Below are 72,089 nucleotides of genomic sequence, written 5' to 3' on the forward strand. Positions count from 1 at the left end.
TACCGAGGTCGTCCAAGGACACAAGAGCTTTTAATACCGGTTTATCCTCAACGTCTAATCAAATCAAAAAGTGAGAAAAATGTTTTTAAACTAAGAAAATAAAAACTAACTAAATGCTGAAAAATAAAAATAAAATGAAACAGATAGACAAGATGAATCACTTGGATCCGACTCGTGTATTAGTATAACCTTTGATTATTTTCGCACTTTTGCACTTGTTTAAGAGATTATCTTAGTTATTGTAGTAGGCCCCTCTTTTGAAGGCGACGTTACCCTCAACCCAGTAGTTTGAGTCAGCAAGGATACAATCCTAAAGGGTCGGATTATTGGAAGATAATGAATTAAGTTATTAATGCAAATTATGGTAGGCCCCGCTTTTGGCGGTGACGTTACCCTCGGCTAAGTAGTCTGAGTCAGCAGGGATACAGTCCTAAATAGCCGGGTTATAGTATTAATAGTAGTTAACTTATGAGGGGGCCAAAGAGTTTGGATCCCCGCCATCCAATACCTATGGTCATTGAAGGAGATCCTACTAAATTTGACCCAGGTCCCAAGCAGGACCTCTAAACGCTGAACAAGGGCAAGACCCTTACCAAACCGTTCCCTTAACCCCCGACCAGGTAGCCAACATACCTCCATATAGACCGTGGAGATATGAATGGTGAAAATCTTTTATTTTATATAGACAGTAAAATAATGCCAAGACACCACGGACAAACGATAAGGAAAGATCACCTTCAACATAAGCAACTAGTTATTAAAGTCATTAATACAAAACCAAATAAAAAGTGCAAAAGATTAAAAATAAAAAGTATTATACTAAACACTTGTCTTCACCAAGTGATGTAAGAGACTTAGGCAAACATGGCCTTGATTGTCAAGAACTCTTACGATCAATCTTGGATCCCGAGACGACTCACACACTCTATGATGGACAATGGATGATGGTGGTGGATGATGGTGTTATGGTGGTGGTGGGTGGTGGATGAAGTGTGAGAGAGGTGGTGTGCCAAGGGATGAGATGGAATAAAACCAAGCACCCCTATTTATAGGCTGAACAGAAGGCTGGGCACGGCCCCGTGTCCGCTGGACACGCCCCCGTGCCCGTCTGACAGTCTCTCTCCTCATTAATTGTAATTCGCAATTACAATTAATGCGCCTGCTGTACTTTCACCACGCCCTCGTGCTCACTGGACACGGCCCCGTGGTGGGCAAATGGAAGCTTCTACAAGTTTGTCTTTTATGCTGCTTCTTGGGCACGGCCCCGTGCTGGCTGAGCACGGGGCGTGTTCAGGCTTCTGTTTTCTCTTCTTTGCTTTGGAGGATGCCGTTGAGGGTCCGGGCAGTCTACTTTTATTCCTTTTCTTGTATTTATGCTAGAATTAGTTGTCTTTTTGCTTTTTTTGTGAATTTGAGCTCATTTCATCCTGAAAATACAAAAGGAAGACAAAAACACTCTTTTTCCAACATTAGTACTTAAAAAGGGTTAGTTTTATGCCTTAATTGATGTGATTTATATGTTGCATTTTACACACATCAGTTGTCATGGTAACTTTTAAAACTTGATGAATGGATGAACATCATATGTTTTATTTTCATATAGCATTGTTATGATAATTGCTATGGTATTAAGAAGTCACACCAAATAAACCCACGCTTCCGCAAAATCTAGGGTGTGACAAGTTATGAGTGAGTTAGTGATTGGAATAAGGTGTACAAACATGTCTAGGTTCGAAGACTTAAGATGAAACTGAACTCGAAGCATAAAAGTTGAGATTGAATGGATTTAATGGTGTACAGAAAACTAGGTTCTCGAAACAGTTGGGATGTAACAGGCTATCCTCCGCGCGGCGGGGTGGGGGTGTCTTTATCCACTGCATGGTGCGGTGGCTCTCAGTTGACCAGATCAACTTGAGATGCTCGTGTGTCGCGTAGAGGTGTACTAGATCCACCGTGTGGTGTGGGAAGAAGCTAACACTAGAACTTTTGTATGTTGATAGGTTTGAGCCTTGGACCTGCATATACTTCGAAAGTGCATTGTTTAAACAAATTGAACTAATGTAATTAATATTGTATTGTATATAAAACATGTAAAGACAAAATCTTGATATGTATAATTCTATGTGTCACAAAACAAATAAATAACTTAAAGTTTTATTGCTTGATTAAAAGTTTGAGTTACATCGAATATGAAAACGGGTTGGGTTACAGATACGGATGCTTGGCGGATGTCACATGAAAGGTATGTCAAACAACACATTATTTGGACAACATAATATAGATGGGGAATATAAGGTTGAAGGTAGTTCATATAGTTCGGGTAAACATCGTTTTTATGTTTGAAACTATTTTGACCCGTTACTGGTTGTACCCAATGGGGATAAAAAATCAAGTCGAAGTGCTTGTGGAAAGGAGTATTGTACAAATGCAAGCTCAGGAACATCTAACTTGATACGACATATCCCTAAGTATTTTGATGTTGATGAGCCTGATCTACTAAAAAAACAAAAACATGCCCCTTTAGATCAAGCAATGTACAGGGAGAAATTAGTAATTTCAATTATCAAAGATAACTACCATTTAAGCTAGTTGAACCTGAGGAAAGAAGAAATTTGCACAAATTTCTACATGGTTATGTGAAATTCATAACAAGAGAGGTAACTTGAAGTATATGTGTAACACCTCGTAAAATCATGTCCAATAATGCATTGACACGTGTCCCTAATCCTAATGATGCCTAACGTTGGCTAGGAGGGACTATTTTTCCAAAAATGAAAACTGTGAATGTGGAGGGACTAAAAGTGTCAACATGCTGAAACTATGCCTCTGAGTGACCTTACACGGTGTCCGTATTCTCAAATGAGCCACTTGTTGGACGAGAGGAGTCGTTTGCGTAATTGTTTGAAAGTTTGTGTAACGAAGGGTTAAAAGTGTCAACATGTTAATTCTTACCTCTGAATGACCTTTTAACGAACCGAGAGCTTCATGATATTCGATCATACTCTCGGGAATGCCTATTATTGGCCATTTGGGGCTTTTATGCCATTAAATGATAGTACATGCAAGTTTGCAAGTTAAAGGGTTAAAAGCGTCAACATGTTAAATTATACCTCTGAGTGACCTTTTAACGAACCAGGAACTTTATGTTGTTCGGTCATACTCCCAGGTATGCCTAATATTGAATATAGAAAGCTTTTATAATAAATATGACAATACATGAGAGTTTGGAAGCTTATGGGCTAAAATTGTCAAAGCGCGAAAGATGTTTGCTGGTCAGCCGCCCCATACAGACCGCAAACAGCAGACCATACAGTCCGTAAGCTACATCTGCAGCTCGAAAACTAGCTTGAGCCCACTCTAAGCAACACTAAACCACTAAAACGAATCTATGGGCTTGTGAGTTGCTTTATACATGTTTAGGGACACTTTTTACCATCCCCAAGAGCCTCTAAACACCTGGAATCATCCTAATAATCCTCGAACACTATAAATAGGTGTTCTTGTTCATAGTTAAACTTGCACCATTCTTGATTATCCCTCTATCTCTCATATCTGGAGGTTCCTGAGCAATTGGGAGCTTCCCTTTGAGTTTTAATCACTTCCTTGGATCACATGTAAGTGTTCCTTTCGTTGCTTGTTCGTTTATTAGGCTTTGAAGGCTGAAAGTCAAGCGTTTTCGATAAATGCTTTAACTTTCGCTTTAGACCTTGATGGTCCAGCCATTGTTCGCAACAAACATAGCTACGTGATCGTAATTAGGTAGGTGTTAATCCCTCAAAAAGGCACATCCTAAGAATCACGTTTGCTTGGTCAATTGATGAGTCAACATATTAATGTTTTAAAAAGTCAACGAGGCAGATTTTGAAATAATCATAATCTAAGTTTAAAGGTGTTCTAAAATATGTTTTAACACATAAACAACTTGGTAATAATTATTTGAACATGTGTAAACATGTATGGCTCGTCAATTCTAGTTTTAGGATCGGTTCGCAACCGAAAGTTGTGAAGTTTGACTTCTGCTTTGAGTTTCAATTATGACCCGAATTAGACTACTTTGCTACTGATTTAAGGTTCCTTTATGATCGTAATATGATGTAGCATAACCTTCTGAGGTTATATTACATGATTGTAATAGTAATCTGAGTTTTATGCAAGTTTCCGTTATTATGTCATACTTCGACTATTTTGACCTTTTTATTAAAAATAAGGTTTTAAACACCAATGAACTTGCAAATGACTTAGGTACTGATATGTTAACATGTTTAACATATTTTGAGGTTAGTAATCTGATCATAAACCGAGTTTTCGTATAATAACGTAAATTATGTTTTAAAGTGACCAAAATGCCCTTTCGACGCATAGAACGATTTTAAACATAATTTCTTATACTAAACTCATTACCTACTGATGTAATATCATAAATAGGACATTTTGAGATATCAAATCAGTTTATAAACTGAGTTTACGTACAAGTTATTGTATTATGTCCTTAAATGACGATAATGCCCTTTTGGCACTTAAAATCCTTTTAATCATGGTTTTCATACAAAAATCTTTTTATCTACTGATATGTTATATTAAATAACATATATTAACCATATAAACCTGGTCATGACTTCTATTTGGACTCAACATCGCAAATATCGTCATTTAAGGACTTAAACGCCCTTTTGGCGCATAATATGGTTTTAAACCATATTTACCAAGACTTGTTACCTATTGAGTTTATAACTTATTTAAATATTTTTACAGTAGGTACATGTTATATACTCAGATTCCCAAATAAGCTTTTAAACTATGTGTAAAATGACCAAAATGCCCCTATGGTGCATAGTTTGGTCTTAAACTATAAAACACACATATGTTTGATATCCTACTGATATGGTCGTAACATCAGATTATACGCAAGTTCCTTTTATACATCGCTAAATGACCAAAATGCCCTTTTGAGGCATAGTTTGATTTAAAAACTTTAACGGGCATACAAGTTGATATCCTACTGATATTATAACTTGTTTAAAGTATTTTGGCATATGGAACTTGTTCATGACTCATCCGGTTACCCGCTATCGTTTATACGCGTACGGTTGGACTTACATAACTAGTTTACATAAGTTTATCGAAAATGGTTTAACCTTATCATTTTTACCTCAATTTTCAGAATGTTAATAGTTTACCCATATTATACAAGTCTTAGTTTTTTTTTTCTTAGTACTTGTTGGGTTTAAACTACATTCTATTCCGGTCATCGCTTTATCAAGAGTATCGTATCGTTTTCGATATTATAAGTTAACCGGTCTAAGTCTATGACTTGAATAAGACCCCTTAACATTCTAATTGGTTATTTATACCATCATTCCAGACTAGAGCCTTCCAGTAAATTGTTACCTATGCTTACTTAATTGAATACGGCTGAGTTATTATAAACCTTGCATTTTATCAAGTCGTAGCTCAGGTAAATACTTTTAACCTATTTTCGCTATATGGGTTTGGGACACGGTAAATTATTACCGCATGGTCGGGTATGGGATTCGAAGACCAATGTGTCCGGAAATTCAAATAACCCGTTTTAATTCATATTGTTTGACTTAAACATTGGGGGTTAATGCGATCGTGTCCTGTATATCCTTGACTCATTTAGTTGTAAGTGACCGCGACCTAAGCGGAGGGTGTAGGCATACACCTGACAGACGCAAAATGGTGTATTAAATAATTTTCTAACCCAATACGGGTTTTGCCCATTATGGGTATTCCCAATAAGGGAAATAATGTTATAACCCAATACGGGTTTTGCCCAACATGGGTATTCCCAATAAGGGACACGGTAAATTATTACCGCATGGTCGGGTATGGGATTCGAAGACCAATGTGTCCGGAAATTCAAATAACCCGTTTTAATTCATATTGTTTGACTTAAACATTGGGGGTTAATGCGATCGTGTCCTGGATATCCTTGACTCATTTAGTTGTAAGTGACCGCGACCTAAGCGGAGGGTGTAGGCATACACCTGACAGACGCAAAATGGTGTATTAAATAATTTTCTAACCCAATACGGGTTTTGCCCATTATGGGTATTCCCAATAAGGGAAATAATGTTATAACCCAATACGGGTTTTGCCCAACATGGGTATTCCCAATAAGGGAATAAGTGGTGTGTCGGTTAATCATGAACCGACATAGTTTCCGGGCCCCATATGTATTGTCAAGTGTTGTAAAACTGTCCCAAGTTATAAAATATTTTCGTGTGCCTTGTGCGCTTAAATCAATTTTGAAAATGCTTTCAAAATGTGTCAGTTGATTGTATTTACCAGTGAAAACTAACATATTTTCAAAAGACTAAGTTACAGGTACAAATACGTAAATAGGCTGGAAGCTGCTCGGTAATGCTAGAAGAGGAATTTGCAACTCCTTTGTATAATTGCATAAGCCTATTAGTCTGTTGAAATCCTTTTGTACATAATGATCCGCCTCTGGATTATTATTACAAGCTCGTCTGTAATTATTACTCTGATATTTTCGGACAACTGAGTTTGTAATAATATTTTATATTCCAAGACTTCCGCTTTGCTATTCTGTGTATGTTTGACCATAACTATGTCAATCTTCCGTCACGATACTCCCCACCAGGCCTACCGGGTTATGGTTGGAAATTCGGGGTGTGACAATATGCGTGTCTTCTGATTTATGGAGTTCTATCACGACAGATGAATATATAGCAGTGACAGCTCATTATGTTGATGAGAACTGGTATATAAGAAAAAAAGTGCTAGACTTTAGAGTGACAGCCCCTCCACATAGTGGTTCCATTATAGCAGAGCACTTGATAATTTGTTTAGCAAATTAGGGCATTGAGAAAAAAGTTTCTACTATCACACTAGACAATGCAATATATAATGATATTTTAGTAGATTGTTTAAAAGGTCATTTGCATTTGAATAATGTATTAGTGTGTGATGGAGATTTTATTCATGTGCATTGTTTAGCGTTGTTAAATCTTATCGTTCAAGCTTGATTGAAAGTAATTGAAGGAGCCATTGAAAAGGTTCAAGTGTCAATGAAGTATGTCCGAGCAAGTGCTGCTAGGAAGTATACATTTGCATAATTCATAGAAATACTTTCATTGCAGTGCGGGAAGCATGTTCGTCAAGATATTGTAACAGATGGAACTCTACATTTCTTATGCTTGATTTTGTATTAGCTTGTCGCCGGGATTTTGCTCAATTAGCCCTAGTGGATTCAAATTTAAAATCTTCTCCATCAGAATCAGAAGAAGAAGAAGAAAGGACAAGGGTGGAAACAATCACACGACTTTAAATTACCTTTTTGACATCACGACTTTGTTTACTCGAAGCTCATATCATACATGCAACTTATATCTAATGATTACTATAACCATGCAACTTCCAGAAAACATCATCGTGACTTTGTTTTTATGACACATTAATACGGTATTGAAGAATCATGCATTGTCAATGATTGAATATCACTCGACTTTTGATACCTTTTAATGACATCACGACTTTGTTTTCTAGAAGCTCATAACCAACCCAAACTGACCCATGCACTTCCCTAATCTATATGATAAGGAGTATGATATTCAATCACAAACAATGCATGATTCTACAATACCCGAGAGCTCAGATGTTGGTGACAAAACGCTTGATGAGTTACATAGGTTCGATACCTTTCAAAGCCAATACAAAAATTTTTATAATGAAAAGTCACAATTAACATTGTATTTGGATGAACCTAACCTTGATAGAAAAGTAGAAGATGATATTTACATTATGGGAAGGAGAATCAATGAAGGTATCAAAAACTGGTTGTAATGGCTCGCAATATATTGAGCATCCCGATTACTACTGTTGCTTTCGAATCATCTTTTAATATCGGGCGTCAGGTGTTAAGTAAGTATCAAACTTCGTTGTTATCATCAAATGTTGAGGCATTGCTATGCACCCATGATTGGTTATTTGTTTTAGAAGGAATTAAAATTCATTCTCTTTGCAACTTAATATTATGTTTATAGATTACTAAAAGTACAACTTCTATTTTTATGTATTCAGATGAAAATGAAAACAAAAATGAGATGGATGAAGATCTTGTTGAAGACATTGAAGCATTGTGACAATTGCTCTATCTATTAAGAAAGGACGTGGGGGGCCTGCCTTATAATAAAGGGGGTACTCTCTTCTCTGATGCTCGCTATATTATTGTGATTCCAACTTTCATTAATAGCAACTTTTAGGTAATTAATTTATATAGGTAATTTTGATGGGAGTGGATATATTCAATCATTTAGGTAATTTTGATGGTTTTTGGATCAATTTATTACTAAAAGTTATCAGAATTGATTTATAAAGGTAATTGTGTACTATAGAATTGGACTTTGTTATAAGTTATTCATAATGAAGTTAAGAAAGATTTTAAGGTCAATCAAGTCATAAAAAGTTAAGAGTATATAGTAGAAATTTGATGTTGGCCATCTATCATATATTATTTGCATATTTGAGAACTCAGATTTTTTAACATAACTTGATTTTGTTTATATGTATACACCAACATATATACATGCCTTACATTTTTTATATATTAATATCTATGTGTGTGTTTCTAAACACAGTCACACACATATATGTTTTTCTTGCAGCTAGCTAGCTTCTTTAGTGCTTTCTTTTTCCTTAAATGGTTGTTTAATTATCAGGTATATTAGTGAGGATGACTTGATAATTCCAGTGCTAAAAATGCTTAAAAATCTGGTCGCGCTATATTCTTAGTGACAAATAGGTACTTCTATATTCTTACTTTTTTCTGTATGACTATCCACTTTTGTTTGTTATATGTGAAAAGTTATATAACAAATTAGTAGCTTCATTATCGAAATAAATAATTCCATTTTCTTATGTGCTAAATTTGTAACCTAAGATTGGTTCGTTTAATTTATAGTCTTTGGGATTATACAAATGTGGTGATGAACTTTTTGTTTGAGGCGCACATGATCAATGGCAGCTCCTCTTTGAGCTTTTATTGGCTCCAAGATTTTGTTGAAGTGCTATATTGTAACCTAAGATTGGTTAACTTCTTTCTTTTCGGTCAAGTAAATTATTATCATTACCTATTGTTTTCTTTTTGTAATAGCCATATTTGGTTATTTCTCATAGCTTTTCTCTCACGAAAAAGTTATGAGAAATAAGCAAATATTGCCATTATAGATAGAAACAGTAGGTGATTGATAATAATTCAATTGACTGAAAAGGAAGAAGTTAAACAAACTTAGGTTACAAATATAACACTTCAACAAAATCTTGGAGCTAATCAAAACTCGGAGAGGAGCAACCATCGATTGTGTGCGCCTCAAAGAAAAAGTTCATCACGACATTTGTATAATCCCAAAGAGTACACTTTAAATTAACCAATTATAGGTTACAAATATAACACATAAGAAAATGAAATTATTAATATATACAATGAAGGTACTAATATTATATAATTTTTCATAAATAACAAACAAAAGTGTATAGTCATAGAGGAAAAAAGTTAAGAATATAAAAGTACCTATTTGTCACTAAGAATACAGCGTGACCAAAATTTTTAAGCATTTTCAGCATTGGAATTACCGAGTCATCTTCACTGATATACCTGATAATTAAACAACATGTTTAAGAAAAAAGAAAACACAAAAGAAGCTAGCTAGTTATAAGAAAAGCATATATGTGTGTGTGACTATGTTTAAAAACACACGAATAAATATAAATATATACAAAATATAAGGCATGTATATGTGTTGGTGTATACATAGAAATGAAAAAGTGACGTTCAAAAATCTAACTAAGTGCTCAAATATGCAAATAAATATAATAGATGGCCAACATCAAGCTTCTTCCACATTTTCTTAACATCTTATAACTTGATTAATCTTATAATCTTTCTTAACATCAGTATCAATAACTTATATCGAAGTCTAATTCTAAAGTACACTATATAAATCAATTCCGATAACTTTTAATAACAAATTCATCCAAAAACCATCAAAAGAACATAAATGATTGAATATACGTATACCCATCATTATTGCCTATATAAATCAACTACCTAAAAATTGCTAATATTGATAGTTGGAATCAATGCTTCAATGTCTTCAACAAGATCTTCTTCCATCTAGTTTTATTTTCATCTAAATACATAAGCATCGATGGCTGTCCAGCTCCTGGCTGGGGTTTTTTGGATGTGTAGACTGTTTTTTATTAATGGAAGTTTCATTTGCTATTCAAAAAAATACATAAGCAATGAAAGTTGTATTATAAATAATCTATAAACATAACATGAAGTTGCAAAGAGAATGAACTTTAATACCTTCTAAATCAAATAACCAATCACGGATGCATAGCAATGCCTTGACATTTTATGATAACAATGAAGTTCGATACTTACTTAACACCTGATCGCTGATACTAAAAGATGATTTGGAAGTGACAATAGTAATTGGGATGCTCAATATATCGCCATCCATTACAACCAGTTTTGGATACCTTCCTTGATTTTCCTTCCAATACTATAAAACAGTGAGTTCTACTTTTCTATCAATGTTAGGTTCCTCCAAATACAATGTTAACTGTGACTGGTCATTATCAAAAATTTTGTATTGGCTTTGAAATGTATCGAACCCATCTAACTCGTCAAGCGTATTGTACATTTGAGCTCTCAGGTATTAAAGAATCGTGCATTATGTACGATTGAATATCATACTCCTTATCATATAGTTTATACATACCATCCCAAATACTCTTCAACTTCATTTCATGCTCTTTAGTTGTCAGGTTAAGTTGGAGGTAGGATATGAGTTTCTAGAAAAAATAATCGTGATGTGATAAAAAAGTTTCAAAAGTTGTGTGATTATTTCCTCCCTTCTTCTTCTGGTGGAGAAGTTTTAAATTTGAATTGGCTAGGGCTAACCAAGCAAAAGCCCAGCGATAAGCTAATGCGCAATCAAGCATAAGATATGTAGAGTTCTATTTCATTACAATATCTTGATGAACATGCTTCCCACACTGTAATGAAAGTATTTGTATGCATTCAGCAAACTTATACTTCCTAGCACCACGTGCTCTCACATACTTCACCAACTCTCGAACCTTTTCAATGGCTCCTTCAATTACTTTCAATCCAGCTTGAATGATAAGATTTAACATGTGCGATGAACAATGCACATGAGTAAATTCTCCATCACACACTAATGCGTTATTCAAACGCAAGTGATCTTTTAGAAGATCTACTAAATATCATTATATTTTGCATTGTCTAGTGTGATAGTAAAAACTTTTCTTCTTGATGCACCAATATGCTAAAAAATTAATAAAGTTCTCTACTATAATGGAACCAATGTGGAGGGGTGTCACTCTAAAAGTTTATCACTTTTTCTTAGATACTAATTCTCGTCAACATAATGAGTTGTCAATGTTGTAAATCCATCTGTCGTGATAGAACTCCATAAATCAGAAGTCAGGCATATCCTACTAGTTACCTTTTGTAACTTGTCTTTAAGAATCATCTTCTCTCGCTCATATATCTTTAAAACATCTACCTTTGCAGTGTTTCTTGTATTGAAATTCACATCAATAAAGTTTTTGTTTCCTCATGTTCAACATAGCTAAAAGGGTAGTTATGTTTGAAAATAAAATTGCTAATTTCTCCCTATCCATGGAGATCCAAAGGGGCACGTTTCTGTTTTTTAGCGGATCGGGCTCATCAACGTCAAAACACTTAGAGATAAGTCGTATGATGTTAGACATTCCCAAGCTTGCATTTTTACAATTCACATTTCCGCAAGCACTACAACTTGCTTTTTATCCCAATTGAGTGAAACCAGTAATGGGTCAAAATAGTTCAAAACATAAGAATGAGGTTTACCTGAACTATATAAACCGCCTTTATCCTCATATTCCCCATCTATATTATGTTGTCCAAATTCTATATTGTTTGACATTCCTTTCAACTACATTTGCCATGTCAAAATAAGAAACTAATAATAAAAATCTCAAAACATATACAATTAGCAAGCTATTCATAAAAAAATAAAAAAAAACACAAACAATTAGCAAACTATCTATACATAATAAAAATCTCAAAGCATATACAATTAGCAAGCTATTCAGAAAAAAAAATCAAAAAAAAAACACAAACAATCAGCGAACTATCTATACAGTAAATTCCGATGTTTTGTTTTAATCTAGTTATGAGATATTCTAGCTTGAATTGTAAGACTTTAATTTAAAATGGTTTATAAAAAACAAACAGCATATTGATAAACAAACATACCTAACCAAACAATATTATAATAAAAATCTAATGTATAAACAATACAATATAAAACTACAAAATCACAACAATGATTTTCTCTAATTAAACAATATTTTAACAAAATCAAATATACGAACAATACAATATAAAACTAAAAAATCATAACAATATTTTGCCCTAATCAAACAATATGTAAATGAAATTGAATATACGAACAATACGACATAAAATTACAGAACTATAACAATATTTTACCCTAATTAAAGAAATAGGTTAACAAAATCAATGTACGAACAACACAACATAAAACGAAAAAAATCATAATGATATTTTGTCCTAATTAAACAATATTTTAATGAAGTTAAAAAATCATATCAATAATTTACCCTAATTGAAAATACGTTAACAAAATCAAACATACCAGCGAGAGGTAAACAGAGGGGTTTTCATGGAGCAAATCTCGTAGATCTTGATCTATGTCACGAGTGAGAAAATTACAAAATCATATCAATAATTTACCCTAATTGAAAAATACATTAACAAAATCAAACCTACCAGCGAGAGGTAAACAGAGGGGTTTTCATGGAGCAAATCTTGTAGATCTTGATCTATGTGACGAGTGAGAAAATCTTGTAGATCTTGATCTCTGTACGCAAAGACGTTAGGTTGAACTCTTGTGAAGAGGAAGAATGCGAAGATGATGTTCATTTTCACCCGTGGTTTGTTTTGTTTCAACCGTAGATGGCCCTTTCTAATACTCTCAACTCAATTTAACCCGTTGACTAGAATCTTTATTTTTCAAGTAACCAGTTTGACCCCCTTAACTAAAGTTTTTTTACCTAAATTCACCCATTGTAATTTAGAATATGCCCAAACTGACCCATATATTGGATTTCTTTTGAATCAAAGTGATATGTTTCCTTTTCATAAAAAATGTATTTTCTTTAAACCGACCGACCTGAAACCCGTCCCGACCTGAACAAAAAAAAACTTTTTTTAATTGACCCATTTTAACTCGAACTCGTTTTCACCCGTCACCTAACTACCCATTTTGCTAGATGTACATATGGGCAAATATGTAATTTCAACTAAACTTTAAAACGTTTTACAACTTTCGAAGCATATGGAACAAGTGCTCCATGTAGATACAACCACAAATGAGATTATTTAATTTACTGCATTAAGTATTATGGGGGGAGGTTTATTTGAAAAAAAAAATTAAATTGAGAAGAAAAAGAACAAATGGTACAATTGTAAAACATTAAATAGTTTTTATCTTATCTTATTTATTATTATCTTTGACTAATTAATTAGTCATAAATACTACCATCCTCCATACTAAAATTTTTTCCTACACACATCAAAATTTATCATACACGTTTTGAAATTTATCTTACACATATTGAAATTTATCATACACAGCTCGTAATTCATTCTACACACCTCGTAATTTATCCTACACTATAAAGTAGTTTTTTTTTCTTTAAAAAATATATTTTTTTGAAAATAAGTTACAAATTTAATGTAGTTAGCTATTAAAAAGGAAGAATACCAATTAATGATCTATCTAAGTTTACGAATATACCCTTACACTAATATTAAATAGAGTTTAATGCCAAGTTGGTCCCTGTGGTTTGCAAATATTGCAGACTTGGTCCTAGTTGTTTAATAATTACACGCTTGGTCCCAGTGTTTGTCATTTTTGCACTCCTCTGATCCTTATCACTAACCCATATTAAGTTTCTCAGTTATGTGTGTACAAAAAGACTAAATTACCCCTAAACAATTAAAAAATTCAAAAATATATAAAGATACCCTCATCTTCTTCCTCATCCCCCCTCTCTCTCTCTCTCTCAAACCCATCACCACCATCTCCACCTCCACCTAAACCCACCACCAATCACTGCCACTCATACCTGCCGGTGAGACCCGAAAGCCACCGACCACCTCATTCACAATTGTCATCGTCTCCGTCATCTCACCCAACACCCCGTCTCCTTTTCCTTTTATAATCAAAACCCCAGCACCTGAACCCCTCTCCCCCAACATTGTATAAGTAGATTATTGTGATGCCATTGGACACACTCTCTCTCTTCTCTCTGGCCAGAACCAACCTCTCTCTCCTGGGCGCTCCTTCCTTACTGGTTACGTTCATCTCCCATTTCATTTTGATGTTAGTTTTTTATTACAACCACAAAGCTCAAAGTTGTTAGTGTGTTATAAATCTTTTAAAACTGAACAAAGAAAGTGAAATTCCTCAGACATTTGGGTTTGCTGGACAATAAGCCAATTTTAGGCAGAATCCTAAATGTTTAAAATCAACAATCAAAAATCAATACTACAATAAAAAATCACCCGACTTCGGCCATAAGTGTATTATCTTTCGCTATATGTTTAGTCATTTATAGGAATAATTTATCAAATGTCCTGAACCTGTAAGGAAGGAACGTTGCCGGTTGGGTGCTTGATTGGAGTGCTGTCGCCAGGAGGAACGATGGTCGCTGGGAGGAACGCTGCCACCGGAAGTATTGTCGTGGTGGTGTGTGAAGGGGTTGTTATGGTGGTGGGTTAGGGACGGCGGTGGAAGTGGATGAAGGTTGGTTGTGATGGTGGTGGGTAGAGATAGTGAGAAAGACCGAAGAAACAGAGAGAGTTTTGAGTTAATATATGTTTTAATATTTTGCTTTAATTGTTCAGGGACAATTTAGTCATTTCACAAAGGCTTAACTTGAAAATTTAACAAAGGTTAGTGTTAAGGACCAACCGAGTTTAAAAATTACAACCACTGGGACCAAGTGTGTAATTAGTGAACCATTGGGACCAAGTATGCAATTTTCGCAAACCACAGGGACCAACCAAGCATTTAACTCTATTAAATACAAAAATTAAGTGTAGTAAAATAAAGGATTTTTATTGGTTGAAATTTCTTCTTTTTATTCTTACAAAAAATTTCTTTTTATTTGAACCCTCCACTAAGTATTATTTTAATTAAATACTTAAGTAAATAATTACTAAATATTTACATAATAATAATAACAACAACAACAACAATATCCAAATATAATCACTGTTTAACATAAGTCGGGTTAGATTGTATTTTCCAAAAAAGTCTCGGTAACACCCGTCACATCGTACAGGCCAACCCACTAGGTTTAAATTAAGTATCATCTTATTTAAACACTTAAATATATTATTATTATTATTAAATATTATAATAATAATAATAATAATACCAATACCCAAATATAATTAAGTATTATCTTATTTAAGAACTTAAGTATATAATTACTAAATATGTGTAATAATAATAATAATGATAATAATACCCACATAATAATAATACCCACATATAATCAGTGTTTAAGGTGGGTCGAGTTAGATTGCGCTTTCCAAAAGAGTCTCAATAATAATAATAATAATAATAATAATAATAATAATAATAATAATAATAATAATAAATAGTATTACTATTACTATTACACGATTTACCCGCCATGGTTGTTAGCATAGCTTGCTGCACCGGCCGTGGTTTAACTGTCCAACCGTTTAGCGAGGTCAGCACACACAAGGATACCAGAAAAGACCGTTAAACATTCTTCAAGATGTTCCATCGTGCTATCCATGGATTTTGCATGCGTTTTCGGTGTCACTCGATCAAACAACGACATCATTATTTTTTTGAAATGTCGCCTATCTTGGAGGATCACATAGCGGTGGAAATGAGAACCCACACAAGTAATTTTTTGGCCAATGGTATTTATCCGGAGTATTCGATTATCTTAAAAACATTTAGAGACCCCACTGATGAAAAAAGGAATCTGTTTTGAATATGGACAAAGGACAGGAAAAAGAGATGTTATGTATGCGTGTATCATATTACATAATATGATTTTGGAGGATGAGGGCAAACATTTGCCAGAGTTATGATCCATCACATGTAAAAGCACAAACAGAAACAGTGACAAGTGTAGAACAAAGATTAGAAAATGTGACATTAATGCGTAGCAGGGAAGCACATAATTGTCTAAGGTTGAATTTGGTCGAACATGCTTGAATGAGATGTACCATTGAAGATGATTTGTTTTTATATTTTAGCGTTGTTGATTATTTTTTAGTGTTTTCTAGTATTAACTTGTTTATGCACTTTTTAGTGAAATACTTATGTTATTAGGTTATGCACATTTTTAGTGAAATACTTACATTGAAGATGATTAGTTTTTATATTTTAGCATCGAAGACGATCAAAGGGTCCTTTCAATCATTACTCAATTATTTTTTTATTTTACTTTTGTTTTTATTTCAATGTTTTTAAATAAAGATAAAATATAATAAAAACTTGATGCAATATTTCATTAACATTTAAAAACATAAAATTATTTATGCCTTTTCCGTTCAAAGAAAAGAGTGGGTTTCATTGACGTTGGGTTTCCATGGAACAATACTAATTAGTGTGCTCTAAGTTATGTGTTTCAATCTGAGAGAAATGATTTACATCTAAACACAAATGTATATACATTTATCAACATAATTTGATACATGTTAAGAGTACAAAACCACTTGTTTGAAAGTTAGTCTAATCATGACAAGTTAATAGAATGTAAGGCTTCATTTTCCTTACCTTATTACATAGCAAATTAAGAAATGCATTCTTAAGGTGCTTAACAAGGTTGCCCGGCCACACACGGGAGTACACCAGCAGCATTGGTGAGTTGAGGTACAGATTCACCTGGTTCAGCGGCAATCATGCCGCCCTGTTGTTCCGGGGTTAACTGAGGGTCAACCCCGGATGCCAAAAAGATAGCTCCATTTAAAAGAGTGTCTTTTTCTGTTCTCCAATTCCACTTCTTCCACTCTTCCTCTTGTGCATCGGTCCTCACCAACACCTTCATAACCAAAAAATTCAAAAAATAAATATGTAACTCATCCGTCGCTAAACTACATGTCGGCAATCCATCAGGTAAAGTCCGTCAATGATTAGTGGGTAAAACTTTTACCCACATTTAGTTTTCCAACGAACTTTCACCAATGGATTGCCAAGAGATGTTTGCGTTATAAAATATGTTTAATGATATGTAAGAGTGAAGATAGTGCTTAAGTAACTAGAATACATTTTTCTTAATGGCTTCGGCTGGAGCCGAGAACCGGTTGCCCTGGCTAAGGATAGTTGGGGCGGCGCTACCGCCAATGGCATACGTTCCCCATCCTTCATAGTTGTTGTTAACAATTTGGAAAAATCCAAATCGGCATCTAGGCATTCTTTGGTCACATCCTTCGCCAAATACATTAAACGCTAGATTGACTCTCATATCCTTGTCTTCCGCATGCGAGTTGTCTGCCCCGAGCAGCACTAACTGTTTATTGTAAAATCATTAACGATATAGCAATAAACCCTAACTATTATATTTTATCTAAATATATATATGTTTTCTTACTTACTTTATGGTGGTTAGTGAACTTGCAATTGGAAATGGTCACATCTGTGCTTTTCAATGTGACATCAATGAGCCCATCTACACCCTTACTAAGGGAGCAATGGTCGATCCATATCTTTGTCGAACCAGTAATGCATATACCATCACCGTCGGTCTTTTCTCTTTTACCCGGTGGACCATCCGAGTTCTTTATCATTCCACCAGGAGCTTCTTTTACATCATGAATGTTTAATCCATGAATGATGACATTTTTAACATTGAATAATGTGAGACCTGTACCCGTGATCTCAACTTTTGCACCTCGACCATCAATCGTCTTGTCGCTGTTTATAACCAGCTCTTGTGTAAGTGTGATTACCATATCTTTCTCAAAGGTGATCCACAAAGGTTTGCCTTGGACGACACCAGCTCGAAGCGTCCCTGGCGCTGGATTTGCAGCGTCTGCATCACTAGGATCCTTGACAATATAGGTTTCACCACCCGAGCCCCCAGTGGTTCCTTTTGCGAAACCCGCTGCACATTTGGCTAAGGCTTGGCGGTCTTTGTCCCAGTCGGGTTTGCACCTCCAACATTTGTCTATTATGTTAGTTGCTGAGCATCCACCCTGCAGCCCCCTCCTTGTTGAGTTTCCTCCAGAAAATAGAAGCCTACAAAATAACTTGTACATGTTAATTATATGTAACACCAAATTTTCAACCGTCTTACACGCTGGCAGATCCAGGATTTTATTCTAATACACACTGGGTCCCCGAGAACCCACAAATATAGGCTGGATCCACCCCTGGTCTTATAGGTTCACTGGTTGAGCCATATTTAAGCAAACTCGATGCACGGGTTGTGGGGGCTGTGTGTCAGCCAACGTGGGCCTTATGTACGCCTATTCACCCTGCATTTCTACAAGAGTCTGTTTCCACTCCTCAAACCCGTGACCTTCTAGGTCACATGGCAACAACTTTACCATTGTTTGAAGGTTCTCCCCTTTAGTCATATGTAACATGACTAATTTAAAATAAAATATAACAATATGTTATAAAATGATATTTTAAAATTAAAATATTTGAAATCCTCTCCAACCACCCAGTCCGAATAGTAGCCAACCAACTCAAATGAAAGCGGTCCAAATGCACATAACATAACCAAACCGGTTATAAAAAAAAAAAAAATTGTATAAGACATGATCATTGCTAAGAAGAACCATAATCGATAACTCGGACATGATCATTGCTAAGAAGAACCATAATCGATAACTCACAGTTCGTCGTCGAGGGTTGCTGCATGTCGAACAGATTGCACCGAAATGACAAAGGAAAAGGTGACAAATACAACAAGATAAAGTTTCCCCATTGTATGATTAATATTCTTTTCACTTTTTTCGTAGTTATTTATTCCTTTTTTTTTCTTTCTTTATTCTATAATATGATCTCTTATGGGGAATCATATGACCAACCAAGCCAATGACTTGCTTATTGTTTATGTTTCTTTTATGAGTTCTTCATCTTTTAAAGAACAAAAGTTGATACTTTTAGTAATAAGCGGGTTACCAAGGGTTAAATAGATGGTCAATATATATTTGAGCAACAAATAATGTGCACCAAGAGAACATACAAGGACAGTATATTAGAAAATTTGGTCGGTCAACAAATAAATAACAAAAGATACGAATGTTTGTTGGGGGTACATATATTACATCCAAACTGAATACACAATTGCCTAATGTCAAACACATTTATAGACTTATAATCACAAGTGAGAATTCAATAAGTAATCATGTAAAAAAGATCTATTTCAACTTGATATGCAATTGATGATATAAAAATTGCAAGGTACTCCCGGTGCTACATTTGAGCCTTTGAGGCGGACTAAGGTGTTGTATAGGCTAAGCGGTTGAGCCCACCACTAAACATAGAAGTATCATCGACGTTTGCTACACCTCGTTACTTGATAACAAATCCCAAAAAAAAATACTGAAAAACTGGAAAATGTTGATTAAATCAATCATTTGGTAATTATTGATTCCTGAGCCCAACCGAGTTTTCGTCTCACCTTGTGTTACGCCAGAGATTTCTGCATTTGTAATGGCACAACGACTGTTAAGTTAGTTCTGCTTTTGTGGTGGCACAACGACTGTTAAGTAGCAGCCAACAGTATGGTTTCTCGGGGGAACGCCTAAAAAAACCAAATTTTAAAGTCAACGTGGGCACAGTTAAGACAACATAGTCTAACCAAATTAGACAATACGAGACTCTTTGATTTAGAGAGTGTGATAACTTTATAGATGACCGTTAAAAAAAATTAATTCATAAAAGCAATCATTCCATTTCAAAGCATGTTTAAATCGTGAAGGATCATCTAAACTATTGACAATGCAAAATCTCTTTTTCTTGACCCTGATTAAAATCAACGGCTAATAACGAGAACACAATGAACCGATCAAGATCAACGGTCCACAAACGATCATCTCACTCAGAAACACGCACATGCTAACCACTCCCCTCCGACTCGATTTATCATCTCTGAAATCCACACATAAGACGATCATCTCTCTCGGAAGCTTCTCGAACATACGCTGAGATGGTGAAAGGTCCAGGTCTCTACACCGATATCGGCAAGAAAGCCAGAGGTAATACACTGAGATTATCAATTGTTTTCTTATATCTGATTCGATTCCGTCGTTTTGCTTACGTATTTGTTGTTTCGGTTGTTCATTTTAGGTTTATTTTTGTTGATTTTGCATTGTGTTATTCCGTTTTCGATTTTACATCTGTTCATATGTGCTGTTAGTGTGTGTGTGTGTGTGTGTGTTGATTTTAGAATTGGTGATTTTAGATATCCTGTATAAGGATTGCTGAAGCGGTTATGAGTTTATTGATTCTGTATCGTGTTATTTTGTTTTCGATTTCGTATCTGTTTGTATGTGCTGCAAGTTTGAGAGAGTGTGTGTGTGTGTGTGTTGATTATGGAATTGGTGATTTCAGATCTTCTGTACAAGGATTACCAGAGCGACCATAAGTTTACTCTCACTACCTATGCAGCCAATGGAGTTGTATGTTCTCTCTCTCTCATATACACGCACACACTATGTATGTATGTATGTATACATCTGAAAGTCTGAATATGATTTGTGAATGGACATATGGTTATAGATTATTGTTTCTGATTTTTGGCATGTGATAGCTTGCTGTTACTTTAGGGATAAGAAACATAGGAAGGATTAAACATGTATTTATGTGTTAACATGAGCAATTGGAAGTCATAATAATGATATTACAAGTGTTTATCTTGTATATGTTTGTTTCATCTCTTACATTGTGCATTTGAGGTTGTAACATGGAGAGTTTAGAAAAATGCCTAGGCATAGTTATTAAAGGGGCTAGGCACTAGGCGCACTCAAGGCGCATAGGTCTTGCCTGCGGCCTAGGCGCAAAGCGCAAAATAAGCGAGGGCCTGAGAAAAATAAAGCGCATAATGAAAAAAAATTTAAAATATATTATGTATTAGAAAAAGAATACTATTCTTTAAATAAAATAACCAAAATTTATTATATTACTCTTTATATCATCTATTTAGTACAAAAGTTTTGAAATATTAGTGTATTAGTGTAGAAAAGTAGTTTTCCTTAGATAAAAGAAGAAATCTGGCTAGAATCTTGTCGGAATTAGAGAATTTGGCCGGAAACTCTCCGGAATCTAGGAATCTCGCCGGAATGTGCGCCTAAACCATCACCTGGAGAATTAAAGCGCAATTTCTTCGACTTAAAGCGCAACTGCTTCGCCTTGCCTAAAATATTGGGCCTAGGCGCAAGAGGCGATGGCTTTTAACAACTATGTGCCTAGGGTTATCTAGAAAACTTTATTGGTGGACAGTTACAAGGTCATGGAGAATCATCTCCGAAAGTTGTATCCTTGAGTGGTGCAGAATGCTGATGTTTTATGATTTTATCTGTTACGTCAATTGTGTTCTCTAATATTTAGGTTTCTATTGTAAGGAATCATTTACTGTTTATTCTAGAGAGTGTTAAACCGTAAACGGTTTCTAAAATCAGTTTCTTTCTCTCTTGAATATCATCATACTCAGTAAATCCCACGAATAGCAAAGCTAACGTAGGGTCTGAGGAGGGTAAGATGTAGACAGCCTTACCTCTACCCCGTAGGAATAGAGAGGCTGCTTCCAGTGAGACCCCCAGCTCGAAGAATAGATAACACTATTCTCTCTTGAATAGATACCAGTAATGCCACTAAATGTGAGATACAGATAATAGAAAGTTAGAAATTAATAGCTAAAGTTGTACAACCACCAGTTGGCTTAGAATATGCCTGAAAGTCCATATAGTGCTTTATATACTTATAGGTGTTTGACCACATTTAATTATGATGCGGAACCAAAGTTTGTGCTCTATGTCCCTTGTTGTTATGTTGTTTATGAGGCAAAATAATATTGCAATTGATTAGTTGTATGTTTGGGTGTTTAAAAACTGTTTGGCTGGTTTGGTTAGTTTAAGATCCAATTGGTTCAGTTTTCACGGTTTGGTCTGGTTTCAAACTTGGAACCGACGGTGTAAAACGAACTTGTCGTTTAACCTTTGCTATTTACATTTTGTGCAATTTTGGAATATATATAGTTGTGTATGATTAATGATCATGACCTGCCTTTATCATTTTAAAAATTATAATAAATAATGTTTCAAAAATAAAATCCCGGTTTCAACCCCCAAACCAGTAAAACCGGCCAGGCCCTATTCAACATAGCCGGTTTCGTTTGATGTTTCTCGAAACCGTAGTTTGTGGTTCGACCCAAAGTTTTTATCAAAATTGGCCGAACCAGACAGTGGATATCCCTAGTTGTATGGGCATACACTTTCTTCACCATGTTAGTATTGAAATATAATATTTTAGACTGCGCGGAAGTTGCTACGATGCAAGGATTGATACCTATTAGCCGTGGTCACCAACATTGATCCTGTGTACTGCACAAAACTTATATTGTGTCTATTGTATTGTATCCCAACTTTTTAAACAGCTAATACGCATTTGGTTTTTACTTGTCTCTTACTATAATTAAATTTCTAGGTTGATTTGATCTATAATTATATAGACCCGTTGTAGCCTGAAAGTATGTGTTATAATTATAGGTTTTTGACCAAGTTCAACTATGATATGATCCTGACATTTGACATCTCGTATATTTCAGGCCATTACCTCATCAGGAGCTAAGAAAGGCGAGTTGTTTTTGGCAGATGTCAGCACTAAACTGATCAACAAAAACATCACAACTGATGTCAAAGTTGACACAAACTCAAAAGTAAGTTACATAAATCTATTCAGTCGTTCGTATTAATCATATAATAATATGGCTGAACTACTATGCAGTTATTCACAACTATCACAATTGATGAACCCGCACCTGGAGTGAAATCCATCTTCAGCTTTGTTGTTCCTGATCAGAGATCTGGCAAGGTATGAAAAAGTGTAAAATACAATACGGCTTAACGTATATCACGTAGGACAACGTGCGTGATTATGTGTATAACGTGCGTGATTAATGTTTTCATCATGCGTGATTAATGTTTTCCAACATGCGTGATTTGGGTTTTTTAGTTTATAACGTGCGTGATTTTCAAATGAACGTGCGTAATTATCTGTCGTACGTGATGTACGTTAAGCCGTATTGTACGTTAACTGGCCTCATCTATTAATTATTATTCTATTAAATTCTCTAAAAACATTTTTGTGTATTTACATGGGAAGCATAAAGTCTCATGCAAGTTTGGTTACAGGTTGAACTTCAATACTTGCAAGAGTATGCAGGAATCAGTACCAGCATTGGTTTGACCGCTAGCCCTGTGGTCAACTTCTCCGGGGTAGCCGGAAACGACACATTGGCACTCGGGACCGATGTTTCATTTGATACTGCTACTGGCAATTTCACTAAGTATAATGGAGCCCTAAGTTTCACCACTTCTGACCTCATTGCTTCTTTGATACTGTAAGTAGTTGACAAATTACCCACAGGATCGTCTTAAAAGTGGTTTCTGGTATAATCATGGTTTTGACGAATCCTGTGTGCTTGTTACAGGAGCGATAAAGCGGACACCCTAACTGCTTCCTACTACCACACAGTTAGCCCATTGACCAACACCGCAGTCGGTGCAGAGTTAAGCCATGGATTTTCAAGCAACGAGAACACTTTAACAATCGGGACACAACATTCACTTGACCCATTGACCACAGTGAAGGCTCGGGTCAACAACGCTGGCATAGCAAGTGCTCTTTTGCAGCATGAATGGCGGCCGAAATCGTTGGTTACTATATCAGGAGAGGTGGACACTAGGGCAATTGATAAGAGTGCGAAGGTTGGGCTGGCTCTAGCGTTAAAGCCTTGAACGGTAAAACAAATTTTCTATGATTTTGACACAAGAAAAATAAGGTGGGTTGATGTTCCCATTGACATTGTTGTGAGTTTTTAAATGATGTGAAGGCTGTTAAGGACTTACCTGCCATGTTTATTTTGTCTTGCAAAAGTTTTCATTGCTGGTTAAGCAGATGCTTATTGAGATCATTTGTATAATGCAACACAAATTATATAGGTTTAGTTACCAATTCATTTTGTTTGTTTTATTGAGATCATTTGTATAATGCAACACAAATTATATATAGACAGAACTAAGAACCCGTTGAACTAATCGGGCCAACTTCATTTTATACTGACACTCCTTTTCAAGTTGGACCGTGTTTTATGTATATACATGGGAAAGAGCTAGAGAGAAAACTCATTTGAGTTAAGAAAACTTAAGAAAACCTTAAGTAACAACTTTTTTTTCCTAAAAAAATAAGGAATGTTATATGTTTTGTTACGTTCTAGCCAAAAATAAATAAATAAATAAGAGCATCGAATAGTTTTTTTTTAAAGGTTTAAAATTTTGTGTTACATGTAACATGTGCTCTGAAAAAAGGTGCAACATACATATTCAACTTTAAAAAAAATAAAAAAATCTAGTCGGTGCTTTTTTTTGCCTCGAAACGTAACAAAACATGTATGTTTCATTCCCTATATTTTTTTTAAAAAAAAGTTTGTTACGTAAAGTTTTTACAAAGGTTTTCTAAGTTTTCTCAACTCAAGTGGGTTTTCTCTCGATACTTGCCTTATATACATGTATATATATACCATGTTTTCTATGGTAAAATGACATTGAATTTCATGTAAAGCAACTTTATTGTTATATGAGTTTCATTAGGAAAATCTTGCAAAACTTTATTCGAGGAGTTGTTTGGCTCATATAAGTTAACACTTAACACGGTCCATTTGCCATAGCTCGATACTTAGCCTCCACACATGACCTTATTTATTACCGCCTTTTGTTTCTTACTTTTCCAAGAGACCAAATTGTCTCCAAATTGATTGTTGACTAAAAGGAGGCTGAGATGGACAGATCACAAGATCAACAACGCTTGCCATGAATAAACAACATACATGTGGAAAAATATTTAGGCTTCCTACAACTTGTGGTTGATGCCGGTCAACGATGGACAGCTTAGATTAGAAAATAGCAACGAACACAGTTGTGGCGGCGGTGTAATCATACTCGCCAAGAAAACCACTTGATTCACAAATAGGTTGGCGTCACCAATGGTTGTTGTGTTGAAATGAATCAACGATTGTGGTTGTGCTACACGCTAGTAGACGAGAATTCTAATGCTCTGATACCCTTTAAAGGTAGATAATACAGCCCATAACAACAAAAGAAAACAAAACAAAACAAAACGAATCGAGTGAATCGCGTATGTACCATCTCATACAAAGTTTTGGCAAATAGAAAGAAAAAAGAGGATGACAACAAGGGTTTCCGCCATCATTTTTGTAGCAGAAATTTCTTTTAAATCGATTTCACAGCTCCTCATAAATTACAATGCCATGATGATCACTCTGTATTCATCACAACATAAATCCCACATCTCTCTCTGTTGTTTCTTATACTGCTTTTAACAATTACTACTAATATTATAAAAAAAAATAATAATACTATGAAAAAGAAACCGACGATTAGCATACCAAACACACACTCTATTGCTTCTCATTCGGCTTTGGTGAGTTTTGAATCATCTGCTGATGAAAAGGTGATGCACGCGTGCTACTTGATATCGAGAGGCTTCTTGGATGCTGCGACCCGTTTCTTGAAAACGAACCATTTTGAGCTCGGGCCAGGTTCCGGGCATTTGGGCTTGACCCGACCCGTTCAGACTGGATATTCTGGAAGTAAAACGATGAGCTTGCCATGTCCTTTAAGGCTGGCAATGGCTTTAACGATTCAACAACTTCACTCATTAGCGGTCTGACTTTAGGGTCCCGGCTCAGGCAACGGGCTGCTAGCTGGGCCGCTTTTTGGGCTCCCTTTATAGAGAAATGGCCCTCGAGCCGAGGGTCTATTAGCTTATAAAACCTCCGTCTCTCGCCTAAATGTGGTCGGGCCCATTCGACAAGATTGTGTTCACCGTTTGGACGGTTTTTGTCCATTGACCTTCTCCCGGTCAACATTTCAAGTAAAACAACACCGAAACTATATACATCACTTTTCGAAGTAAGATGTCCTGCATGAAAACAACCAAAAATGACCCAGCAATCATATGAGATAGCGGTGTTCAGAATTCGATTCGATTATCAAGAATTCGAATTCGAGTCCAGTAAATCAAATACGCATTCATAATTTTAAATTCGATTCGGAATTCGAATTCAAATTATACATATATTTATTATATTTATATATAATACACATGTAATTTTAATTTGGGCTATAGTATAAATTAATCTATAATTTTGATCGAAATCCTAAAAAATAGCCAATTACCAAGTGCAAATAGCCCATAATGAATTTACATATTTTGAATGAATTTGAATCAAAACGAATTTATTCGAATTTTGTCCCGAATTTGATTCAAATCGAATTGACCAGTTTTTAATTGAATTCGAATTCAAGCAAAAATAAAAACTATTCGAAAAATTCAATTCGAGTAATTCGAAAATCCCTTATTCAATTCGATGAACACCCCTAATTACGAGAAAATAAACACAAAAGGTCAAAGGTTAAAAAGTCAAACCTGTCATTACATACTCTGGCGCTGCATAACCGTAAGTTCCCATTACTCGAGTAGATACATGTGTTTTATCGCCCTCGGGGGCGTCTTTAGCAAGACCAAAATCAGAAAGCTTTGCGTTATACTCCTAAAAATTTGAATGTTTAGAAAAACCGACCCTAAAACATAATCAAGAAAGGTCAAATGTTTGATTAATGATTAGTGTTGTGTTGCATACCGCATCTAACAAAATGTTGGAGGTTTTAAAATCGCGATAAATCACGGGTCTTGTTGCTTCTTCGTGAAGAAAAGCAAGACCCTTGGCAGCCCCGACTGCTATTTTCATCCTGATGGACCACGGAAGAGGCAAAGACCCTACAAAATTAGTTACAAATTAGGAACAAAACCTCCATTTTGATTTAATTAAGGAAAACGGTATATGATAATTAGACGATGAATCAACGTACTTCTGAACAAATGATTCTCCAAGCTCCCTCGAGGCATGAACTCATAAGCTAGCAACCTTTGATCATCTTCAATGCAGTAACCGATTAGTTTAACTAAATTTGGATGAATGAGATCACCTAAATAATTTACTTCTGCCTGCCAATAACATCATATTTCAAAGAAAACTAAGTCACTTGATAACACATACATGTGGTCATTTTGACCAATTTACTTATGAACGGGTCAGTTCGGGTTATGTTTCATTAAAACGGGCCGCAAGCCGCTCAAAGTGTCTTTTCAAAAGTGTAAAACCTCCTAAATAATTTTATGAGTTAAATGCCATTTTAGTCCTTGTGGTTTGAACCATTTTGCCAGTTTAGTCCAAAGGTTTCATTTTTCGCCTGTGGGTCCAAAAATGTTTCGTCGTTGCCATTTTAGTCCACTGGGTTAACTTCATCCATTATTTTTGTTAACGAGAAGGGCAATTCGGTCATTTTATATAGCCAAATTTCCCTTCTAGTTAACAGAATTACATATAAAATGACTGAATTGCCCTTCTCGTTAACAGAAAAAATGGATGAGGTTAACCCAGTGGACTAAAATGGCAATGGTGAAACCTTGTTGGACACACATGCGAAAAATGAAACCTTTGGACTAAACTAGTAAAATGGCCCAAACCACAGGGACTAAAATGGCATTTAACTCTAATTTTATTCAAAAATTTTGATTGTTATTGAAATAAAATAATTTCTATAATCATATTTGACACGCCAATGCTTACAGAAAAATTACTTTAATGACAAGAAATGTTTGTTGTCAACACAACCCAACCCGTTTTGACCCGTTACCCAACCCTATTTCAATGCGTCTAATAATGCAAACAAATATATATGTAAAAAGAAATGGATATAAATTTCCAACCAGCCACTCTTTATGGCCCTGAAGCCCGTCATGATTTAACGTTTTAACTGCAACTGTGAGCCCTGTGCCCGGTTTGACTGGTGCGGTCCCGTTCTCTTCAATCCATCCTTTAAATACACAACCGAACCCTCCTTCACCAAGAAGACTCTCGGGTCTAAAATTTCGTGTTGCCATTTTTAAATCATTGAAAGCAAATTTGCGAAGGCGAGAAGATATTTTTAACTCCTCTTCAAATTTTTGGGTGGATGAATTGCTTTCGCCTGTACTCGTGGTAGTTGATGACATTGCTTGGGTTACTGGTTGATCTTTGCTTGTGTCATTTGTTGATTTACTTTCTAATAAGAACACCGAAAAACACACCGTAGTTGCAAGAGTTAACAACTTTGAAAAAAATATGTATAAAAATGTATTATAGTATTATCTGATTATTTAACAATTAACAAAATGTGTTTTAACTTTAAGGTCCTTTTATCTATTAATTTCTTGAATAAACTAATTTTCGAATCACTCAAACAATTGGCTATATGATTAGCACACTTCAAACAACAAAAGCCCATCAAAACACCATCTACGGCATGTTTTATTACGGTTTATTATTTGATTTGGGTTATTTTCAAAAGGCACATCGCCGCATCCAAACAAACCCTAAATGCAAAAGATCCATCACTATCATAGTTGTTAATAGTGAATAGTGGTAAATAGCGATACACTAGAAGAAAATTTTAAAAATGTTTTACAAGTATATTTTATAAAAGTTTCGGTAAATATGGAAGAATCTACGCTTCTAATCCTGCAACGAAAAACCCTAAAATACGCTTATATTATCAGTATATACAAAAAGAAAAAAGGGAAAAAAAACTATTTTATCACTGTTTCATCGCTTTTTAGGCGCTAAACACTTTATAGCGGTTAACTCCCGCTTCGCTACGCTATTCGCTATAACGAGCGTAGCGACCGCTATTAACAACTATGATCACTATGGCACTTCCCAAAAAAACCTAGTATGTGTGCTACAAAATTCCACCAATCAACCTTGAAGGGTTGGTGCACCGGTAAGCACCCGAATCCCCTCTAGCAGTTGTCTCTGATCCCGTTAGCGTATTAGCAGGGTTAAGTTTTCCGGTAACGAATTCTCATGGTTAAAAAACCCACCAATTATTCAACTTTGCATCATCATAATCAATACCCAAATCCTAAATTACCTAAAATAAACCCTAAATTCTGTCACAAACTTGGATCTAATTATCTAAACTGTAAACCCTAATTCAAAAGTTCTTGATAGAACCAAAGTCAATGAACCTCCAAACAACATTTTTATGTATATAACAATATTTTATGAGATAATATCAAGTATTTAACAGGTAAATTCTAGTAACATTCTTGCATAAATATATATATATTTTTTAAAAGAAGGGATAACTGAATTTACCACAGTGAGTACTGATGCCACTGATTGAAGTATCAACTTTAGATCTTGAAGAAATACAACTTCCAATTAACTTCCACCTGCTCCAACATCCACTTGGAGTCCCACCCCCCTCTCCATCCACACCAATCTCATCACTTTTTTTATGTTTATTCTTCTTCTTTGCAACATGCCAAGATTCCACCCCTTTTTCCTCACAAGATTTCATCTTTCAAAACAAACCCTAGAATCAAACCCAACTGAGACCATCCAAATCCCCAAATTTCAAGAAAAAATTCAAGAAAATCAAGAATTAGATGTGATGATCAAAACCCAACAAAACCCTTGATCAAGATTGGATTTTTTGATCGAAACTCGGGTACCCAGTTGGGAATTTTGGCAGAAAATGACACAAAGTTAACAGCTTTGATGTTTTGCAACAGTAAATAAGAGATTCAGATCACACCCACAGGATTAAGGGGAGAGAGAGAGTGTGTGTGTGTGCAAGTTGTGCCTCGGTATAATCTGGGTTCAAAAGCACCCACTACTACCTAGTTATGTCTACTGCTCAGAAAAGATAAAAGAAGTCTCAAATTCTCCACAAAAGAATGACCAGTTCAATATTCCCCATAAAGAAAATCATACTTAATTTTAAAGGAAAATTATTATTTTCTCTTTAACAAACCACTAACTCACAGACCTTATAGCTAGAGGTGTGAATCATGTCCGTTTAATGGGTCTTTTAAGTCTTTAACCACTAACTCACACACCTCATAGCTAGAGGAGGTGTGAATTATTATTATTTTTTTTTGAAAGGTGTGAATTATTTGCGAATATTAGGGGGCCTAGCATACGTTGTCTTAATCGGGTCTGTGCTAAAGAACCCTTTCGCACAATAGATCCTCAATTTAAACCCCTCAATAAGAAACCCTATCACCCAGACTCGAACTTGAGACAGACCTGGAGGGAAAAACTCACCCGGGCCCACCATAAATGAAACTTAAATACTCATGGCCACCACTCACCCGCTAGAGGTGTGAATCATGTCCGTTTAATGGGATTTAGGTTGATGGTTGATTTCATCCTATCCTAACTCATATATTTATCCGTGACGTGTAGGATCAAACCTGTATAAATTTGTGTCGCGTTCGGGTCAAATTTTTTGTCAACCTGTATAAGTTTTTTTTTTGTAAATATGAGTAACAACTAGTAACTTTATAACGATATAAACAATCAGTTACTTTAGACTCTAAATGAATATGTTGTAATTTATGTGAACTAGTTAGTTGTTTTTTTTTTTCTTTCTTGATCTCCTATTACCAGTTATAAACTTAGGTTTGTGTATTTAGCTCGATATTTGAATAAACAAATGAAATGATTGAAGAATGAGTAATTAACAAATAAGATTGGAGACTTGGAGGTGAGAAGATCATGAAAACTTGGAAAGAAATATTGATTTCACATTTAGAAAACAAAGGTTGAAAGAAAAAGTAGAAAATTATAATATCTAAGTTCAAATATCAACATTTTTCGTCTTTAAGATCTAAATATAAACTTAAAAAAACACTCACAGGATAATCCAGTAACCCACTATTAAATGGGATGGGTCGTGTTTGGGTTAACCCATTAATAAACAGATTGTGTTTTGGTTGACTTGTTTAATAAAGTTGATTATGTTACCTGACACACAATCAGTGTTTTTTTCGTGTTGTGTTAGGAAATTGTCACCCCTACACACGCCCACTAAATTTAGTCCTAAATATGTACCAATGTATATACCATAAGATGAGAATCCTCAACCACTTCAAAAGCAACATCTTTACTACACTCTTTAATACTCACTTGGATTTCTTTTGTCGGTTGTTGTTAAGGACTAAATATGTTTGCATTTGAATGAACCTTACATTGTGTGTAATGGCTGACAATTTGTAAATGATATGTTAACATAACATGAATTGACACGAAGTTAAATGAGTTACGTTCGCGTCCGTTCATTTAATTTTAATAGAACAAACACAGACACGTAACCAAATGTTGTCTATGTCCGCTCGTTAAGAAAATTGATGTATCCATTTATGTTTGTTCATTAATATTATACATGCACGGAAATGAACAAACATAAATGAGCATAAACAAAGAAAATAAAACTATTAATTTTTTGTTTGTTCATTAGTCGATTACCAAGCTTTGGTTCTAAACTACAATTTTAGTTTATGGGTTGACGATGATGGAGCAGTAAATATATAAATAAAATATGTAAACGTACATAAATAAACAAATTTAAGCAAAGAATATAAATAAACGTAAACGGACAAACATATATGTACGAACATAAAACGAACTTTTATGAACATAAATGAACGAATGTGTGTTCATGTTCGTTTGTTTAGTTAGATGAAACAAAAAAGTTCTTCATGTTCGTTCATTTATTAAATCAATACGGTTTACAAGTGATTCACTAAAGTTTATTGTTTTACAAGTCTAGGGACAAAATTATAGATTTAGGAGTGAGATTATAGGGTGTGTGATTTAGCCGGTAAAAAAAAGCTAAACATTGTTACACCCCGACCCGCAGCTCATGACAACTATTATAAATTTAAATATTTTAAAGCATGTCCAAATTAAAAATGTCACACATACCAAAGAAAACTCAAATAATCCATACAAAATTCCAAAGTCATAAATCATAAAAATAAAATATTAAATTAGGGCATGTCATACATTTCTTCGTCTTCAACTCAATCGAACCGAACCTGGTTCCATGTATCATGCATAAAAATAGTTTTTGAGTCAACATAAAGTTGATGAATAGATCTAAATTTAATTAAAATGTTTTGCTTTATTATTTTTATTTTATTTAAAATGATTTAACATGCAACTTCAAGTGTAAGTGATACATCCATAACAATTCAACAACAACAATAATCACCACAGCCAAGATTTAACATGCAACTTCAAGTGTAAGTGATATATCCATAACAACTCAACAACAATAATCACCACAACCAAATATCATAAGCGACACAATGATAATGAAACAATAGACACAAATGAGATTCAGGCCCCGAGAAGCGAATCTAAATGATGTTGGCGATACCTAGTTCAACCCATGGTCGTGTGAAACCGGTTAGCCAGTGGATCCACATTAGAAACAATAGACACAAAGCGAGTAACAAGTAGATACATGTATATGAAACAATAGATACAATGATATGAAACACGTAGTGACACATTGATTTTGCATATTGATGATTTAGATAAGAAACATATGAAACAGTAACACATGATATACCCCAAAAATGTTTAGTGACAAAAGGGGGGGGGGGGAATAGATCTACTTACGGTATTGTTATCGAAAGTGAAAACCCGAAGTCGTGATAAAATAATAAAGGGTAAATTACATTTTTCGTCATTTATGTTTGTATTTGATTCCAATGGATAACCTTTAACTTCAATAGTTACAGTCACAATCCTTTATTTGGAAAACTCATTTCAATGTACGTCCTTTAGCACTAATCAGGTTAAAATTATCGGTTAAGTATGTTATGTGCCTTGCACATGATGGTAACTTGGTAATTTTGCTCATTTATGTAAAAATATATTTAATAGATAGTAAAAATATAAAATTAAAAACATATATAAAGTTAACTCCTCTCTCTCAATCAACCCTCTTCTCTTTCTTCTCACAGCTACTCTTCCTCTCAACCATTTCTCTACTACCACCACCCTAACTTTACTGCTGCAAAACTAAATTGTATAAAGAAAATGGAAGAAGAGGGTTGACTAAGAGAGAGAATAAGTTAACTTTATATATATTTTTAATTTTTAATTTTATATTTTTATTATCTATTAAATATATTTTTACATAAATGAGCGAAATTACCAAGTTACCCTCATAGGCAAGGCACATGAGATACTTAACCGATAATTTTAACCAGGTTAGTGTTAAAGGATGTACATTGAAATGAGTTTTCCAAATAAAAGATTGTGACTGTAATTATTGAAGTTAAAGGTCATCCATTGCAATCCGATACAAACATAAAGGACGAAAAGTGCAATTTACCTAATAATAAACATTAAAAACAATAAAACAATTATGTTACTTTTTTAAGTTTTACTCGTCCTATGACAAACTATTTAACTTTTACTATCAATTTCAATGAGTTATGACAATCGAATTTTGGGCGAAATCCAACAAAAAATTCTGCATACAACCAACTCTTGGTCTTTGATTTTTTAAGAATCAAAAATAGGTATCGAAAATGTAACACTTATGGTTGTTTGGGGAGCCAAGGGTAGATAGCATGATTTTAGAAGGGTGTAAGTGTACAAAAGAAAAAGAAATTATATTGTATTTGTAGTATCAAACTATAAAAGAAAAATAAAAAGAGATTTCTCTAACTTGACTTTAACATTTTCTTGGTTTCTTTACATTTCTACCCTTTTATTACATCTATGGGAGCGCTAAAATGAAAACCACCTCCAGTTGTAAGAACCGCGTGAACCACTTTCTGGCCATTAGATCAAGTAGATGGATGGATGAGATTAAAAGTATTTAAAAAATAATATTAAGTATTTTTTGTCTTATTATAACTTTAATATTTTAATTAAAAAGGGTAATGTAGTAAAATTACTTTTTTTTTGTCTTTTAGTCTTTATTATTTTTTATTACATTTTTGTTTTATTATATTACTTTTTATTTTTTAATCATAATCTTTTTATTAAAAATCATTTTTAAATTCAGATTTTTTAACAAAACAAATTACGTTTTTTGCGACCCGAGCTTTTTCAAACGTCGTTTTTTTACACGCCGTTATTTACGCCGTCATTTACGTTAAAAAACTTTACGTTTTCCGTTTTTTCGCCCGGCTTTTTCACGCGTCGTTTTTTGACGCGCCGTTTTTTCGCCCGGCTTTTTCACGCGTCGTTTTTTCAACGCGCCGTTTTTGCGTTTTACGCCCCGGTTTTTTACGTTAACGTTATTTACGTTTTACGCGCCGGTTTTTGGCGTTTTACGTCCAGGTTTTTTACGTTAACGTTATTTACGTTTTACGCGCCGGTTTTTTGCGTTTTACGTCCCAGTTTTTACGACAACGTTTTTTTGCGTTTTACGCACCGGTTTTTTACGTTAACGTTTTTTTACGTTTTACGCGCCGGTTTTTTACGTTAACGTTATTTACGTTTTACACTCCGTTTTTTTGCGTTTTACGTCCCGGTTTTTTACGTCAACGTTTTTTTACGTTTTACGCGCCGGTTTTTTACGTTAACGTTTTTTACGTTTAACACGCCGGTTTTTTACGTTAACGTTTTTTACATTAACGTTTTTTACGTTTTACGCGCCGGTTTTTTACGTTAACGTTTTTTACGTTTTAAGTTTTACGTTTTACTTTTTTAAGTTTTACGTTTTAAGTTTTACGTTTTACTTTTTACGTTAACGTTTTTTTCATTTTAGTAAAAAAAATTTACGTTTTTACGTTTTTCCTAAAATTTTTTACGTTAAAAAGTTTACGGTTGACGTAAAAAAGTTTACGGTTTAATTTTTTTTTACAAAAATTTTTTTACGCAAAAACGAACGGACCCAGAAATCGCAAACTCAATGAAGCGTCTCAGATATATTGTTATCATCATCGACTGGGGGGGGGGGTGAACCAACAACATCAAAACAAAGTGTATCTCGAAAAAAAGGGGTTTGGCTCAGATTATCCGATAATCAAAAAGGCTGCAAAAGTGGGGTTGCAGGTTCAAAAAACCTACCCTCCGCCATCCTTACCGCGCTATCATCATCTAAATTTACGTTTTTTTTTCATCATCGCCGCCCAAATCGACCATATCAAAACCACATAATCAAAAGGTAACCATGCCTTGATTTCGATATTTGTTCAAACAAAACCCAGCAAAAGGTAACCTGTTCAAACATTCAAAAAATTCACAAATCACCAAAAATCACTATCCAAAAATCACCAGATCCAACATATTCAAACATTCAAAAGCACCATATTCAAACATTCAAAAGCACCGAACCATCAAAACTTGCAAATATCAAAAAAGATAGTTTAAACAGAAACTCAAGAATATATATTGTTTAATTAAGATCAAAATCTACAGAATTCATAAAAAAACCCCAAAAATTCACTTGTAAATTAATTAACATTAACCATGGTCTTTGCACAAAACGCTACAAAATTGCTACAAAATGCTACAAAATTCAATAATTCAACAGTAAAAAAAACTTGAAATCCATTAAATAAGATTAAAAATGCAAGTAATTGACAAATCAAACAAATCCCAGAAAAAAAAAAGATTTGCGCTTGCACACCCATTCTAGTAAAATGCATCATAAGAACACTCAACAATGGCGGCAAAATTAAAGAATTCAAGAACAAGAATCTTGTAAAAAAAAAATTGAAAAAGGTCTAACCTTTACCACAAACCCATTTGAAATCTCACATTATCTTTGCACAAAATGCAGCACGAGTAAAACAACCACCAACAAAAGAGCTTGTTGTACCTTATGCATCTCCACTTGTACTTTACAAGATTTGGTAGAGAATAAGAAAAAAGAACATACATCTGCAAAGGGAGGCTTCTATTTAAAAAAGATCTGACTCATCGGAAGGATGCCTTCAAATGAGGAAGAAGCTTCTTGAACAAAATAACCAAATGGGTTTGAGAGGATGGATGAGATGAGTTTTCAAAAAGGTGGAGAGAGATAGAGAATCTGACAATTATAAATGAGGAGAGAGGTAGGGGAAATGACATTTGAGGTAAAAGACTAAAATGCCCTTTTAGTTGGCATAATCTGATTGGTTGAGAATGGTTCTCACGGTTCTTACAACTGGAGGTGGTTTCTATTTTAGCGGCTCCCTCTATTACATCTATATCTATATATATATATAATAAAATTCAAACTGAATGAACAGTGGTTATTTATTATTATTAAATTAGAATTTTAGAATTAGAATTATTTAAGATGAGCAAATGGTATCGGGTATAGGTACTGGTCTCAAATTTATCAAACCGGTGTATTTTTGGTACCCGTTCTGCACAGGTATTCACCGGTTTTTACCTTCAAATACCGGTGCCGTACCAATACCGACCGGTACCAAACCGTACCATACTAGGTATATTCGGTACCGGTACCCACTTTTGGGGATTTCGGTAACAGTATTTTCGGTACCGGTTGGTACCGAGCTCATCAAATCCTGTAGCAACGCAGCAATGCAAGTAATTGCACCGTTTAGATTACTTTTCATACACACAGTAAGCAAACTATATTTCATTTTTTTGAATGAAGTTTTATAACACAACAACTTATTTTGCTTTCTTTTTTGTCTTTTTCTGTAATGAATGAATTGTAGCATGTAAAATTAACTTGGATATAGAATATTGATGAGCAACTCGTATCAAATCCTATAAACGAACCGGTATCGTATCGGTACCAAATTTACTATACCAAATCATTTTCGGTACCAATTTGGTACCCACCTTTTGGCGTTTTTAGAATCGTTACTTTCGGTTCGACACCGGTCTAGCACCATATCTGTATTTATTGATTTTTACCTTCAAATACTTACCGTATTGTACCGAGCATTTTCGGTGCCGGTACCTAATTTTGATGATTTTCCAGATCGGTACTTTCGCTGCCGTTACCGGTACCGAGCTCATCCATATTTTAACGTGTTAGTACCGTAATAACTGAACTGAAAACAATCGAATTTACAACGTGTAGGACGTGTGGGTCCTATTATTATATATTAGGTTATTTAAAATCATTTTATGACCGAGTGACCATCCTTACCACATCATTTTATTTATGTTTTGATATTCGGTATCTGTTTGCTGTTGCTGCACGCCTTTTGTAGTCATTGGGTCCCGCCACAACGCGCGGGCGGAAAATAACTAGTTATACTAAAATCCAACACAAATCTCCACACAATATACGATGGCATTAGTGTAAATAAATGTTAGTTGGGCGGCTTTTGATAATTTGGTGTATTGTAGCAAAGGTTTTAGAATTGTTAGAGCATTCGTAATTAACTCTCGAGTTAATTGCTCGGATGGTCCCTGTGGTTTCATGTTTTTTCACGTTTAGTCTCCACCTTTTGGAAATAGCAGGTATGCTCCCTATGGTTTGTCATTTTGTTACTCCGGGGACTATCCGAGTAACAAAATGACAAACCATAGGGAGCATACCTGCTATTTCCAAACTAACTGACATCTACTCAGGGGACTATCCGAGTAACAAAATAACAAACCATAGGGAGCAAACCTGCTATTTTCAAAAGGTGGGGACTAAACGTGAAAAAACGTGAAACCACAGGGACCATCCGGGCAATTAACTCTTAATTCTCTATATATATTTCCACTAAAAACAACTATTTTTTCTCCTTTATTTTCAATTAAATAATATTAGTTATATCTTTTTATTACTTTTTCTCTCCTTCACTCACAACAATTTCTAAAAAATATTAAAAAATTTATAATGTTTTCTCTCTTCAGTTTTTTTCCAATATATTTATAGATGAACAGTAATTTTCCCATATATTTTCTCTCTCATCCACTCAAAAACACTAACAATCATTCCTTATAATACAACTAAACTCTCTCACATGTTTTTAAGATTTTCATAGTGAATGCTCTTATATATATATATATATATAGTGGCGAAGCTTGACTCGAATGACGGGAGGATCAAAAACGTATATACCCAAAAATTTCTATAGAACCGGGGGGTCGAAAACGTATATACCAAAAAATTTCTATACGAAAACTACATATATAACACTACTGAGCGAAAAATTCGGGGGGTCGGGTGCCCCCCTCTATACTTCGCCCCTGTATATATATATAGGTACGGGATCAGGAGAAAACAGCCTAAAGTGTAAGAACGGTGAGAACGAATCCTGGCCCAACACATGGTAGGGGGCGCTATATATATATATATGTAGAGGATCCTGTAAAAAGTGCTCATAGTGTGAGAAGTTTATTATAACACTATATATAATACTATATAACACCATAAACACCGTATAACAATATGTAGCACCATATAATATCATATAACACTTTGTAACACTATATATCATTATATAACAAATATAACATTATAAGTTGTCTGATAGCATGTCTGTGATAGATGTATAGTGTTATATTTGTTATATAATGATATATAGTGTTACATAGTGTTATATGGTATTATATGGTATTACATATTGTTATACGGTGTTTATATGGTGTTATATAGTATTATATGTAGTGTTATAATACACTTCTCACACTTTAGGCCCTTTTTACATTATCCTTACCCTATATATATATATATATATATATATATGTAAAGAGTACTGTACAATATTGCTTATCGTACATTACGTACGCGTCAATCTCAACCGTCAGATCATCTTCCCGCATTTTAAAATCGCATGTTGTTTTTTTATAACAATTTCGCATGTGATAATTTTTGATGAATTCGCATGTTGTTTTTTTGTACCAATTTCGCATGTGATAATTTTGATGAAATAGCATGTTGTTTTTTTATAACAATTTCGCATGTGATAATTTTTGATGAATTCGCATGTTGTTTTTTTGTACCAATTTCGTATGTGATAATTTTGATGAAATAGCATGTTGTTTTTTTGTAACAAGTTCGCATGTGGTAATTTTGATGAAATCGCATGTTAAAAAACCAACATGCGAAATTGTTACAAAAAAACAACATGCGAATTCAATGCGGGAAGATAATCGGACGCCTGAGATCGTAGCGTACGTAATGTACGATAAGGGCATCTGTACGTTAACCTAACCCTCTCTCTCCCTCTCTTTCTATATATATATATATATATACATATAGGTATGGGATTAGGAGAAAACGGCCTAAAGTGTGAGAACGGATCCTGGCTCAACATGTGGCAATGGGGCGCTAATTGAAACTGTTTCAAATTAAAACTCCAAAGATTTCGTGTTAGCTGTTACCTCTTTTCCAAGCTTTCTCAGATCTATGGCCCCTAACGTGGATTCTGTTCGACAAAGTAAAATTCGATGACGTTTCATATTTTTGTTCCGGCAAATCATGCAACAGATATGGTGTTTTGTTCTTTTTATGCTTGTTTCATTGTTTTTTTTTTAAATTAATATTTTCATAATGTGTTCTATGCTTTTCAATGGCGTTGTTCATGTATCCAACTTATTCGCGTTTTCATTTGTAGTTAAACAATTAGTAAGAACTGATAATTGGAGTTTTCATTATGAATTTTAATTGTCGTTTGGGATCTAGTATATTTCTTATGTTTTTACGATTATTGGTGTTTTACACCTGATTAGTTTTGAATATTATTTAGTAGTATTTGTAAACATCAGTTTTTGTTAATCAATAAAGGTATGGTGTGCGCATTTTGGCGTTTTCATCATGGCGTTTTCAAATTATGTGTTTATTATGTCTTGTTTATTATTCAATTAATGGCGTTTTAATCTATAATGTTATTACGAGACATTTTCTATTTTTAATGGCGTTTTTCGGAATTTTTTGTTCCTCACCGTGTTTTCTCAGACGTAGTTGCTTCCTCGAGTGAAAGGTTTTGCCCCAAAACTGGATTACCATTTATCATTCCTGATGTTAGTGAAGAAATAAAGCCCAGAATGGACATGATATTCACAAGCCTCGATGATTGTTATTCAACGTATGTTACGTATGCCAAGGCTTGTGGTTTTTCAGTCAGGAAAGGGACTGAAAAGATAAACTCTAAAGGTGTATTACATATTAAGTATTAGATGTGCACGAGAGCTGGGGTATATAAGGACAAGAAGGTTGATATGTTGGACCCCAATCAAAAGGAACGTTTAGTGCGATCCAACTTTTCAAAGAGGACTGATTGTGGTGCAATGTTATGTGTAATTTTTGATGCTGGATCATGGAAGGTCTGTAAGTTTGTTGAGGAGCATAACCATGATCTTGTTGAACGCCCTGATAAGCATTTTCTTCCAACTGAATGACACCTCACTCAGCTCCAGAAGCATGTTATACACAACATGTCTAAGTTGAATTTGGGTCCAGTTAAGGCGTTTAATGTTATGAAGACTTGTTTTGGCGGTTTTGAAGACATCGGTGCAAGTAAAGTTAAATTTAAGAACTACAAGAGGCAAATTAACTTGTTTATAGGGGAATACGACGCCGAGATGGTTGTGAGACATTTGGATGAAAAAAAACAGTCCCAGCCTCATACGATTACTTCATAGACGAAGACAATCGTTTGAAGGGACTTTTTTGGTGTGACGATCAAGCCAAACGTAATTACCACGTGTTTGGTGATGTGATTTTGTTTGACGCCATGTATCGTTCCAATAAGTAATATTTTATAATTTAACTTCTTCTGTTCTTTTGGCGTTTTATGAGTTTACATGCAATAGCGTTTTATGAGTTTACATGCAATGACGTTTTATGAGTTTACATGCAATGGCGTTTTATTATTGTTTCAGTTCTCATGGCGTTTTCATATGCAGATACGCTATGGTGTTTGTACAGTTCACAAGTATAGACAATCATCACTACAATGTTACATTTGGTGCTGCATTATTGCGTCGAAAACTGCTGATACGTATATTTGGTTGTTGAGAGTTTTTCTAAAAGCTGTTGGTTCTCAACCAAAAGTTGTTGTCACTGACCAAGATCCAGCAATGAAGAAGGCTATTTCTGTTGTATTTTTTAACACGAGGCATCGGTTATGCATGTGGCATGTGATGCATAAACTTTCTCTGAAGGTTGATATGTTTATTTTTACCTTTGGCATTTTAGGATATACTGCGTTTTAAAATATATGGCATTGTGTACCTTGTTATTGTTTTTTTAATTAAGTTTTGTCTTTGTGTAATATATATGTTTTTTTTTTGCATGGCGTTTTCGTGTTATACATAGGTTGGTGTTAGGCTATGCAATTCCACCAATTTCAAAGAACGTATTTGTGGTGTTGTGTGGACGGATATTCTTACACCCAAAGAATTTGAATCAGAATGGGATGTGGTTATTGGAGAGTTTAATTTAGCAGATAATGACTAGCTATCTGATATTTTTTCACTCAGGGAATCTTGGATCCCTGCATACTACAGAATGGAAGAGCTAACGGGCCTTATGCGAACGACATCGAGGTCGGAGAGTGAGAATCATTTTTTTGGTCAAGTGTTCAATTCAAAAGCTACTCTTGTTGAGTTCATGACTCATTACGAAACTGCAATAGAAGCACAGCGTCACACACACCGGAAAAGTGATCATGAATCTCGATATAAACGACCCCAGTTGAAGAGTAATTACCAAGTGTTGGAAGGTCAAGCTGTTGACATATACACAAAGAATACTTTTTGTGACGTTCAAGCTGAGCTAATTGGAATTGCGGATTGCATAAATCAACGTTACGAAGATCAGCCCGATGGGTTTGTTAAGTTTTACATAAATGCCTTCCAGCAGCCTTATACATCCTTATTTGAGGTAAACAATGGCGTTTTGTTTTTTATATGGTGTTTTCTGTACATGGCGTTTATCATATCCAGTTGTGTTTTTTTTTAATTTTTTTAGACAAACATTCTCTGTATGGCGTTATAGACATATTGTTTTCGACGTTTTCCAGGTAATGTACCGTAAGTCTGATTGCACATGCAGTTGCTCATGCAGGCGTTTTGAGCAGTTTAGTTTGCTATGTAGACTTATATTCTATGTTTTGAGAAGTTTGGACATTATGGAATTTCCAAAACAATACATTTTGAATAAATGGCGCAAAGAGACTTCCCCAAACTGCTCTCCCAAATACTCAATTAGTCGTGAATATATGACCGAGCTTGATCCCGATGTGCAAAGTATGATGCGAGAGATTATTTTTTCAATGGAGTATACTTTGAACCGTTTATTTGTTAATAAAGAGGAGTTGTCCTTATACAAGGATCATGTTCAATCTTATATGAAGAAGGTTCAATATATGCAGATTGTTTCTCCCCCCCGCTAGTACTAGGGATAGATTTGCGGAGATAACTGGTCAATATAAAAACGACAAGAATCCGATAAGAGTTCTTGTTGGGTATAAATCCAAAGGTTCTGAATCTCAGAAGCGCCTGAAATCTAAACAGGAGATAGCAATCGAGAAAAAGAAATCAAAGTCGAAACCCGGGGCCAAAGAAAGACAGTGTCAGAACTGCAAAGGCTATGGACACTACGCATCAACATGCAAACAGGCCGTAATTAAAAGAAGGTCGACAAGGTCTTCGAGAGCCAGTGAAGAGTAGTTTGGCGTTTTTTATTTTTCATTCTTATAGAACACACACAGACTTCAGTTTGGAGTTTTACATCTCTTATATATCATTTTTTCCATCTTTTTTTCTACCTATTTGTTCATAACATGTTACTTCGAAGTTACATAACAAACAATATAAGATCGGACAAGCAAATCAAACGCCAAAAAAAACGCCACTAGATAAAACTACCTTAAACCTCTAATTTTGGTCATGCTAAACTCAATAATGTTTTGCTAAACGAGATGGACAACATTGTTAATCCTCAGTTAAGAAAGATGTCTAACAATGTTGTCCACCTCGTTCAGCTAAACTTTATTGAGAACAAAATTGAATCTTCAAGAAATGACGTTTTTGCAATTTTGTGGTTTTTGTATATTTTAGCGTTTATATTGAGGATAGACTCAATAAGATTTTGCTCAATGAGATGGAAAATATCTCTGCATAAAGATTTTGCCCATCATATTGAGTGAAAGTTTACTGAGAAAATAGTGTATCTCAAAGAAACGTCGATTGGAATCTTTGATATTTGGGTTTTTTGGCGTTTCTAAGATGAATGGTATATAGGAAAATATGACGTTTTGGGTTTGGTGTGGTTATTAGAAGGTCTGAGAGGTTGTTTATATAGGAAGTTTTTGGCGCGTATTTTAGGCGTGATTTTATTATAATAAATGCTAGTAATTAAGTTCCGTCGTTTCAGTTACTGTTTGTTCAGCTTTATCGGTTTAAAAACAAAGTTTGGCGTTTTATATCTAATGGCGTTTAGATTAAGACGATGTGTGCTATGTAGGTTAAGGCGGAAATTTAATGGCGTATTATTCATGAGTTTGGTGTTTTGTGTAGAGAAGTCAAAAGACTTTTTTACCCTTAATGAAGCGCGTCCACTTAATAAAAGTGATGTTATTTATGAAAACGCCACCGCGTCATCTAGTCCATAGATTGTTTTGATCTGACGATCCATAACCGTTCTCGCATTTTTTACCGTTTTCTCTAAACTCTGACACTATATATATATATATATATAATATTACCCACATAACTATTAAATTAAATGTTCATGACTAGATACATAATGTGACATATTTAAAATATTAACTTAAAATATTTATGACGTAGTTTTTATATTGTGGTATATACTAAGTCTATAAATCCTTTGACATCCAATATATATAATCTAGTCCTAAATATAAAATTCGTACTGAAATGGACGAATTTTTGGTGACGAATTTTTGGTGTGGTGTTTTGAGGTCAAGAAAGATGAAAATGGTGCTTTTACTTGATTTTTTATTAATCTAATTATGAGGTGTTAAGTTCCATTTAAGTTTATATTTAGGTTTGTCTTCAATACCCAATTAAATGGGACGGTAAGAAAGTCAAAAGGTTAAGAATTGGATGAGAGAGATAGTTTGGTTGATCAATTTACGATTGCAGAAAATGGAATGGAATGTTGGAGACTAATGTTGTTTGGATGTGGTTGCCAAACAACATTAGATGTCGTTTGAACTCTTGTCCTTGTCGCTTGGAAAGGTGTCAAATGACACTAAGCCATATTGTTTGGGTCAAGCATGGTGTTGTTTAACGGGAGGACAAGGATAAGTTATTTGAAATTTATTGTCGTTTATTATGTAGATATCGTTTGAAAAATGTTGTTTGGTAAGCAAGTGCCGTTTAACACTATATTCTGGCACATTTCTATATTATGTTAATATATGTTTAAAACGAACTTAATTTTATTAATTGTTTTAACATTCGACAATAGTATAAGTAATAAATAACAATAAAATTTGTATTTCCATTTATTACGTTTCGGATCCGATTTACTAACGAGTTGGTTTTTTTTTTCAAAGACCCGTTTTCCCAGATGTTACAAACATGAACAAATTTAACATGTTTATTACACACATAACATTTTTAACTTATTGTGTTAACTATTTAATAGGTCAACGTATTAAGTGTAGATCGTATGAATTCCCTGATACCCCAAACTAGGAGATAATATCTTTAAATACACAAATAATTTACAAAAAGGTAACAAAAGAATCACAAAAGTACATAATAATTACATAAGAATACATTTCATGCACTAGATACACTAACATCCCCCCTCAAGCGAAAGGGTGGTGGCCCAAGTCGAAGCTGATAGTGGAAGAACTCAAACTGAGATCGCGAGAGACTCTTTGTGAAGATATCAACAACCTGAAACTTGGTAGGAATAAATTTGGTGTGTAGTTTCCCAGAGGAGACAAGTTCACGAATGAAATGATAATCAAGATCAAGGTGTTTTGCTCGTTTGTGAGCAACAGGGTTTTGGGTGAGAAAGAGAGAACTCTGATTGACACATAACAGAGTGGGGCGATCGGCTGGTAAAGCATGAAGTTCACGAAGAAGATGGGTTAACCACATTATTTCAGCCGTTGCACTGGCCAGAGCCCGATACTTTGATTCACAGCTGGATCGAGACACTGTTGGCTGCTTCTTTGCACTCCAAGACACAAGGTTACCTCCAAGAAATACAGAATATCCATAAGTGGAACGACGTGTCTCAAGACAGCGAGCCCAGTCTGCATCAGAGTATCCAAGAATAGAAGTATGCGGTGGTTTAGTGAAGGTGAGACCACATGAAAGGGTATCTTTAACATACCAAAGAATCCTTTTTACATGCTGAAAGTGTTCATCAGTAGGATTCTAAAGAAACTTGCTAACTTGATTGACAACATAGGAAATATCAGGTCGGTGATTGTTAAATACTGTAGAGCACCAACAAATGAACGATAATGAGTGGGATCCTTGTAAGGAAAACCTTGTGAGCTGAAAACAATGTTGGGTGCCAAGGGGGTATGAACAGGCTTGGCATCTAGAAGATTTGCTCGTTGCAGTATGTCATGAGCATATTTGGACTGAGATAGAAATAGCCCATCAGTGGACCTAGTAGCCTCAAGACCAAGGAAGTAGTTTAGCGACCCAAGATCTTTAATAACAAATTCCTTATTTAGCCAATTAATAAATGATGTTAGAACCTGTGGTTGGTTGCCAGCTAAAATAAGGTCGTCAACATACACCAGCAGGTACATGATGCAATCATCAAGAGAAAATATGAATAAAGATGGATCAGCTCGACTACACAAGAAACCATTATTTAGCAAAAAATTGCTTAGTCATTGGAACCAGGCACGAGGAGCTTGCTTTAAGCCATAGATAGCCTTATTTAAACGACACACATGATTAGGGAAGCGAGAGTCAATAAACCCAGGTGGTTGCTCCATATAGACAAGCTCAGATAGATGCTCGTGCAGAAAAGCATTGTTCACATCAAGTTGGTGTAAGTTCCAATCATTGATGACTGCAAGAGATAGAACAACCCGGATTGTGGAGGCTTTGACGACAGGACTGAAAGTATGGAAGTAGTCAAGTCCCGAAATCTGACTAAAGCCCTGTGCAACTAGGCGGGCTTTGTGGCGCTCAACGGTGCCATCGGGTCGATATTTGGTTCGAAAGAGCCATTTTGATCCAACAACATTGCGGTTGACGGGACGTGGTACAAGCGTCCATGTATGGTTGTTCATTAGAGCGGTTAGCTCACAATTCATGGCATCTATCCAGTGTTGAGATTTGCTTGCAGATTTAAATCCTTTGGGATCACGAGAAGCAATAAGAGCCGAGAATAAAGCATGATTAGTAGTACGAGCGAGGTCAACCCGATGTTTAGGTTTATATATTCCAGATTCAAATCTAATTACCATGGAATGGGTAGATTGGGTTTGATGTGTGGGAGCATTTGGCAAAGTGCTGGAGGAATTTGTTGTGGGGATAGGTTGTGAGGGGCTAAGATCTCCTTCGGTTGGGTTAGGTAAGGGAGAAGGAGGTGTAACAGAGTGTTCTGGAGAGGCTTGGGTGGAAGGCGTATAAGGTGGTTTAGGGTACAATTGGGTTGTAGGCTTAAGTTGTTGGTGATGAAGCGATGTATTAGTGGTGTAACTCCTCGTAAAATTATACCCAATGAACTAAAGACACGTGTCATGTAAGACAAACGTGTCAGGAACCCGGATCAAATAAAAGATGTATGGTAGGATTTAAAAAGGGCGACATGTTATTAAAACACCTCTGAGCGACCCAAGGGCGACATGTTATTAAAACACCTCTGAGCGACCCAAGTGATAAATCCCAAGACCTTAAATCGTTATGATAAACATCTGATATATTTAGCCGGTTATTCCTAAATAAATAAATTCCATTTTTAAGGAAATTGGATTCTTTAAAATATTACTACAAAGTTCCTAATTAAAATTCTTGTTTAAAATGAATTAAACTTCGTATAAATGCATGGCCAAACCTCCATAAGGATCCAATGTGAATTCTCGGTATTTTTTGACATTTCAAAACCTCCCACAAGATCCAAAATGTGTAAGTGCATGCAAAGCATGCAAAGTCTGAGCACTTGGTCCCTCTACTGAAAAGGAGAGCATAAGATTCAGACTTGTAAGAAATGCATGGTCAAAGCTTAAAAGTTTGCAAATTTTTGTTTTCTGATGAAGGCTTTCGGACCACAAAGGTAGTCCCTTACGGTCCGTAAGATCGTGGAGCTGGGCGATCAGGTCCGGGGAGCGGATACGGACCGCAAGACCAAAGGCTTATGGTCCGTAAGACCTGCATCTGGGCGAATTTTTGGACAGTTGCCTGTTAAGCAGGTTGCACCGCCTTATATGGGTGGTTTTCGAAAACAGGGACCTTGTAACTGGTATTTAGCAACATAGGGTCACCTGGGAACATCCCATAACATCAGTAGAGTTACATGGCATGATCTTGGGGAATTTAAACTCCTATATAAGAAATTGAAGTTTGTAACTTGGGACTTGCTCATTCAAACTCATTTGAAACATTGCTCTGGAGCTCTCTGGACAACAACCAACTTCTCCTAGGATCCATAAGCATACTTAGGACTCTTGTAAGTGTCCTTAATCCTTTTTAATTCAGTTTAGCTTAGTTAATTAGCTAAAAGTCAAACCATCTAATTAAGGTTTGACTTCGAGATTAGTCCATAATTATCCAGTCAAATCTCGAATTAAAAATACCTATGAGTTGGTAATTATATGGGTAATAAACCCTTAAAAGGGTACCATCTGATTCCCACTCTATCTAGGTCAATTGTCGGGTCAAACTTGGTCCTAAAAAGTCAACAGAAAGCTTTATTTCAAATTAATACATAATTAGCAATGTAGGATCCATGCAACCTGTTTTATCATTAATATAATTTGGTAAATGTAAGAACATGTCTAAACATGTTCAACCCGACAATCTTCGTTTAGGTTCGGTTCGGAACCGAAAGTCGCATAGTTTGACTTGTACTGTGACACCCCAGGAAAAACCAGTGAACGATTGAACTTACCTAGCTTCCTCAGTGAGTGCATACCAAATTTCGGGACGAAATTTCTTTTTAGTTGGGGATAATGTGACAACTCGTATTTCGGACCTACTTGGATGTGATGTATGTGCACGATATGTGATTTTATGAACTTGAATGATTAATTGAAGGTAAGATTGTATGATTTGTGTTATGTAATGTGTGTATGTATTTAATGACCCGAACGCACAACATGGATCAATCACACAAGGCCATTGGGCCGTATTGTGTGCACGGACCAAAAGGGCAGCCCGTGATGGGCCGGCCCACTTCTCTTGAACGTGTAAACACCCATCATTAGGGTTTGTTCTTTCATTTGTTACAATTACCACACACACAAGTTACAAACCCTAAGCTCTCTCTCTCCTTTTGGCAAACCCGACGGCAGCCCCCTTCATCACCGAGATCCTCTTCGTTCCAAGTATCCAATCTGGTTAGTGATTTGGTTATTGCTTGCTAGTATGCTAATTTATGTTGTGATGGTTGTGATCTCGCATGATGACTTAAGATTCCGGTTAATAGAATCATTGATGATATGTGTTAACAAGATTGAAATAGATAATCGATTTTGATGTTAATCGGATTTCATATTATTGTTCTTAGAATTGGGTGTTTGTTAATCGATTGCATGAATGTTGAAATCTGATTAGTTCTAGAGTCAAATGAATTGTTAAGTTGGATGCTAGAGATCAAAAACATGAGCCGAGTAATATTGTAATGATTGTTTATGCTTGAACACGATTAGGGTTCATAGGATTTTACTGTTAAGAACTTCTGTTTAATCGCTTATTGCTTGGATGGAAAATTGTTAGGATGTTGATTGATTGATTGATTTCAAATTGGAAACTGTGGATTGATTAATCGTAAATAAGGAAAACTGTTAGATGTTGTAACCGGTTTGCATGATATCCGGTAATTAAAACCAATCGCACAAGATCAGGTCGTACAAGACCTGATCCGATCACACAAGTGCCAGCCGTACAAGTCCAGTCGCACAATATGGTTGCAATCACACAAGTTGCCCAGTCGCACAAGATCCCTTGGATCGCACAAGTTGTTGGGCCACACACACCCACATGTTAAATGTTGTTAATATGTTGGGCCGAACAAGCCCAAACCGCCAGATTGCACAAGACACATGAACCGCACAAGATGGTTATCTGTTTTAATGGTTGGGCCGTAGACATGGGCTGGGTAATAGAGCTGATCGCACAAGTCATATGTTTTGTTTAACTGTTTGGGCCGGATGATATGTTTGGCTGGGCTAGCTCAAATCGCACAACCCGGCTGGATCGCACAACCCAATCCGGACCGTACAAGTCGCATATGTGTTTTTATTTGGGCCGAGATGTGTTACTTGTCTGTATGATAGTTGGGCCGGTTACTTAGTTAACCACTTATGATGTTGGGTCGGGTACATTTGGGCTTATATTTTAGAATGCACAAGTATGATTATGTTGTGCTCATGACTGTTAACGTGCAATACGTGTTTGCTATGATTTATACGTGCATTACTAGAACCAAATCTTACTTGTATGGTAACCCTGTTAGGACGTGGTTGACCACTTTCGTTCAAGAACCATTTTGTGTATCTGCCGAGCAACCCAAGGTGAGTTCACACAGCCAAGGCATGGGGTTCCCAGGGTGGGAATGGGATTTGGATGATTATTTCGTGCGTACCTAGTTAATGGAACCTAATGATATAGTCCTCAGGGTGAGGATGGTAAATGATAAGATACGGCTAGACTAGTATACCTACTTGAACTGATCTTCGCACACACGCCAAGGGTTGGCTGCGATAATTATGACTGATCTTCCCACACATGCTTCGGGGAGGCTGCGAACTATAGAGACTAAAATCTTCGCAAGTAATGCCAGGGTGGCCGCGATACAAATATACATAGTATAGGATATTTGGGAGTATTAACCCAAATCTTCGCATACATGCCGAAAGGGCCCGCGATGGAAACCAATACTATACATGAACAATGAACGAACATAATACGACTCATACAATTACTATTACTGAACTTACTTTCTGTGAACTCGCTCAACTAGTTGTTGACTCTCTGCTGCATGCCTTGCAGGACCTTAGGTACATTATGGAGCTTGCACAAGGAGGAGCAGGTCGTTGTGGGACACGGATCGTAAACGATATTTGAACTTATAACCTACCTTGGGTTTTCATTATTATGCTTCCGCTACTTAAACAATGTTTGGTTATGAACATCAGTCATGTCACGATGAGTTACATTTTCTACTTTTACACTTAAATGCTATGTTTGATATGATTGATGGCTTGATCCTGGTCATGTCACGCCTGCAAGCGGTGGTACTCCGCGTGTGGGATTTTGGGGGTGTGACAGATTGGTATCAGAGCCATTGGTTATAGAGAACTCGGTTTTAATTTGGGAAAACGTTTTTATTGAAACCAGACTATAACCAGAACAGTGCTCTCAACGATCCACAACGACGCTTCGCTCCACGTGCAAGACTCGACATCCTAGGTAATAAGGTTTATGTTTATTACCTGCATGCTAGAAATATATAGAACTTTGCTCGTAGTACGCTTAGATACACATGATACTATTACATGAGAATACCTACGTGCCTACGCTTTTCTGTCATCGCCCTACTCGCGAACTATTCTCACGAACGCTACTTTTACTACTCGATCATGTCTGGACGTGTTAATATGACTCAAGCCCAGTTGACGGCTCTCATTAACGAACAAGTTGCTGCGGCGCTTGCAGCCGCACAAGCAGGAGGTATAACCTGCTATTCCAAACCTATCCTAGGATGTTAGATCCTACTCTCGTGACCCAACTCTCGCGCTTAACCTTGACCTATCTTCCTCGCGCAACGGGTCAGTACGCACAGCAACCTGTCTGCACATTCAAGAACTTCATGGACTGTCGTCCAAGCACATTCAGTGGCACAGAAGTAGCAGTGGGACTACTCCATTGGTTTGGGAAGCTCGAGTCAGTATTCGAGATGTGTGAATGCCCTGAGGCTCGCAGGGTCAAGTACGCCACTGGTACTTTGGAAGGAATCGCGCTAACCTGGTGGAATACGCAAGTACAGATACTAGGGTTGGCAGCTGCTAACGCCACCCCCTAGAACGAATTCAAAGAACATATAAACAGGGAATACTGCACGCGTGATGACATCCACAAGTTGGAAGTGGAGCCTTACCATTTGAAAATGACGGGGTCAGAGATTGAAGCCTATACGAAACGGTCAAACGAACTGGCCATTCTGTGTCCAACCATGGTGGACCCTCCAAGCAAGCGTATCGAATTGTACCTCAAGGGTCTAGCCTCAGAGATTTAGAACCATGCTGCATCGGCTAACCTCGACAATAACCAAGACATTCAGCGTCTTGCTCATCACCTCACGGATCAAGCAGTGGAACAGAACAGGCTGCCTAGTTGTATCAGCGCTATTACCGCTATCACTTCTGCTACTCCCGCTACTACTAGAGACAACAAGCGGAAATGGGATGGGTATTCCAGCAAGGGTTCCACTACCGTTCAGTCACAAGCACAGCAGCAGCGCAAGAATAGTAATCACCAGAGCCGAGTCAGCCAACTTCTGGTGGTTAGGGGCAAGGTGGATATCGGGGAATTCACCCAATGTGTAACTAATGCAACAGACACCACGGTGGTTAGTGCAACGAGGGACGTTGCCAGAGGTGTCTCAAGATGGACCATGAAGCTAAGGATTCAGGAGCCCACGGCCTGCAAATCAGAATCTCCAGCAGCAACAGCAAGCAGAGATCCTATGCAAAGAAAAGATTGTTCGTATTCTCCGTTCTGGTCAAGAACCTCTCGAAGTTCAAGGTGACAAGAGTGGTGCAGTGGTCGGCATCATCTCTTTCTTGAAGGCTCAGAAGTGTCTGCGGAAGGGTCACACCGCAATCTTGGCACTCGTTTCAGCTGCATCAGTGAAGGAAAAGAAACTGGAGGATATTCCAGTTGTACGCGACTACCCTCAGGTGTTTCCTGAAGATTTACCTGGATTACCGCCTCACCGTCAGGTCGAATTTCAAATCGAGCTCGCTCCAGGAGCAGCACCCATAGCTCGCGCACCATATCGTCTAGCTCCATCAGAATTGGAAGAATTGTCAAAGCAGCTACAAGAGCTCTTGGAAAAGGGCTTCATTCGTCCAAGCTCTTCGCCTTGGGGAGCTCCAGTGTTATTCGTGAGAAAGAAAGACGGTACGTTCAGAATGTGCATCGACTACCGTGAACTGAACAAGGTGACGGTGAAGAACCGTTATCCTCTTCCACGCATAGATGACTTATTCGATCAGCTACAAGGGTCGTGTTATTACTCCAAGATAGACTTGAGGTCTGGTTATCATCAGCTGAGAGTCCGAGAGGAGGACGTCTCCAAAACAGCATTCAGAACTCGTTATGGCCACTACGAGTTTCTTGTCATGCCGTTCGGGTTAACGAACGCGCCTGCCGTATTTATGGACCTTATGAACAGGGTGTGCAAACCCTACCTTGACAAGTTCGTCATTGTCTTCATCGACGACATCCTGATCTACTCCAAGAGTCAGGAGGAACACGAGCAGCATCTACGCCTTATTTTGGAACTCCTACGGAAGGAACAGCTGTACGCTAAGTTTTCGAAATGCGACTTCTGGCTTCGTGAAGTCCACTTTCTAGGCCACGTAGTAAACAAGGATGGGATTCATGTCGATCCATCCAAGGTAGACTCGATCAGAAACTGGCCTGCACCACGTAAGCCAACGGAAATACGCCAATTCTTGGGTTTGGCGGGTTACTACAGACGGTTTATTAAAGACTTTTCAAAGATTGCTCAGCCGCTTACACTACTGACACAGAAGGGTGTCACCTACCGTTGGGGCGATACGCAGGAAACTGCTTTTCAGCACTTAAAGGATAGACTTTGCAGTGCACCTATCCTCTCATTACCAGAGGGCACGGACGATTTCGTAGTATATTGTGATGCATCCATCCAGGGTCTTGGATGTGTATTGATGCAACGGGATAAGGTTATCGCTTACGCTTCTCGCCAACTTAAGATTTACGAACGAAGCTACACGACGCACGATTTAGAGCTGGGAGCTGTTGTTTTCACACTCAAGATATGGCGACACTACCTGTACGGTACCAAGTGCACAATTTACACCGATCACAGGAGTCTCGAGCATACCCTCAGGCAGAAGGAATTGAACATGCATCAACGACGATGGGTTGAACTACTGAACGATTACGAATGCGCTATCAAGTACCATCCAGGCAAGGCCAATGTTGTGGCTGACGCCCTCAGTCGGAAAGACACATTACCTAAGCGCGTGCGAGCGCTACAGCTTACGATTCAGTCTAGCCTCCCTACACAGATACGAGATGCTCAGGCAGAAGCATTGAAACCAGAAAACGTCAGGGCTGAAGCCCTAGGCGGCTCAAGGCAACGACTAGAACAGAAGGCAGACGGCGCCTACTATGTAACGGGGCGTATTTGGGTCCCACTTTATGGCGGTCTACGCGAGCTGGTAATGGATGAAGCTCACAAGTCTCGTTACTCGGTACATCCAGGGTCGGACAAAATGTACCACGCCATCAGAACTACTTATTGGTGGCCTAGCATGAAGGCCCACATCGCTACCCATGTCAGCAAGTGCTTGACCTGTGCGAGAGTCAAGGTTGAATACCAGAAACCAGCGGGTCTACTTCAGCAACCCACGATACCGCAATGGAAATGGGAAGAAATTTCCATGGATTTCGTTACAGGCCTACCTAGATCTCAGCGTGGGAATGATACCATATGGGTGATCGTGGATCGACTCACCAAGTCTGCACATTTTCTAGCTATAAAGGAAACGGATAAGTTCTCCACTCTCGCAGACGTCTATCTTAAAGAAGTTGTTTCGAGGCACGGAGTGCCCACTTCCATCATTTCGGACCGGGATGCACGATTCACATCAGAACTATGGCAAGCGATGCACAAATCTTTTGGCTCACGATTAGACATGAGCACCGCATATCATCCTCAGACGGATTGGCAGTCCGAACGAACGATCCAAACTCTTGAAGACATGCTTCGGGCATGCGTTATTGATTTCGGCAACGGCTGGGAAAAGCACCTCCCTTTGGTGGAGTTCTCATACAATAACAGTTATCACACCAGCATACAAGCTGCTCCATTCGAGGCATTGTACGGACGTAAATGCCGGTCACCTCTCTGTTGGGCAGAGGAGGGAGATAGTCAGATCACGGGTCCAGAAATTGTAGTGGACGCCACAGAAAAGATACCACAGATACGACAACGCATGGCGGCAGCACGCGACCGTCAGAAAGCCTACGCGGACAAGCGTAGAAAGCCTTTGGAATTTCAGGTCGAGGACCGGGTTTTACTTAAAGTCTCACCCTGGAAGGGTGTGGTTCGTTTTGGCAAACGGGGCAAACTAAATCCGCGGTATGTCGGACCGTTCGAGATCATTGAGAAAATAGGCAAAGTGGCCTACAAGCTAAATCTACCAGCTGAACTCGGTGCAGTTCACAATGTCTTCACGTGTCGAATCTGAAGAAGTGCCTGTCAGATGAGACCCTTATCGTTCCTTTTAAGGAACTTACTATCGATGAGCGGTTGCAGTTCGTCGAGGAACCAGTTGAAATCACGGACCGGGATGTTAAGGTCCTCAAGAACAAGAGAATCCCTCTTGTCCGAGTTCGTTGGAACTCCAAACGTGGCCCAGAGTACACCTGGGAACGCGAAGACAGGATGACAGAAAAGTACCCCCAGTTATTCGAAACCAATGCCACCACTACTGAGACTGAAGCTACTACTGCGGAATTTCGGGACGAAATTCCAGATCAACGGGGGGAGGATGTGACACCCCAGGAAAAACCAGTGAACGATTGAACTTACCTAGCTTCCTCAGTGAGTGCATACCAAATTTCGGGACGAAATTTCTTTTTAGTTGGGGATAATGTGACAACTCGTATTTCGGACCTACTTGGATGTGATGTATGTGCACGATATGTGATTTTATGAACTTGAATGATTAATTGAAGGTAAGATTGTATGCTTTGTGTTATGTAATGTGTGTATGTATTTAATGACCCAAACGCACAACATGGATCAATCACACAAGGCCATTGGGCCGTATTGTGTGCACGGACCAAAAGGGCAGCCCGTGATGGGCCGGCCCACTTCTCTTGAACGTGTAAACACCCATCATTGGGGTTTGTTCTTTCATTTGTTACAATTACCACACACACAAGTTACAAACCCTAAGCTCTCTCTCTCCTTTTGGCAAACCCGACGGCAGCCCCCTTCATCACCGAGATCCTCTTCGTTCCAAGTATCCAATCTGGTTAGTGATTTGGTTATTGCTTGCTAGTATGCTAATTTATGTTGTGATGGTTGTGATCTCGCATGATGACTTAAGATTCCGGTTAATAGAATCATTGATGATATGTGTTAACAAGATTGAAATAGATAATCGATTTTGATGTTAATCGGATTTCATATTATTGTTCTTAGAATTGGGTGTTTGTTAATCGATTGCATGAATGTTGAAATCTGATTAGTTCTAGAGTCAAATGAATTGTTAAGTTGGATGCTAGAGATCAAAAACATGAGCCGAGTAATATTGTAATGATTGTTTATGCTTGAACACGATTAGGGTTCATAGGATTTTACTGTTAAGAACTTCTGTTTAATCGCTTATTGCTTGGATGGAAAATTGTTAGGATGTTGATTGATTGATTGATTTCAAATTGGAAACTGTGGATTGATTAATCGTAAATAAGGAAAACTGTTAGATGTTGTAACCGGTTTGCATGATATCCGGTAATTAAAACCAATCGCACAAGATCAGGTCGTACAAGACCTGATCCGATCACACAAGTGCCAGCCGTACAAGTCCAGTCGCACAATATGGTTGCAATCACACAAGTTGCCCAGTCGCACAAGATCCCTTGGATCGCACAAGTTGTTGGGCCACACACACCCACATGTTAAATGTTGTTAATATGTTGGGCCGAACAAGCCCAAACCGCCAGATCGCACAAGACACATGAACCGCACAAGATGGTTATCTGTTTTAATGGTTGGGCCGTAGACATGGGCTGGGTAATAGAGCTGATCGCACAAGTCATATGTTTTGTTTAACTGTTTGGGCCGGATGATATGTTGGGCTGGGCTAGCTCAAATCGCACAACCCGGCTGGATCGCACAACCCAATCCGGACCGTACAAGTCGCATATGTGTTTTTATTTGGGCCGAGATGTGTTACTTGTCTGTATGATAGTTGGGCCGGTTACTTAGTTAACCACTTATGATGTTGGGCCGGGTACATTTGGGCTTATATTTTAGAACGCACAAGTATGATTATGTTGTGCTCATGACTGTTAACGTGCAATACGTGTTTGCTATGATTTATACGTGCATTACTAGAACCAAATCTGACTTGTATGGTAACCCTGTTAGGACGTGGTTGACCACTTTCGTTCAAGAACCATTTTGTGTATCTGCCGAGCAACCCAAGGTGAGTTCACACAGCCAAGGCATGGGGTTCCCAGGGTGGGAATGGGATTTGGATGATTATTTCGTGCGTACCTAGTTAATGGAACCTAATGATATAGTCCTCAGGGTGAGGATGGTAAATGATAAGATACGGCTAGACTAGTATACCTACTTGAACTGATCTTCGCACACACGCCAAGGGTTGGCTGCGATAATTATGACTGATCTTCGCACACATGCTTCGGGGAGGCTGCGAACTATAGAGACTAAAATCTTCGCAAGTAATGCCAGGGTGGCCGCGATACAAATATACATAGTCTAGGATATTTGGGAGTATTAACCCAAATCTTCGCATACATGCCGAAAGGGCCCGCGATGGAAACCAATACTATACATGAACAATGAACGAACATAATACGACTCATACAATTACTATTACTGAACTTACTTTCTGTGAACTCGCTCAACTAGTTGTTGACTCTCTGCTGCATGCCTTGCAGGACCTTAGGTACATTATGGAGCTTGCACAAGGAGGAGCAGGTCGTTGTGGGACACGGATCGTAAACGATATTTGAACTTATAACCTACCTTGGGTTTTCATTATTATGCTTCCGCTACTTAAACAATGTTTGGTTATGAACATCAGTCATGTCACGATGAGTTACATTTTCTACTTTTACACTTAAATGCTATGTTTGATATGATTGATGGCTTGATCCTGGTCATGTCACGCCTGCAAGCGGTGGTACTCCGCGTGTGGGATTTTGGGGGTGTGACAGATTGGTATCAGAGCCATTGGTTATAGAGAACTCGGTTTTAATTTGGGAAAACGTTTTTATTGAAACCAGACTATAACCAGAACAGTGCTCTCAACGATCCACAACGACGCTTCGCTCCACGTGCAAGACTCGACATCCTAGGTAATAAGGTTTATGTTTATTACCTGCATGCTAGAACTATATAGAACTTTGCTCGTAGTACGCTTAGATACACATGATACTATTACATGAGAATACCTACGTGCCTACGCTTTTCTGTCATCGCCCTACTCGCGAACTATTCTCACGAACGCTACTTTTACTACTCGATCATGTCTGGACGTGTTAATTGCCTAAATGTTGACTATTATGCCATTTCCACCTTAAAATGTGATTTTTGAAAAAGTAAAAGTGTAGGAACCTTCACTACTGATTTATAAACTTGTACCCAAAATTTGACATCAGTTTGAGGTCTAGATTAGAAGTTATGCTCATTAGCGTTATTAGAAAGCTTTTTGTGAATTAAATGGCATAATTAGCATATAGCATATCTAAACCCAATTTTTGATACCAAACTTTATATCTACTGATATAAAATAATATTTTGGGATTTTTATAGATTTTTATTTATTTTTAGGCTGAGCATAACTTAGAGTTCTAAGCTTATTTCGATTAATGCCGGTTTTGCCCTTTTGGGCTATAAAATGAGTTTTATAAATCCTTTTGACCCCAAACCTTTTTCTACTGATCTAATATGTTAAATAAAATATTTTGAGCCTTCTGGAATATTAAAAATATCAGCTTTCTATACAAAAACCGGAAATGGCTTCAAATCGCCTTTTTAAGCGTTTTTAACGCATAGTATGTATCAAAACTAGTTTAAAGATATAAGGGTTGATGCCTACTGATTTTCTCAGTAAATTTTTATAATTTAACAGTAAGCAAATGTTTTAAACTCAGATTTCCAGTTTTGGCCTTTTAGGCTTATGTGAAATTACCAAAATGCCCCTACGGTGCATAGTATGGTTAAAATTAATAAATTTCACATATAAATGATACCCTACTGTCATAACCTTGTAAAATGAGTATATTTACTGATTTAATCAGACCTGTAACTTAGATTACTAATTAAACTCTTTTATACCCTTTAAAATGACCAAAATGCCCTTATGAGGCATAGTTTGAGTTTAAAATCATTTTGGGCATAATAGAAGATATCTTACTGATGTCACAACATATTTAATGCATGTTAACTCAGGAAACTTGTATATGATTCATATGGTTACTCGTTACGCACTTTTCGCGTTCGGATCGGCTTATGTAACTAGTTTGCATATATTAGCCGAAACGGGTCAAACCATATCATTTTTGTCTCAAAATCCAGAATGTGTTTAAGTTACCCATATTAAACAAGCATACAAGCTTCTCGGGTCAAAACCACATTCTAAAACGGTCTTCGCTTAATCATGCGTTTAAACCGTATTCTTTCTTTAAACTAACCGGTCTAAGCTTAGGCTAAATTAAAGACCCGTTAGAAATCTAATAGGTTATTATAAACCTTCGTTCCAGAATAGGAGACCCGGTAAAAGCTATTTGCACTTGCTTGTTGTGACTATACTTGCTCAGGTAAATACTTTTAACTTATTTTCCCTTATACGGGCTTGGGGTACGGTATATAAAATACCGCTTGGTCGGGCATTTGACCTTAATCGTTTGGTGGTTAAGTATTATCAAGATGACCCGTTTAAAAATTTGGTTTTGTTTGTTTAACGCCTTTGGGGGTTTAATGACCATGTCCCGGATATCCTTGGCATCATTCACAGAATGGCCACGACCTTAGCATACGGATGTAGGCGTACACCCGTCTGTGCATTTACAATTAATAAGGTATAGCCATCGGTTTCTCGCCGCGGGACTATACTATGTTGTGTGTCTATTAATCTTTAACCCGGCACGAACCGGGCAACTAAACGCATAACAAACATGTAATTCTTTTACAAGATTATATACAAATAATTATCCCAAGTTATAAAAAGTTTTATGCCATGTGCATTCAAATTAATTTTAAACATTTTCAAAATGAGTCAGTTAAATTGTATTTATCAGTGTAAACTAACGTATTTTCCCAAAAAGGCTAAGTGCAGGTACTACTCGTAATAGGCTGGCCTCTCCTTAACATTAATTAGAGTCTCGCAAGCTTGGATGCATTAAGTCTGTTGAACAAAGTTTCCTCTTTATTTTGATCCGCCTGTGGATCTATTTCAACTGTTTGTGATACTTAATATTACAATTTTATTCGGTTGAAATAAATCTATCTTTTTGCTTCCGCTGTGCATTTATATATTGTGTTGTTTGACTATGACGGTATCAACTACATCACGATACCCCCACCGAGCCCACCGGTGACACGTGGAAATATCGGGGTGTGACAGGTTGGTATCAGAGCCAACACCGAGTGAATTAAACACTAGCCTTTTGTGTTTAATCTCAGTTACACAATTGCACATTCCTCGAGTTCCGAGTCTAGACAAAGAACATAGGACAAACTCTATTTTATTTTATTTTATTTTTGTCTTTTATATTTATATATATTTTCTTGTTGGTTATATTTGTTTTGTTGACAGGTTTTAACAATGCCGCCAAGATTCAGAGGAGCTAGAGGCAAGGCCCCAGTGACGGGCCATGATCATGAAGTCGGGCCTTCTCACCGGCGCACACCGTCCATTACCATGAGTACAAGTCCCCAAGAACCTTGGAGGACGCATATTCGGTAGGCGATCTGTCTCCCTCAGCTCCTCACTATCCTACCTTCATTCTTTTGGGCCTCACTCCGAAAACAAGCCCAACAACCCCCAACCTTCTTTCATACCCCTCCAGCGATCGAATTCGCACCACTCTTTCGGCGACCCCACTCCCGCCTTTCAGAGCCGGTTCAACCCGGCTAACTACCTTCAAGAACCCGTGGGTTTTTACCCACTAGGACCCGAAGATCACTTTTCGGGTAACAACGACATGGATGAGGATACGGATCCCGTCGAACCTGCAACCGGGACCCCAAACCATCCCATCGAGATCTCTGATGGGTCCTTGTTTCATGGATCTCCTTACCGTGGTCCGGATAGCTACGAGGCAAGGTTCAACCAGATTGAGTGGTATTTTACACCCTCTGAGCACTCGTCTCCGTACCACCAGCAGCAGCAACAGCAGCAGGATCCGTCGGTGGATTCTCGATTTGTGGCAGTCACTCCGCCACCACCGCCACCAGTACAACAACCGCCTCCGGAACCACCGAGGCGGAGAAGATCAAACGCGCGGATGTCCGTGCGAGGAGGAGTCTGCATCAGCACTCCTCAGCCCTCGAGTGGCAGCCACTACCCGCCACTCCAAGAAGAAGACCCGCAGATGGGGGGACCATCAAACCCCGTCTCAGAAATACACTCTGCGCCTGTAGCGCCACCATCGGGTTTTGGTAACCCAATCCCTGCACACGCCGGTTCAGCGGCGTATAATCCTTTTGAGCAGCCGGTCCATACAAACTACAATTATGCGGAGGTCGACCCATATCAAGCAGCGTGGAACTACAACGCTCTTCATCGGGAAGGGCCATACGGTGGTCCTTGGACCACTGGGTACCCACCTTATGTGTACCAGCACCCGCCGCCTCCTCAACCTCTGCATCAGCAGCCGCTGCAGCCGCAGCTGATCCCGCCAGAGCGCCAACAAGAGGTCATCGATAGATTGGGCAAATGTGAGCGGGACATTCAAAGGGAGCGCAGTAGCAACCGAGGCTTCTTCAAGGGTTTGACAGACCTACTCAAGCAGAGGTCCAAAAGAAGGGATTATTGAAGGCCCTTGTTTATTTATTTTATTTAGTTGTAATCAAGTCCCTGCGTAGACTTTTGTTTCTGTACTCAGCCCCTGCGTGGGCTTGTCTTTTTGTATTCTGCCCCTGCGTGGGCGTGTCTTTCTGTTGACCCCTGCGTGGGTTTGTTTCTTGTTTGGCCCCTGTGTGGGCATGTTGTTTCTTAGAAGTCATGTTTAGGGCAAAATTTGTACTGTTTGAATTATTAATGGAATGGTTTAATTTTAGTTTTCATATTTATTGTTAATTATATGCATAAACATAAAACATAAAATAAGTGAAAATAACATTCCCGTTATAAGATCTACCATTATAATAAAATGGCAAAATAAGGACAAGACCTAGCGATGTGTCATCTTAAGATAAGGCCAAGACGGTAGTTCCATAATTAGATTCAGATCTAATTTAACATCTCAATTTAGGATTGTTCTGCGTTGAATAATAAAAAGAATCTTAAAGGTAAAACCTAGTCTATATGTCATTGCAGACATGACCAAGATGGTAAAACCTATCCAAAAGATTCCAATCCTTGTTAACATCTGTAAGTATGTTAACATTTTTGGCAAACTGTGAATCGCTAAAGTCACACAGGCCATCTTTAAAAATGGGTTATTCTAAATTCCCTTATTTAAAATAATCATCCCTTGAGGATGAAGTGCCCACGGGCTATAATTAATGTCCTTTGGGACTAAAGACAGTGGTAGCCTACAACTCCCTGTCAAGAAAAGGTAATGAACTCTGATTCGAACCTTAATAACTGGATACTGTAAAATCCTGGTTTATAATTAAATTAAATATGTCTACGTGACTAGGCCTTTTGTGCTATTATTAACTTATAATCTAGGATTATAATCAAGGTCCTAAATTTATAGTAAATTAACCGGAAATGACTATTAAAACCATGGTTAATAAAATATAAAATACTGTAAAATCTTCTAAATAAACCTTGTCTATTATTTCTTTTATGTAGCAATTAAAGCTACATGACGAGGTCAGAGGAGGTAAACAGTCATCCGGTAGAAAACCATGATAATACTAAAATACATGTGACTGGAGCAGAATTACAAGCCTTAATAGATAATGTTGTTACCAAAGCAATGGAGCAGCAGTATAATGAATATAGTGGGACTCGAAGTAGGACCCTATCCACACCGCCCTCAAAACCTGTTCCTAAAACCCATTCTGAAGCCCACAGTAAACCACCCTCTACCCAACCTAAGCCCCAGAAAGAGGATGTCCAACATTCCTCAAATCAGCACAGCATTCCATCTAAGAGAATTGTGCTAGATCAAGAACCACGTGCTAAAGGTTGTACTTATAAATACTTTGTTTCATGTAAACCCCGGGATTTCACTGGGGAGAAAGGGGCAGTGGATTGTATGACATGGTTAGATAAGATGGACACGGTGGTAGATATAAGTGGTTGTACTGAAAGGGACATTGTAAAGTTTGTATCTCAGTCTTTTAAGGGTGAAGCCCTAGCCTGGTGGAGATCGTTGATTCAAGCTACCGGGAAGATTCCATTGTACAATATGACATGGGATCAATTTGTTACTCTCATCAAGGAGAACTACTGCCCTCAGCACGAGGTTGAGAAGATTGAATCTGATTTCTTATCACTGGTGATGAAAAACTTGGATTGCCAAGCTTACCTTACGAGCTTTAATACAATGTCAAGGTTGGTCCCTTATCTTGTGACCCCGGAACCTAAAAGAATAGCTCATTTCATCGGGGGATTAGCCCCAGAGATTAAGGCAAGCGTGAAGGCCTCTCGGCCAGCTACAGTCAGGTCTGCAGCTGATATATCTCTGTCACTCACACTAGACGCGGTCAGGCAGAGATCGCTGAGGAACACTGATGCTGAGAAAAGAAAACGTGAGGATGACCGCTCACGTCGTTCGGATAAGAAACGCAAGGGAAATTCTGACCACAAAAAGGGTTTTGGATTTAAGAAAGATGGTCAACAGTCGGGTGATAGACCCAAGTGCAAGGTTTGTAAGAAACACCATTTTGGGAGTTGTAGGTATGAGCCGAAATCCCAGTCTCAGCCGAAGGTATGTGGGATTTGCAAGTCTTCTGAACACAAGACTCTAGATTGTAAGAAGCTGAAGGATGCAACGTGCTATAACTGCAATGAGAAGGGCACATTAAGACAAATTGCCCAAAATTGGCAAAGAAAGCTGAGGAAGGAAAGAAGACCAATGCCAGGGTCTTTCAGATGAACGCGCAGGAGGCTATTCAGAACGACAATGTGATTACAGGTACCTTTCTCATAAATGATGTCTATACAAGAGTACTTTTTGATTCAGGAGCTGATAAGTCGTTCGTAGACAATAAGTTTTGTGAATAATTAAAACTGCCTGTTAAAGCCTTGAGTGTGAAGTATGAGGTTGAATTAGCTGATGGAACCATAGAAAACGCATCAACTGTATTAGACGGATGTGTCATAACCATTAGGAACCACTCTTTTCCTTTGTCCCTACTTCCCTTTAAGCTAGCCGGTTTTGATATAGTGATAGGCATGGATTGGTTATCGCATAACCAAGCCCAGATTGTCTGCAATAAGAAGCAAGTGGTGATCAGGACTCTGTCTGGTGAGCCACTTACCATTCAGGGAGATACCCAGTATGGACTGCCCGAGCAAGTGTCTATGCTCAAGGCATCCAGATGTCTGAAGAAGGGTTGTGTCATTTATATGGCACAGGTAACCCTTGATGAGCAGAAGCCCAAGATTGAAGATATCCCAGTCATTTCTGAATACCCTGAAGTTATCCCGGAAGAACTACCTTGTTTACCACCAGATAGGCAAGTAGAATTCAGGATTGACATCATCCCTGGAGCAGCACCCGTGGCGAGAGCACCTTATAGGTTGGCACCAACAGAGATGAAGGAATTGAGGACGCAACTAGATGATTTACTAGCCAAGGGTTTTATTAGACCTAGTTCGTCTCCATGGGGAGCACCAATCTTGTTCGTCAAGAAAAAAGATGGTTCGATGCGTTTATGCATTGATTACCGTGAGCTTAATAAGGTACTATCAAAAACAGGTATCCTTTGCCCAGGATCGACGATCTGTTCGATCAGCTACAAGGAGCAAGCTACTTTTCCAAGATTGATTTAAGGTCAGGATACCACCAATTGAAGGTTAAAGATGAAGGTGTACACAAGACTGCATTTAGGACTCGTTATGGTCATTACGAGTTCCTAGTGATGCCTTTTGTGACAACTGTGCTCTGTAATCGATGTACTATGTAAAACAATGTTGATTATTAATAAAACAATGTGCTTTGGTATTATTATATGTGTTTTGGTGTTATTTTGTGTATTTGTGGTTGGTGATTTTACAATTCGATTCAATTCCAATTTCAAGCTCTAAATCGCTTTCTGGAAGGTTATACGCGCACTAATGCGTAAATATAACCAGTTTAATGCAACAAACACTCCAGAATAGTGAAATAGGCTTAACATACCTTAAATAACCTCCACATAACTTAGAAATAAGTTTTGGATGGTTTGGTGTGTTGAAATCAACTTTGTTCGATCGCAGGGACTATTTGTGTCAAACTGGGAAACTATACCGATTTGTATAGTAACGAACACTCCGGAACTTTATCATAAGTTAAACATACCCTAAATAACCTTTGCATAGCTTAGAAATAGGCTTTGAGGGGTTCAGTATGCTAAAATAAACTTTATGCTCATTCAGGGACTAAAAGCGTCAAGAAGTGCATAAGTTTGCATTTTCGCGCATAACTTATGTTCTGAATACATCCGGACATCCAAAAATTTATGTAAGCATTAAAATATTTTATTTTAGTGTTTGGCATGATAAAACTCCATTCGTCGCTTAATTTGGATCGTTTTTGCGTTCGTTACGACTTCCGTCGTAATTAAGCGAATAACGCAACCGTACGACCAAACGAACCGACATCCGAGATTTTTTGAGCACATTTTAAGTTCCCTATACTTTAACTTTATTTTAGATCCTTGAAATGGGGTTAACGGGGCTTAAAAGTGCCAAAAAAATCAAGTTATACAAGTGTAGGGACCATTTTTGAAATTTCTGGCGGATTCAATGAACCTAGTCCATTTTGAAGTGTTGATGGTTTTCACCCATGGTTTTGCAAAACCATGGGCTGGTATTCAATGAACATAGTCCACATTAGGGGCTCCCATGGTTTTAGAAAACCATGGGCACACATGTAAGGTCCAGATCGAAGCTCAGTTTTCGAGGAATGATCTTAACGGTTCTAGAAATCCTATATATACCCCATCCATTTCACTTCAAAACCCACAATTTGAAATCTGATTTATGCTCTCTAAGTGGAAGTATAGGCTTCCTACCTGAGAGAAAAATCGGAATCAAATCTTGCGGGGACCTTCTGTAAGCGTTCTTTCGTTCTTTTCATTCGTTTTAGCGTTAAAGTCAAACTGCGTTTGACTTTCTGCTTTGACCAGTTTATGGTCAACGCGAAGTTCGTTTGAACTTCATAACGTGAGTGTAATCACGATGGTTATAGTCCCTAAGTGACTATACCTACTGATTACCACGTTATCTAGGCTCAGTGACGAGCGTAGTTGTCACACCCCCAAATTCCACCTGCGGAGTACCATCCGCTTGAGGGCGTGACTGACCAGGATCCAGCCACCAATTATACTGAATAATTGAATTAGTAACCAAAGTAATACTTACTAACCATACGATTAGCAAATATCATGTTCAGAGCTTAAAGTTTTAAGTTCAAATAGTAGTAAGTAGCGGAAGCATAAATAAAACCGTTTTAAACAAGGTTCATAGTTCATGTTTATTTAACACCCAACACAGGGGTAGACGGACACTACACATCCCCAAGCAGCAAGCTCCTCAGTCACTGGTTACCTGCAAAGCATGCAGTAAGGTGTCAACATTAATGTTGAGCGAGTTCACTAGTTGTCCAGTTTTAATTACCAAAAACTTGTTTCACCAGTTAATTTATCCGTTTATACATGCCATGGGGAGCTACCCCAAAAGTTAGCGACTAAACTGTTTTTCCAATACCGAACACTAGGTAACCGTTTGCGTTTTCGCAGGATGCCCCGATGTCAATGTTCTATCATCATTGACGGATGCCTGAGTACATTAGTTCACGACCGATCCCATACACGGGCACGGTGTGAGGCTGGTAAAACCTAAATAGCGCTATCAACTAATAACCCGTTCGCCTGGCCCCGGCGACTAATCGGTATTATGTAGTAGGGACTTGAGTGATAGAGTTTCGTTTAGTGCCGTTTGTTGCAATCCGTATAAACAGTAATTAACTAAAGGTTCCCATAACAAGGGAAGAAAAGTAAGTTGTATCCCCCATAAGGGGATAGTGTTGTTTTTAGTTCCGTTTCCCAAACCACCAGGAACGCATGCTTTAGGTTGTGAACTCACCTTGGGTTGCTCGGTAGATTAAATACCCGGTCAATCACGTTGGTCACCACGTCATAGCATGGTTACCAAATATAGGTCAAGTCGGGGTACAAGTAATCACATATAATCTACACATACTAACACATAGCATGCATACAAACATACAGTTGGGTTATTGGGCCTGCCCTAACATTTTCACAAACAAACAGTAACAGAAACACATGCAGCCCAGACAACAGATAGCCCAACAAGTCGTGGCCCAATAACACGTAGGCAGCCCAGTCGAGACAAGGGTGGTCTCGACTCGAGAATACACGGTCTCGAGTCGCAACCGGGAGATCTCGAAGGATCACGTTTTGGTCTCGAGTGTGCTGCTTGCGAGTCGCAATCTCAGGAGTCTCGAGCCCAGTCTCGAGTCGAGATCATGTCGTCTCAAGTCGAGACTTAGTCGGTCTCGAGTCCCTGAAGCCCGTCTCGGTTCATCATGCTTTGGTCTCGAGTCGCAACCAAGGGTTCCGACTCGCAACCATGATTACGTGCACAGAAATCTTCTAGAACCTGTCAAATGTACTGACCAATAGCATTTTGATTTCATGATAATGTGTACTATCCAATGAGAGTGCACAAACATGTTTTCTTGTCTGAATTCCCATTTTAACCGATCAAACAACATGATTTTCAAATATTCATATCACCTTCAACATGTTCTTCACATATTCAAGCCACATTCAAATAGTTCATCATTTTAGGGTTTTCAACCTCTAACAAAACTTCCTATGTTGCATCGAATTTATTAGAACAGTGATCACCAACCGGAATTGCATTCAAAATCACGTATTTTGAATCACATATTCATTCAAACTCATATATATTGCAAGGCATTTATTCATTTCTACATTTACAAGTCAAGCTAGTATGATAACCATCAACATCTTATGCATCAAAACCTTATTTATCACATAAGCATCATCTAGTAACAAGTAACCATTTCCTTTATCAAACAATCACTTTCATCATCAATAAACAACAATCATTATCAAATATCTTAAGCACAATGGTTCATCTTTCATTCATCATTTAACCAATCAAGCAAATAAAACTTATCATCCATTTTATCCAAACAACTATAAGACACTAACCGGTTAGAAGAATCAATGCACCAACTTCCGAGTGACGATATCGAGTAGAAATCCGAGAGCCTTGATGTTACGGTTGGATTCCGAGAGAGGGAAGAGGGTGATGTTGCTAGGGTCTTAGTGAGGGAGAGGTAGAGAGTGTGAGAGTGAAATGAGGGAGAGTGTAAAGGAGGGTGTGTTGGGTTTTTGGTCATTATAAGAGGGTGGTGCACCTTGAGTGGGTTGAGGGCTCCCGAAATGGGCTTCTCGGTTGCATGGCCCAACTGGCCCGCTTGTTAATGTTCACTCGAGACTGGGAGTGGTCTCGAGTCGGATCCTTGGGGTCTCGGCTCGCTTGTAACACACACACATATATATAATATACATACATACAACACATAATAACAGATAATCCATAGTTTTCATTTAATAATATACGTACACGCAACGATATTACAAGATAGTGCTCGGGGAAATCCCAGAGTGTCACAGTAGTTTCGGCTAAAATGCGTTTTCTCGCGTATTTTGTAACCAAACTACTCTAGGATGTCAAAACCGGTTGTTTTGATATCAAAACCTGTTTTCTAACTTAACTAAACATGTTCTAGCATGTTTAGCTCGTCACTTTTTAGTTTGGTGCTTGTGTAGAGTCGTAAGTCAAGCGGAATAAACACTCGCTTAGACTTTCGAACACGACCCGTTTGGTCGATCGTTAGGATCCGACCAAACATGTTTAGTGACCATAGTAGCATAGGGAATAACCTTCCGAGGTTATACCTTATGGTCACTTAGGTTTGATTAGTCGCATGATAAGTAGTTTATGTGCCTTTGGTAAATTACCAAAATACCCTTTTCATACATAATTGGTAATTAAGCATATGTGACCTAAATTTTTGACACGTAACTAATTATTTAACATAACTAAACATGTATGGGCATATAATACTTGTCATAAGGACTAGTTAGACGTCTCGAATGCGCTTTTGCGCGCACGACGCGTTAAAGTAGCGTGAGCTACCTTAATGGGTCACAATGGGTCGAAAGCACTTAGGTTAGGTTCCGATTTAGAATATAGGCCTTGCTAAACCATATCACATGAGTTCCAACACTCATTTGGTTTACAAGTCCTCATTCTGTCCGATCTTCCGATTTAGGCGTCTATTGTTTGACTAGTGATTCGATTACTATGTGCTGTTTGATTTCTCTGGTTTGCTCGAGTTTGTTGAAGTTCTATTGATTGAGGATACTTTGCACTCCATGTGAGTAGATAGTTCCCCTATTTTACTGTATTTAAATGTTTTGGGGTGATTCATATGTACGAAATGTTTTCAAGGTTTAAACGATGATTCAAAAACGATTAAAACGATTTTTACTAAACTAATAACGATTTCAATAATGTGAACAAAACTTGATGGTTGTAGTTACATAACAAATGACATTCATTAGCATTGATTAAGCCGACCAGTATCAGGTTATGGTACCATAGGATCTGACAAATCCCGTTACTTTACTACACCCATGGTTATGTGTGGGGGTTGTGGGTAGCGACTGAATCTGATGTTTGTTAACTTACCCTTTGGTGGTTTGTTAATTCGAGAAGCGATAAGCGAGGTGATCGAGTCACGAAGGTTTGAATGTTATTAACGAGACGACCATATATAAGTTATCACAATTAAAACAAGGACGATTTAAACGAGTAAACGACTTGGGAACGATGTTAAACAATTTGGGTAAACGATTGGTTTTTGGCTAGTGTTTAGATAACGGGACGGGTGTAATATGGTGAAAACATGGTAGATACGCCGCTGGTACTTCTTATATATAAGTGTTTTCAACATATTACATACCGTGGCGTTATTTAGTTCACTTGGGTAAACGATTTTGGAACGATATCACACAAACGAGGTTTTCGAAATGATATAAACCATACGAGTTTTATTAACGAGATTTTATTAACGATTTAATACGAGATGTTTTACAAATTGCTTTACTAAAACAAATGTTTTTGGGTTAAGAATCATGGCTACGAGGTTTTTATAAACTATAACCCACTTGATTTGAGTTGGTTATTTAAGTTGCAATATTATACTCTTTTTTTAAAACAAAGTTTTTAATAAAGTATTGCAACATTTAAAACTAGCCATGAATCCAACACTCCTATAAAACCTATGTACTCGCCAGCATTTCTTTGCTGACTAAGTTTTTACATATGTTTCAGGTGTTGATGCTTGATTGACTTCTAGGATGCATGTGTCACATAGGATCTGGACAAGACCTTAGTGACATAATAACTATGATAGACGATATAAAACTTGTTTGTTCTATGTGTTAAGACAATGAAATGTATAATTTTATCAATAAAACAAAACTATTTTGTATCCATGGTTATGAAACAATAGCTTCTGTTGCAACACTCCCCGATGTTTCCGCCACGGTTTGTTGTCCTACGTGGTCGGGGTGTGATACCTTTTAGGCTCACTAATGCACCTGCCGCATTCATGGATCTCATGAATCGCGTTTGCAAGCCTTACTTGGATAAATTTGTCATCGTTTTCATCGGTGACATTCTCATTTACTCGAAGAGTCAAGCTGACCACGAGAAGCATCTCCATTGTATTCTGAAGCTACTTCATCAAGAAAAGCTCTATGCCAAATTTTCTAAGTGTGAATTTTGGCTTCGAGAAGTCCAATTCCTAGGACATGTTGTTAGTGAGCGTGGTATCCAAGTGGATCCCGCGAAGATTGAAGCTATTATGAACTGGCAAGAGCCGAAGACGCCTACGGAGATTCGCAGCTTCCTAGGATTGGCAGGATATTACAGGCGATTCATCGAAAACTTCTCAAGGATTGCAGCACCCCTGACCTTACTCACTCGCAAGAATAGCAAGTTTAACTGGGGACCTAAGCAGCAAGAATCCTACGATATCTTGAAGCAGAAGCTGAGCAATGCTCCTGTATTGACATTGCCAGAGGGGATTGAGGAGTTTGTAGTGTATTATGATGCATCACACACCGGGATGGGATGTGTGCTTATGCAGAAAAGCAAGGTCATTGCCTATGCTTCGCGACAGTTAAAGGTGCATGAGAAGAATTACACCACCCATGACTTGGAGCTGGGTGCCGTTGTATTTGCACTAAAGCTTTGGAGGCATTACCTGTATGGAACTAAGTGTGTGATCTATTCTGATCACAAAAGCCTTCAACACTTGTTCAATCAAAATGATTTAAACATGAGGCAGCGACGTTGGATGGAAACTTTGAATGATTATGACTGTGAAATAAGATACCATCCAGGCAAGGCAAATGTAGTCGCTGATGCCTTAAGTAGAAAGGAAAGAGTGAAGCCGATAAGAATCAATGCCAAGAGCATTGAGAGCAAGAATAGCTTGAATGAAAGGTCGTTAGCTGCGCAGAAGGAAGCTGTATTAGAAGCTAACTATCCTGAGGAAAAGCTAGGAGTAACTGAAGAACAGTTATCCTATGGTAAGGACGGAATCCTGAGATTAAATGGAAGAATATGGGTTCCTGTTTATGGAGGACTTCGGGATGTCATCCTTCAGGAAGCCCACAGTTCCAAATATTCCGTTCATCCTGGAGCTGATAAAATGTACCAGGACTTAAAGGCAAATTATTGGTGGATAGGTTTGAAAAAGTATATAGCTGCTTATGTAGCTAAATGCTTGACGTGTACTGAAGTCAAAGCTGAACATCAGAAGCCGTCAGGTTTGCTACAACAGCCTGAAATTCCCACTTGGAAATGGGAAATGGTAACAATGGATTTCATCACCAAGTTGCCAAAGACAAAGAAAGGAAATGATACAATATGGGTGATAATAGATAGACTGACTAAGTCCGCACATTTCCTACCCATTAAGGAGACTTATAGCTCCGACATGTTAGCCAAATTGTACGTAGATAAGATTGTATCCTTACATGGCGTACCAGTATCTGTTATCTCTGATAGGGATACTAGATACACATCTCATTTTTGGAAAAGTTTCCAATAGTTGTTGGTGCATATTCTGTGACAACAACTTAGATTTGGTCTTTGGATATCTTGTAATTAGTTAACCGATAACCGGTTAGCGGGTTTAGCTTTGTAATAGTGAAATAATAGAGTTTGGGCTAAACTAAACCCACATTGGGTCTAGGGGGACGAATTGGGCTTGTCCATGTAGGAAACCCTAGTCCAACTTGTAAACCTTGTGTTATATAAACA

At 37.3% G+C, this 72,089-nt stretch overlaps 4 protein-coding genes across 12 annotated transcripts; 1 reads left to right on the forward strand and 3 right to left on the reverse strand.

Annotated features, from left to right (window-relative positions):
- Nucleotides 1-1,540: 1,540 nt before the first annotated feature.
- Nucleotides 1,541-13,056, reverse strand: LOC110911522. Of its 9 annotated transcripts, none has more exons than XR_004881936.1 (4): nt 12,854-13,049; nt 12,720-12,772; nt 11,909-11,993; nt 1,616-2,015 (listed from the first exon to the last, which is right to left on the reverse strand). XR_004881936.1 is itself a non-coding variant. In XM_035984537.1 (3 exons), exons 1-3 carry the CDS (start codon nt 13,004-13,006, stop codon nt 1,978-1,980), a joined length of 285 nt encoding a protein of 94 aa, XP_035840430.1. In that variant the 5' UTR covers nt 13,007-13,056; the 3' UTR covers nt 1,614-1,977. The 9 variants fall into 9 exon arrangements, 4 of the variants coding, with proteins under 4 accessions (XP_035840430.1, XP_035840431.1, XP_022011843.1 ...); XR_004881935.1 differs by having other exon boundaries at nt 1,616-2,024; XR_002577006.2 differs by lacking the exon at nt 11,909-11,993 and having other exon boundaries at nt 1,541-2,024; nt 12,854-13,048.
- Nucleotides 13,057-16,751: 3,695 nt separating this feature from the next.
- Nucleotides 16,752-18,467, reverse strand: LOC110911524 (pectate lyase 1). The gene is made up of 3 exons (XM_035984539.1): nt 17,731-18,467; nt 17,407-17,645; nt 16,752-17,181 (listed from the first exon to the last, which is right to left on the reverse strand). Exons 1-3 carry the CDS (start codon nt 18,395-18,397, stop codon nt 16,957-16,959), a joined length of 1,131 nt encoding a protein of 376 aa, XP_035840432.1. The 5' UTR covers nt 18,398-18,467; the 3' UTR covers nt 16,752-16,956.
- A 1,670-nt stretch (nt 18,468-20,137) lies between these two features.
- On the forward strand, nt 20,138-24,344 carry LOC110911526 (mitochondrial outer membrane protein porin of 36 kDa). Its single transcript, XM_022156155.2, has 6 exons — nt 20,138-20,350; nt 20,706-20,773; nt 22,918-23,028; nt 23,097-23,183; nt 23,504-23,712; nt 23,803-24,344. The coding sequence occupies exons 1-6, from the start codon at nt 20,302-20,304 to the stop codon at nt 24,107-24,109; spliced, it is 831 nt and encodes a 276-aa protein (XP_022011847.1). The 5' UTR covers nt 20,138-20,301; the 3' UTR covers nt 24,110-24,344.
- A 1,129-nt stretch (nt 24,345-25,473) lies between these two features.
- Nucleotides 25,474-30,343, reverse strand: LOC110911525 (probable serine/threonine-protein kinase PIX7). The gene is made up of 6 exons (XM_022156153.2): nt 29,593-30,343; nt 28,164-28,498; nt 27,263-27,398; nt 27,034-27,170; nt 26,820-26,943; nt 25,474-26,312 (listed from the first exon to the last, which is right to left on the reverse strand). Exons 1-6 carry the CDS (start codon nt 29,795-29,797, stop codon nt 25,789-25,791), a joined length of 1,461 nt encoding a protein of 486 aa, XP_022011845.1. The 5' UTR covers nt 29,798-30,343; the 3' UTR covers nt 25,474-25,788.
- Nucleotides 30,344-72,089: the final 41,746 nt, after the last annotated feature.

The sequence above is a fragment of the Helianthus annuus genome, chromosome 15 (assembly GCF_002127325.2).
Source record: "Helianthus annuus cultivar XRQ/B chromosome 15, HanXRQr2.0-SUNRISE, whole genome shotgun sequence".
NCBI classification, from domain to species: domain Eukaryota; kingdom Viridiplantae; phylum Streptophyta; class Magnoliopsida; order Asterales; family Asteraceae; genus Helianthus; species Helianthus annuus.

Excerpts from the sequence above, each read along its gene's own strand:
- LOC110911522 (XM_022156149.2), bottom strand. The coding sequence starts at position 13,006 with ATGAACATCATCTTCGCATTCTTCCTCTTCACAAGAGTTCAACCTAAC. Across the intron at positions 11,994-12,853 it reads CCTCTGTTTACCTCTCGCTG|TTGAAAGGAATGTCAAACAA; the intron begins GTAGGTTTGATT and ends TGGCAAATGTAG.
- LOC110911524 (XM_035984539.1), bottom strand. The coding sequence starts at position 18,397 with ATGTACAAGTTATTTTGTAGGCTTCTATTTTCTGGAGGAAACTCAACA. Across the intron at positions 17,646-17,730 it reads CACTAACCACCATAAAGTAA|TGCTGCTCGGGGCAGACAAC; the intron begins GTAAGAAAACAT and ends ATAAACAGTTAG. Across the intron at positions 17,182-17,406 it reads CCGAAGCCATTAAGAAAAAT|GTGTTGGTGAGGACCGATGC; the intron begins GTATTCTAGTTA and ends TTGGTTATGAAG.
- LOC110911526 (XM_022156155.2), top strand. The coding sequence starts at position 20,302 with ATGGTGAAAGGTCCAGGTCTCTACACCGATATCGGCAAGAAAGCCAGA. Across the intron at positions 20,351-20,705 it reads TATCGGCAAGAAAGCCAGAG|ATCTTCTGTACAAGGATTAC; the intron begins GTAATACACTGA and ends TGGTGATTTCAG. Across the intron at positions 23,184-23,503 it reads CTGATCAGAGATCTGGCAAG|GTTGAACTTCAATACTTGCA; the intron begins GTATGAAAAAGT and ends GTTTGGTTACAG.
- LOC110911525 (XM_022156153.2), bottom strand. The coding sequence starts at position 29,797 with ATGAAATCTTGTGAGGAAAAAGGGGTGGAATCTTGGCATGTTGCAAAG. Across the intron at positions 27,171-27,262 it reads GGAGAATCATTTGTTCAGAA|GGTCTTTGCCTCTTCCGTGG; the intron begins GTACGTTGATTC and ends CTAATTTTGTAG. Across the intron at positions 26,944-27,033 it reads CCAACATTTTGTTAGATGCG|GAGTATAACGCAAAGCTTTC; the intron begins GTATGCAACACA and ends TCAAATTTTTAG.